At 34.8% G+C, this 71,529-nt stretch overlaps 6 protein-coding genes across 11 annotated transcripts; 4 read left to right on the forward strand and 2 right to left on the reverse strand.

Moving 5' to 3' along the window:
* Window positions 1-7,331: 7,331 nt before the first annotated feature.
* Window positions 7,332-8,907, reverse strand: LOC126656909 (uncharacterized). The gene is made up of 2 exons (XM_050351532.1): window positions 8,806-8,907; window positions 7,332-7,913 (listed from the first exon to the last, which is right to left on the reverse strand). Exons 1-2 carry the CDS (start codon window positions 8,905-8,907, stop codon window positions 7,332-7,334), a joined length of 684 nt encoding a protein of 227 aa, XP_050207489.1.
* A 12,101-nt stretch (window positions 8,908-21,008) lies between these two features.
* On the forward strand, window positions 21,009-28,821 carry LOC126655887 (MACPF domain-containing protein At4g24290-like). Its single transcript, XM_050350233.2, has 7 exons — window positions 21,009-21,459; window positions 21,861-22,099; window positions 23,622-23,805; window positions 23,964-24,029; window positions 24,179-24,362; window positions 25,645-25,811; window positions 27,883-28,821. The coding sequence occupies exons 1-7, from the start codon at window positions 21,214-21,216 to the stop codon at window positions 28,567-28,569; spliced, it is 1,773 nt and encodes a 590-aa protein (XP_050206190.1). The 5' UTR covers window positions 21,009-21,213; the 3' UTR covers window positions 28,570-28,821.
* A 3,108-nt stretch (window positions 28,822-31,929) lies between these two features.
* LOC126657596 (zinc finger BED domain-containing protein RICESLEEPER 4-like) lies at window positions 31,930-33,127 on the forward strand. Its single transcript, XM_050352305.2, has 2 exons — window positions 31,930-32,854; window positions 32,960-33,127. The coding sequence occupies exons 1-2, from the start codon at window positions 32,476-32,478 to the stop codon at window positions 32,971-32,973; spliced, it is 393 nt and encodes a 130-aa protein (XP_050208262.1). The 5' UTR covers window positions 31,930-32,475; the 3' UTR covers window positions 32,974-33,127.
* A 1,807-nt stretch (window positions 33,128-34,934) lies between these two features.
* On the forward strand, window positions 34,935-38,677 carry LOC126657585 (protein PSK SIMULATOR 1). The gene is made up of 12 exons (XM_050352294.2): window positions 34,935-35,267; window positions 35,489-35,793; window positions 35,864-35,956; window positions 36,041-36,128; window positions 36,266-36,359; window positions 36,755-36,852; window positions 37,141-37,228; window positions 37,427-37,527; window positions 37,904-38,020; window positions 38,090-38,166; window positions 38,244-38,288; window positions 38,370-38,677. The coding sequence occupies exons 1-12, from the start codon at window positions 35,091-35,093 to the stop codon at window positions 38,542-38,544; spliced, it is 1,458 nt and encodes a 485-aa protein (XP_050208251.1). The 5' UTR covers window positions 34,935-35,090; the 3' UTR covers window positions 38,545-38,677.
* Window positions 38,678-44,807: 6,130 nt separating this feature from the next.
* Window positions 44,808-51,016, reverse strand: LOC126655834 (uncharacterized protein At5g08430). Of its 6 annotated transcripts, none has more exons than XM_050350148.2 (9): window positions 50,715-51,015; window positions 50,570-50,640; window positions 50,161-50,348; window positions 49,253-50,093; window positions 48,969-49,081; window positions 47,672-47,731; window positions 46,045-46,095; window positions 45,850-45,922; window positions 44,808-45,083 (listed from the first exon to the last, which is right to left on the reverse strand). In XM_050350148.2, the coding sequence occupies exons 1-9, from the start codon at window positions 50,810-50,812 to the stop codon at window positions 44,965-44,967; spliced, it is 1,614 nt and encodes a 537-aa protein (XP_050206105.1). In that variant the 5' UTR covers window positions 50,813-51,015; the 3' UTR covers window positions 44,808-44,964. The 6 variants fall into 6 exon arrangements, 5 of the variants coding, with proteins under 5 accessions (XP_050206105.1, XP_055959567.1, XP_055959568.1 ...); XM_056103592.1 differs by having other exon boundaries at window positions 44,808-45,068; window positions 45,813-45,922; XM_056103593.1 differs by having other exon boundaries at window positions 44,980-45,068; window positions 45,839-45,922.
* Window positions 51,017-51,958: 942 nt separating this feature from the next.
* On the forward strand, window positions 51,959-53,663 carry LOC126656911 (uncharacterized). Its single transcript, XM_050351533.1, has 4 exons — window positions 51,959-52,022; window positions 52,140-52,253; window positions 52,335-53,214; window positions 53,312-53,663. Exons 1-4 carry the CDS (start codon window positions 51,959-51,961, stop codon window positions 53,661-53,663), a joined length of 1,410 nt encoding a protein of 469 aa, XP_050207490.1.
* The last annotated feature ends 17,866 nt before the right edge of the window (window positions 53,664-71,529 follow it).

The following is a 71,529-nucleotide window of genomic DNA, read 5'->3' on the forward strand; positions in this document are numbered from 1 at the left end:
AGACCGGCAAAATTGTATCGGGCGAATCATAGCACCGATTCGCCTTCCAAGATAGTAATTTTTCATGAACAGCTTTTAGCGGGTCTTAGGTTTCGCTTAGAGTCTTTAATTGTAGAGGTCTGTCATAATTTAGGTGTTCCTTTGGGTCAACTTCATCCGAACGCGATTCGCCTTCTTTGTTCTTTTATGGAATCGTGTAGGGTTCGGATGCAGGAGCCTTCGCTTGCTCTTTTTAATTATTTTTATGTTTTCTCCCGCCGAAAGGGTGAGGAATTTATTTTTGCGGGTGGTCGACCGAATCGGTCTCTTTTTAGTCTTCCATCTTCTTTGAAGGGTTGGACCCTTAAGTTTTTCTTAGTTCAACATTCTTCTTTTTCTTCTTTTTCGCGGAGTTTTACTTCTAGTAAAGTTTCGCTTACTGATGTACCTGATCTGGCTGACGGGGAGAGGGACTTCGCCTTGTCTTTGTTATCGGATTGTCGTTTTGATAAGCCCAAGTACAGCGTTCTTTTAGAACGATATTTGAGTCGCCGTGAAATACTTTTGGCGGGTCTTCCCTTAGAAGGTATTTTTCTAATCTTTTGTTGTTATGTTTTGTTTTGTAGGATGTCGACTTCTCTTGAACATTTGCTTGATAATTTTCATGTCGATATGACTGTAGATATGGGCGAGGTCACTGGCGGCGTTCCTAATCCGTCTACGACCGCCGTGCCGAATCCGACGCTTGATTCGGTGAATCTTGATCCTGCTTCTGGCGATCAGGTTCCTGCTGCGACTTCCGAGTCGCCTCTGCTTCCTTCGAAGGAATCAGTTCCTTCTCTGAAGGGGTTGCCTACTGCCGGCCAGAAGCGTCCTGCTGAGGACCAGGCTGGAGCTTCTGCCAAGCGTCCCAAGAAGAAGAAATCTTCTGGGGTGTCTATCGAGGAGGCACCTCGGTTTGCAGCTTGGGCGGACGCACAGAATCCGCCTCGACTTTCAAACGTCGCCATTCTTCATGCTTGCATGGAGAATATTATGATAAAAGAGGACATCGAGTCCATTGATCGCGAGCATGGCGATAGTTTGGCCGAGTTCGCTTGTCTCGGCGGTTTTTCGGTATGTTCGTCTTCTTTTACTTTATATTATGATTTGCTTTTATATTTTTCTTATTTGTTGCTTTCTTTTGTAGGTGGTCCAGTCCATCGCTGTTTTGGAGCACCGCCGAAGGGATGCGGTGGATCAGTTGAAGAAGCTTCAGAAGGATTCGGAGTCTTGGCTCTCCGAAAAACAAAAGATGGAGGATGAAGCTGGCGAGGCGACTGGTCTGATCCAACAGCTGAGGTCCTCCGTATCTGCCAAGACTCGGGAGATTTCCGCCTTAGAGGCTCGGGTTCGAACTTTGTCCGACGAAGTCGAGTCTCTAAAGTCTTCTTCAGATGCTCTTACTAAAGAGAGGGATGATCTGAAGAAAGAAGAGGGGCGTCTCCGCCGGCGTTTGGGTGACTCTGGGAGTTTTTATTCCCAAGTCATGACTCAATACCGGTTGGCGATCGGGGCAAAGCTGCGGGAGCAGAATCCTGGCGTCGATCTTTCTGGAGTCAATCAGTTGGATCCTGCTTCTTTGGCGAAGGAGGTGAAGGTGAAGCTTGATAAGCAGAAACAAGATGCTCTGAAAAAAGTTTAATTTTTATTTTCTCCCTTTTGTATTTTTGCTTTTGTCTTTTTTTTTTTGTAATGGATCGTAGGCGGATCCTTTGTAATTTCGCTTCAGTGAATATAATGATCTTTTGACCATTGCCTTTTTTTTTTAATTGTAGAGTTAATCTAAACTCGTTTGTTATTTTGAGAAGTTAATCTAAACTTTTGCTGTTGTGATTTATTTGTAGGTCCGAACGGATCCTTTTATTTATTTGACTCAGACAAGTCTGAATTGTTTTTAACTAAGATTCAAACGATTCTTGTTAAATTATATATATTAGGTCTCGAGCGAACCTATAAAATTTGCTTTTTATCGCCAAATCGCCTTTTATTTCAAAAATGGAAATAAGTACATGCCATTAATCTATTGATAATACTTTCTCAGGTGCTCTACGTTCCAATATCTGGGTACCATGGACCCAGTTATTGTCTTTAGTTTATATGCGCCCTTGCCAGTAGTTTCCTCTATAATGAAGGGGCCTTCCAATTAGCCTGCATTTTCTTTACTCCTGCGTTTCCTCTGCCAACTTCCGCGTTTCGTAAGACCAGATCGCCTCTTTGAAATTCTCTAAAATTCATTCTTTTGTTATGGTATCTTGCAGCTTGCTTCTTGTATGTAGCGGCTCGGGCTGCCGCTTCATCCCTTCTTTCCTCTAGTAGGTCTAGACATAGCCTTGTTCTAGCCTCGTTAGTTTCTTCTTCTAGATAGTTTACCCTGATACTGGGTATGCCAATTTCTACTGGAATTACTGCTTCTGTGCCGTAGGCGAGCCTGAAAGGCGTTTCGCCAGTTCCTTTTCTAGGCGTTGTTCTGTATGCCCATAGAACGCTGTATAATTCTTCTGCCTAGTTCTCCTTATACTGAGAAAGCCTCTTTTTTATTCCTTGTGCTATGGTTCGGTTGGTGACTTCTGTCATTCCGTTTGTCTGAGGGTGCGCCACCGAAGTAAATTTCAAATTGATCATCAGTCCTTTGCAAAATGCTTTGAACCGCTTGCAATTGAATTGTTTGCCGTTGTCTGCTATTACAGTGTGGGGTATGCCGAATCGGCATATTACTTCGTTCTTGAAGAATTCCTCTACTTTGGCTGCAGTGATGGTTGCGACAGGCGCTACCTCTACCCATTTTGTGAAGTGCTCTATTGCGACGATTAGAAACTTCACTTGATGTTTTCCCGTTTCAAATGGCCCAACTATGTCAATCCCCCATGTGGCGAACGGCCAAGGGCTCTCCATCGATCCTTGAGGTACTGCTGGTACACGACTGATGTTGTCGTGTCTTTGGCATTTATCACATTTCTTGACTAATGTTTTCGCGTCTTCTTTGATGGTCGGCCAATAGTATCCTTGGAGTATTGTTTTTCTTGCTATGGTGACTGCTCCTTCGTGTGCTCCGCATATTCCTTCGTGGATTTCTTTTAAGATGGATTCTCCTGTCTGAGGCGAGACGCACCTAGACCATGGATGAGTCAAGGAGGTTCGGTAAAGAACCCCGTTATGAAAAGAATAGTTGGCAGATTTTCTGATAGTGCGAATGGCTTCGACTTTGTCTGTTGGTAACTCGCCGCGGTCTAGATATTTGATCAATGGAGTCATCCAGGAGTCGGCCTCCTCGATTGCCATGACTTCTATTTTTCTGGTACTTGGTGATTTGAGAATTTCCTTTAACTGCATTTTAGCGAATAGATCTCCGAGTTCTGATGCTGATTTGGCGATGGCGTCGGCTTCGGTGTTTTCCTCTCTCGGGATTTGAATGATTTCCCATTGTCCTCCTTGTGCTTCCAGCTGTTGGAGCTGTGTTTTGACTTGACTCAGGTATTCGATCATCCCTGTTTCTTTGGCTTGATATTCTCCCTTGACTTGATTTACCACCAGCTGGGAGTCGCTATAGATCTTTAGGATTTCCGTTCTTATTTCTAATGCGAGGCCGAGGCCTGCGATTAGGGCTTCGTACTCAGCTACATTGTTGCTGGCGGTGAATTGGATGTTTACTCCATATTCGATTCTGATTTTTTCGGGTCCTTTGAGGATGGCTCCTGCTCCCGCTCCTTTTTCATTCGACGCTCCGTCTACGTGGAGTTCCCAAACCAAGGCTGGTTTGGGTTGGCCAGTCTCGGTTGGAGTTATTTCTGCTACAAAGTCCGCCAAAGCTTGTGCTTTTAGAGTCGGACGAGGTTCGTATCTTATGTCGTGTTCGCTGAGTTGGATGGACCAGTGGACTAATCTTCCGGAAGTTTCTGGTCGTTGGATCGCCATTCGTAATGGTTGATTTGTTCTTACCACAACGTTGTGACTTTGGAAGTAGTATCTCAGCTTTTTAGCTGTGGTTAATACGGCCAGTGCCATTTTTTCGATCTCGGGGTATCGTGTCTCCGCGCCTTTCAGGACTCGACTAATGTAGTAGATTGGCTTCATCTCGTTATCTTCTTCCCTCACCAGCACTGTCCCAATAGTCTCGTGTGTGGTGCTGATGTATAGATATAGCGTCTCCCCTTTCAGCGGTCTGCTGAGCAATGGAGAGGTGACGAGGAACTTCTTTATTTCTTCAAAAGCATTCTCGCAGTCTTCATTCCATTCAAACTTTTATGTTCCTTTGAGGGCTTTGAAGAAAGGCAAGCATCTTTTGCTGAGCAAGACATGAATCTACCGAGTGCTGTGATTCGCCCGTTGAGTTTTTGAACTTCATTTATGTTTCTTGGTGCCTTCATGTCCATAATTGCTTTGATCTTCTCGAGGTTCGCCTCTATTCCTCTTTGAGATATCATAAATCCTAGGAATTTCCCGCCTTGTACGCCGAACGTGCATTTGTCAGGGTTCAGCTTCATTCCAAACTTATTCAGTATGTTGAATGTTTCTTCAAGATCTTTTGCATGGGTTTCTTCCTTCTCGCTCTTGATTATTAGGTCGTCTACATACACCTGGACTCGTTTTCCTATCTCGTCTTTGAACATGAAATTCATAAGCCTTTGGTATGTCGCTCCGGCGTTTTTCAAACCGAAAGGCATTGCCGTGTAGCAGTAAGTTCCTCCCTCCGTGATGAATGAAGTTTTTTCCTGGTCTTGCTCCTTCATCTGAATTTGGTGGTAGCCTTGAGCTGCGTCGGCTAGGCTATACATCGCGTGTCCAGCAGTAGAGTCCACGAGTTGATCGATGTCCGGGAGAGGGTAGCTATCTTTAGGACATGCTTTGTTTAGATCGGTGTAATCTACACACATTCTATTTTTTCCGTTGGCTTTCTTTACGATAACCACGTTAGCTACCCACTTGGGGTAGTGGACTTCTCGTATGAATCCTGCTTTCTCCAGTTTTTCTACTTCTTCAGCGATTATTTTCTGTTTTTCTTCCGAGAACTTCCTTTTCTTTTGCTTCACCGGGTTCGCCGCTTCTGCTACATTTAGATCATGAGTGATGACTTGGGGGTCTATTCCGACTATTTCTGACGCGTTAGCAGCGAAGGTTTTGACGTTGTTTTTCAGCATGGCCGTGATTTCGCTTTCGATCTTTGGGTTCATGTTTGCGCCGAGATTTACTCTTTTCTCCTCGTCGAGTTGGAGTTTCTTTGTTTCGCCTTCGGGTGCTGTTTCTTTTTCTTCGATGTCGTGATTAAGGATTTCTTCTATTGCCATTGTTTCGCCTGATTCTTTTATTGCTTGTTCGTAGCACTTTTTCGCCTCGGCTCGGTTTCCTTGTATCGTGATAATTCCTTGTTTCGTCGGTATCTTCATGGTTAGTGCCTTTATGCTTGTCACGGCGGCTGAGTCGTGGAGGAAAGGTCTTCCCAGTATCGCGTTGTATGGCAGGTCAATTTCTACGACACTAAACCGTGTAGGTAATTCCTCGCTTTTCCTTGTCCTTCCTAGCTTGACATCGAGTGTAATTGTTCCGTGGGGCTTAATTGGCAAGCCCCCAAATCCTACCATAGGTGTGGCATTTCTTTTTAGTTCCGCTAGGTCTTTTCCTAGGCTTTCGTAGGCCTTTTTTGTTATTAGGTTTATCGCGCTTCCTTCATCGATCAGGATTCTCTCAACGTTCCAGTGTTCGATGATCATGGCCACCACCAGAGCTTCGTTGTGCTCTTCAGCTATTCTCCCGAAGTCTTCCCCGTCAAAAGTTACTGGGGAGGAGTTGAGAGTTCTGTTGTTTTTCGTTTTCTCTGTGACGTTTGATTCTTCAGTTTTACTCTTTCAGAAGTCATCTTCTTCAATGAAATTTGTTTTGAGTTCAGAAAAGCTCCTTGTTTTGAAGTTTAGTTAAGCTTTTCCCACAGACGGCGCCAATTGATGGAGTCTGCCTTCTGAACCGGTGAGTAAGACCTGCAAAACAGGGTAGAAGCTAACCGGACGGTGGTTGTCCGATTAACTCTCCGATGCTAAAGTCAGTTTAGAGCTTTGAGCAGCGTTTTGAGTATATGAATGTAATTGTGATTCTAGGCATACCTCGTGCTCCTTTTATAGTAGTCGAATATACCTAGTAGAGTTGTATTAGGCAGGTGAATCCTACTTTATAGGGATTCGGCAATATTGTAGAGATTCTCCTGATTTGTCGTGATCTACCTTAATCTGATAAGAGTCCTATTTAGGAACGTCTTCCTAAATAGTCTTATCTTCCTAAAGTAGAGCTTATCCTTCCATATGTAGTGTCTGTGTCCGAATAGGACAATATTTCCATATTTAGTCGATTACCCGAATCCCGGACCTGACGCGCTTTCGGCGGATCATGTGGGATTCGGACTTTATTAGCATGTCACCGAATCTTAAGAGATTCGGCGTCTCCTTCATATCTTCGGATCTTCAGGGGGAGTCCGGTATCACCTGAGAGTGGATCTCCTGCAACTCGGCTCCATTATACTTACAATAGGATTCGGTATCCATCACAAATGAAGAGTTTTTAATATATAAATTAAATAAAATGTTTATTTTCAATTTGACTTGAATCATATTCAAATCATATATCAGATTGAACATCATTTAAAAACATGTTTATATTTAGCAATTTTAATTAACTAATAGTAACAAGTTGACAATATTAATTTGTATTTGTAATTTATCAATAGATTGTTTATTTGTTTCCATGTTGATTAGAATCAAATATTTAAAATTTTATTTTAGGAAACGTATAATGATTTTAAATTGATAAATTAATAAATTAAATAACATATCTAAATGAAACTTTACTAATTAAATAATAAATATAATACATTTTCAATCCGGTTAGATTTGATTTTTAGACAAATATAAATTAAATTTATTTTATATATAAAATTTTGCTTAACCCGATTCGACTGTCGGTCGAACCAGTAGAACCGTGAACCAGTGGCCGCAGGCCACCGGTTTGGTTATCGAAACACAATTTGGACCAGCTTTAATCTACCATATATAATAAAAAATATATTTATCAAAAATCAAAAGCTATAGTAAAGCAAGATATTTATACATTTTCATTTGGATCATCATAAACTTTAAAATCAAAGTTCTTAATCTATTTAATATTTTTCGGACTCCAACGAATAAACCAAGGATATACAGCAGCATTACTCAACGAACACAATAAATCAGGCATGATAGTCAAGATTTCATAAAACCAAAATTGAATTTCGTGGGGAAAGCTAGACAATCGATAAAAAAAGTAGCTCGTTTTAATGACTGTAGCAAAGTTCAAAGCTTATTCTTTGTAGACTGGACGAATAACTGAAATGAATATTTTCCCCATAGAAAATCATCAAAATCTGAGCAGTCCAACAGGGTAATGAAGCGACTGTCAATCAATGTAGTTTTAAGACTTCCCAATAGAAAACATTTGACAAAATACACCTTTGCAAACTTCACTGCCTCATCGTCATTCTCCCAAACGGCATCATTAAACTTCGATTCTATAACCTGACGAGTAATCCTATTCTCATCACTAAAAAATTTACCATAAAAGGTTCCACCATTACAATAATCAGAAAATCTAGGCTCGTCCCCACCGCAAACAAGACCACTAACCAATCCAAACTCATACAAACTAAAACACATGTTACCCGAGCCATAATAAAACCAAAGCTCGGACATGTCTGGATGATGAACTTCCCTGAGTAGTATAGAATGTATAAACCTAAGACTCAATACATCCTTTCCTCGTCCCAAGAATACACAAAACCTACTGCTCTTATATGTAGACATTTGATCAGAACTAAGTTTGGATTGAAGTTTAGCTATCACATCAATGGAACAAGTCTTGCCAACTTTTCCAACGAACTGACAGTTTAAGAGCAATTAATATATCAAATTTCTGCAATAAAAAAATAAAAGTATTTAAAAAATACGTAGACAGAAGTAAATACAAAAAATAAAGTGCATCATCATAATATTATCATCACAGTATCTATCTACTATCATAAAAAATAATGCTTAAAGTCAAAAGATAATGTAAAGAAATATCTATTATCATTTTATTATCATACAAGTATCATAATAAAATCATACCAGTACATAAATAGTATAATCAGATTATCATTCATAAACCATATAGTATCATATAATGAATTTATACTATCATACATTTATCATACAAAAAAGCTGCCATTATCGTAATAATATCTATCCAATATCATCAAATTATCATAACAGTATTTTACAAATATCATGAGAATATCATTCATAATCAGAAACTAAAACATAAAACTATCATCATAATATTATAATATAAACTAACATCTAACAACACCATTAATCATATTATCAATTATCATCATATTATCATATTATGAACTATCATCATATTATCATATTAACAACTATCATCATATTATCATATTATCAACTAACATAAAACTATCATCACATTGTCGATTAACATATAATAGCATTATCTACTATCATCACGTTATCAACTAACATATAAAAACATTATCATAACAGTATTACCAATTAAAATAATATTAATATATCTAAAGAGAATCATTTTTATTCAGATTATCATTGTCAAGCCTTCTCATCTTTATGTCTCTTTTTACTATAACAAGATCTGCTTTTCTTTTATCAGATGTAGACTATTTTTACTGCTTTCCTCTTCACAATTGCTTTTTTTTTTTCAGTCTTACAAACAACATTTGTCTTTGACATTTTGATTCTTAAACTTTTTTTGAACAGGAGAAACAACAACATTCTCTAATTCATCATCAACACTGTCAGGCTTTTTCATTTGTCTAATGATTTGAGTTACAGTTTTACTTAAGTCATATTCACTCATACTGTCAATTCAACTGAAAATAAAACACAAAATCAGTCATAAAAAACAACAAAAAATCAACTGTGCACACATGCATGAACAAACAAATAACATTTTACAATACATAATCAAAATAAAGCCTAAAAAAACAGAAAATCAAAATAAAACCTAAAAAACTCTAAAAACAATGCTAGACAAATTGAAAAAATTAATAAAAAAACACAAACAACAGATTAAGATAAATCGATAATCGCTTCTTAATCAACAAGAAAGAAAATCAAAGAATGAAAACTGATAAAAAAACAAAATCAGTTATAAACAATAAAAATTAGAACTACACATGCATTAACAAATAATTAAGCATTTTCTAAATACATAATCAAAATAAAACCTAAAACAACATAAAAACGATTCGATACAAAAGTAATTGAAAAAATGGAAAAAATACTCGCCAACGCAGATGACAGATTAAGAAACACCAATAACCACCACTGAATCAATAAAAACAGAAATCACAGAATCAAACGAAGAATAATATCAGATGAATCAATAAAGACGAAGAGAAAACAGGAGAGAGAATGAAAGAAAGAGAGAGAATGAAATATAACTATTTAGGGAGTAAAAAATAAAGATTTAAAAGATGGGAGTATAAACATAAACCGATGGATATAAACATTAAAAAAAAGAATTACTTTCCAAATACCTGTTTTTGGCAAAGTATTTACAGCATTTTGTCTCATCTTTCCTTTATTTCCTACGCTATCTATTTTTCTAACTTATTTACAAAAATATCCACTATATATAGAAGTCTTATCTAATTTTAGGTTAAACTTTTACATAGCCACTCTTTTTTCTCTCTCTTCTCTCTTCTTTTCTTCTTTTTTTTTTCATTTGATTTTCAGTTTGTCTCTTCTGATTACTTATCCGTTCGTCTACTTCCGATGGATTTCTTGTTGTTTCCAATCGTTTTTCTGTGCGTTTTTTCCGTTCGCGCTAGTCTGTTCGTCTCTTCTGTTCGCGCTATGGATTTCTCGACTCGTTTTTAGATATGTGTAATTTTTTAGGTTTTTTGTAATGATTTAAATATTTTATAAATAAATTATTGTAGATCTATAATTTTTTATTTATAAAATTGTTCAATTATTCATATAATTATTTATTTTGTTTTTCTATTATTTATGGATTTGTTTATTGCTATTGATTTTGTAAAGAACAAAATGATTTATGGTGCATTTGTAATTTTATAATATATTTAGGTTTTAGTGTATTTTTGGTGTATTTATAGTGTAATTCTGGTGTTTTTCGGGATATCTATGTTTTTTGGTGTATTTCTACCGTTTTTTAATATATATATATATATATATATATATATATATATATATGGTGCATTTACAGTGTTTATGATGTATTTACAGTATTTATAGTGTATTTTAAGTGTTTTCATGGTATACACCATAAAAACACTACAAAATGCCATAAATACATATACACTAATTTTACACTACAAAAACACCATAAAAACACTATGAGATGTGGACCGCCCGCGAGCCCACATACTTGGTAATTTCGGACTATAATGGCCAGCAATCCAACCTCAACCACTCCATATTAAGAAAGGACGTAGCCGGGGTTTGAACCCACGACCTTTGGCGTCCAGATGGCTGAAACTTAAACCACTAGACTAAATTCGGGCTACATATACACTATTGTTACACAATAAAAAATAAATAAAAATTCCAGGAAACAAATCTATATAAAAAAGAATAAATTATTAAAAACTGAAAAATAAGGCTGCGCAATCGGTCGGTTCGGTCGACCGAACCGAAAAAAACTGAAAACTGAAATTGGAAAATACAAAAGGTAGTTGTGAAATTAAAAAAAAAGGTACTTTTTGTAAATAAAAAAAATCAGAAAAAAAAGTCAAAACTTAACAGATAAATATGTAAATAAATGTAATACCCCAAAATATTTTAAGATAATTAAGTCGTGCCACGTGTCGAGATTTCCGATAAATTAATTTAATTATATCAGGAATTTGGAATAATTTTTATTAAGTGATTTTACGAAAATTAAGGAAATAACTTCGGAAATTAATATAAAATAAACTATAAATCCCGTAACGATAATTATTTCGCCAAAGTCCGCGAAATAATTTATAGTATTTATGGTAAAGGTTTCGAGTCAATCTGAGACCTTTTAAATTTGGACGCGGATAGATTTTGGACTAAATTAAAACTTTTGAAAAGTTTAAGGATCAAAGTGTATTTTAACCATATATATATAAAATAAGAAGGAAGAATGATCCAGAATCCCTCATTCTCAGACTCCTTCCCTTTTCTCATTTCCTTCGTCATTTCATTACGGTTCTAACGCTCGATCGCCGTTTCTCGTCCGTTTCTGACATTCTATATCTCGAAACGATCGTATTTCAATGGCGAATCACGGTAAACTTGACGTTTTATCAATTGGATGGGTGAATTAAAAGTTATATCGAGTTAACGTTTTATGACACGAAACGATCTTATCGTTTTATCGATTATAGGATTGAATTTGGATGTTTTGAATTTAAATTGAGCGTTTTGGATGCGTTTGGAACGTTTTTACACTTAGAGGCACGTCGGAATCGACCCCGGGCCAAGCCCATGGCTGTGCGAACGCACAGTTAGACTGTGCGAACGCACAGTCATACTGTGCGGGCGCACAGTCCCCTGTGCAGCCGCACAGGTGGACGCACGCACGCACAATAATTTCGCCGATCGATCCATTTTCGAGAAATTTTTGTACACGCATATCGAGACTTGAAATTGATTAGTATTCGATTAATTATCGACTAATTTGAGACGTTAACCTAAAGAGGTTAAACGAGAATCAAGCTAGAGATAATATTCGATCCATAAACGAGTTAGGTACCGTTTATCGGAATATACACGTGAGAAGTATGACGGTTAATGAGAGTATAATGAGTCGTGTCTCGAGTCTAGAGTCAATCTTAGAATAGGATTTTGATGTAAGTCAAATGTTTTAAATTGTTTTAGATCCAGCAAGGCAAGAAGCAGTTGGACCAGGAGCTCCAGAAGCTTGACGTTTCTAAGCCCTGACATATTTTTGGATAAGCGTTTTCTGTGAGTTTATACAAGTTTACTTTTAAATTATTTACGCAAGCAATTATTTTATATTGCTTTATGTTTGATTTGCATGTTTATAGTGCGAAATCTTTATATGAATTGCATATACGCAGTATTGATCCGATGGAACGTGCTACCTATTGAGCAGCAATAGAACTGCGTGATGACCAGTTTTGATTTGATACAGCTGTGAATACGATTAAGAACACGAATTTCGAAGTTGGATATATGAATGCGATACGAGACTGAACTCGGGTACAGTGTAACCTGAGCCCCGTATCTAGTAGGTTGGACCTACTAGTGGGTTAGACCCACCATTGGAATTAAGGGATTTGTCGCGACTGACGTGGTTGAGGGTGAATACTCCCGGTTCGGACTATTGGATAAGGTATCCTCTCAGTTCATACGTTTAGCATGGGTTTCAATCGGATCTTGTACTTGGCTGCATATGATTGAATGCTGTTTTATGTTTTATTTGAATAATTATTAGTAAACATATGAACTCACTCAGTATATTCTCATATACTGACCCCTCACAGATTTCCTTTCAGGTGAAAGACGCTTTTGAAGCAACAGACTTCTATCCTACTTCCAGAAGTCTGTATTTTTGAAAGTATGTAAAGAAACAGTACTTTACTCTTAAAGCTGCAGTAGATAGATGTTTTGTATCAAACGGTTTTCTGTATATATATAACCTAAATATTTTAAAGTTATTAATGCTTTACGCTTGCTGCATTACTTAATGTTTGTAACTACCAGAGGATTTGCATGCCTGGCATATATTTTAGTATGACACGTGTTTACGTCTGTCATGCATGACTTTTATGATTCGCGAAAAAATTATTTTACGTTTTGAGGCTTGCTACGGGTTTCAGAGCTACCATTCCTATTCCCTAGCGCCGGTCTCGGCCCATGAGATTGGGTCGTGACAATGTTGGTATCAGAGCATGGTCCAGTTACCATTGCTTATTTTTGTTAAGTGCTATGTGATTAAAATTTTCCTAGGAATTCTACTGCAGCACATATGACTCGAGTCTTGTCCTTGTTAAGTATTCATTTGATTTTCAAACTTTCAGCCTTCCCTCTAGGATGTGAGTCTGTCATACGTGTGTGTTCGCATGTGATGAGATGCGCATTTAATACGATTTACGTTGCGATGATATGAGATTATGGGGCTAAGTAACGTTGTTTGTCTTGGTCAGGATGTCTGACCAACGACAAGAAGAAGAGTGAGCTGCCACTGTAGCACAAAATGTTATAGAAGGGGCACATGATGTCCACCCAGAAGCTCAAGATGAGTCTTCTGTTCACGGAGGAGGTGGTGGCCAAGAGGCCGAGGCGCAGGCACCTAGAGTGCAAGCGCAAGCCCAGCAACCTAATGTTGTGGGTTTTGACCTGAATCCCTTCCTTACAGGAATTGCGGCTATGCAAGCCAATCAGGTTGAGGTGCGGAATATGCATCGTGAACAACTACAATAGCAACAGCTACGCAATGTTGCTTTTACTGATCGAGATATCGTTTTGGCTTACATGCGCCTTAAGCCAATTAAGTTCGACGGCTCTGACGATGCTTTAGACTTCCTTGAAGAAGTAGAACATAATGCTCGACGTCTGCAAGCTAATGAGAGACAGACCATCATGATGGTAGAAGTGTCTATGCGAGGACCCGCGAAAGACTGGTTTCAGCAGCATATTCTGCCAACCATGGACACTATGACTTGGGCTGAATTTGTGAATCGTTTTAGAGAATATTTCTTACCGTTTGCGGTGACGGAAAGTTATCGTAACCAGTGGTTGACCCTGAGTAGGGGCAATCGGTCTGTACAAGAGTTTGTGACGGAATTTACCAGAGTGAGCAGATTTGCACTCGATCTGACGGCAGATCCTGTCAGAGTGAACTCGAGGTTTGTAGAAGGTTTAAGAGCCGAGTTTGTGAGTTTGACATCTGATATAAGTAAACCTTTAGTGCAACTGATTGATAGCGCTAGGCAGATGGAGGTTTCTCTGATCCGGTTTGGGAGAATTCCTGATCCTTCTAACGTTGTACCTATACGGAGTAATGCGTTTTGCAGCGTGCAGAGCGCTCCAACACAGTCAATTTTGGGAGTTACTCAAGGCCGATACAACGTCAGCGAGAATGTAAGAGGCCTCGACGTGGAACACGAGTTAGTGTCTCAGGCACAGGATTTGGTGCCAGATCTATGAGTGATATGGGAGACGGAGTTCCTATATGTCTGAACTGCAATAAGAGGCATTATGGAGTGTGCCGCAGCGTCACTGGAGCGTGCTTCAACTGTGGCCAGTAAGGTCACTTTGCTAGCGATTGTCCGAGGCAGATGCCTCAGGGCTCGATGACTACTGTGATGCAGCCTTCTTATCAGCAACAGAGGACTGCGCATCAGGCACCGTCAGGGTACGATCAGACTGGAAGTACCTTTTCTGGCCAGAGAAGACATGGTTATGCAAATCGAGGAGGAAGAAATGGCGGAGGTCGCAGTACTGGTCAGACTTCGCAGGCTGGCGGGAGTCAGACTAGGGTCTTTGCACTGAATCCTCAGGAGGCTCAGGCTTCCAACGTTGTGGTGCAAGGTACCTTTTCCTATCGCTACTCAAGATGCATTAATTTTATTTGATCTGGGCGCTACGCATTAATTTGTTTCGCCTAGCTTCGCTAGTAAGTTAGGAGTGCAACCAGCGTATCTTAGGAATCCTTTGTCTGTAGCTACCCCAGTCGGTGAGAGTGTGGAAGTTAGTATCGTTTATCCGTCTTGTCTTGTGAGAGTTCAAGGACGAGATTTGTTGGTTGATTTGATTTTACTTGAGGTATTAGCTTTTGACGTCATATTAGGAATGGATTGGCTAGCTCAGCACTACGCTAATGTGGATTGTCGGGAAAAGACAATAACGTTCAACACACCTGGGATTGAACTAGTTTAAATTCAGGGTGATAAGATGAAATTTTCTGCAAGTATTATTTCAGCTATTAAAACTTGTCGCATGTTAAGGAAGGGCTATCAAGGATTCTTAGCCATAGTACGAAACGTGGAGAAGAAAAGTGCAAATTTAAGTGATGTATCAGTGGTGTCAGAATACCCAGACGTTTTTCAAGAGGAACTACCTGGATTACCCCCAGATCGTGAAATTGAGTTTTGTATCGAATTGGCTCCTGGCACGAAACCGATATCGATACCACCTTATCGAATGGCTCCATCAGAGCTCAAGGAATTGAAAGATCAATTAGAAGAGTTGTTTGATCGCGGTTTCATCAGACCGAGTGTATCCCCGTGGGGTGCACCAATGTTATTCGTGAAAAAAAAAGATGGATCGCTTCGACTATGTATCGACTAACGACAGTTGAACAAGGTAATGATCAAGAAAAAGTATCCGTTACCTAGAATCGACAATTTGTTCGACCAATTACAAGGAGCGAAGTACTTCTCCAAGATCGATCTGAGATCAGGCTATCATCAGCTAAAGATTCGTGATGACGATATTCAGAAAACTGCTTTTCAAACTCGATATGGACATTACGAGTTTCTTGTTATGTCATTCGGATTGACGAATGCGCCAGTAACCTTCATGGATTTGATGAATAGGATATTCAAACCGTACTTGGATCAGTTCGTGATCGTGTTCATCGACGACATTTTGATCTATTCGCGTACGGAAGAAGAGCACGTACATCATCTGCGGATAGTACTATAGACGCTAAGAGAACATCAGTTGTATGCCAAATTCTCCAAATGTGAATTTTGGCTAACGGAAGTGGCTTTCTTAGGTCACGTGGTATCTCAAAGTGGTATCAAGGTTGACCCAAAGAAGATCGAAACTGTAATAGAATGGAAACGACCTGAATCGGTTATGGAAGTTCGAAGTTTCCTCGGCTTAGCGGGATACTACAGACGATTTGTACAGGACTTCTCAAAGATCGATGTACCTTTGACGAAGTTAACTCTGAAGAATATGAAATTCAACTGGACGGACCATTGTGAACTCAGTTTTCTGAAACTGAAAGAGTGTCTGACGACGGCACCAGTCTTAGCGTTACCAGAAGGAACAGAAGTATTCACAGTTTATTGTGATGCGTTAAGAGTTGGATTAGGATGTGTCCTAATGCAACATGGACGAGTAATCGCATACGCCTCGCGACAGCTTAAGAAGCAAGAAACAAACTATCTGACGCACAATTTGGAGCTAGCGACGGTGATTTTCGCACTGAAGATTTGGAGGCATTATTTATACGGCGCAACGTGCGAGATATTTACAGACCACAAGAGTCTCAAGTATATTTTTGATCAACGAGAGTTTAACCTCGGACAGCGTAGATGGATGGAGCTAGTAAAAGACTATGACTTCACGATACAATACCATCCGGGAAAAGCCAACGTTGTGGCGGATGCGTTAAGCAGGAAGTCGGCGGGAAGTCTCGCGCATCTTACAACGACATGGCGGAGACCATTAATTAACGAGATCCATACAATGTTCAGCCAAGGGATTGAGTTCGAGGTTTCATCTCTTGGAACCCTAATGGCCCAGTTAACGATACGATCGACGTTAATTGATCGAATTAAAGAATTGCAAGTAGATGGCCCTCAATTAAAGCATTTAATTGAGGAAGTGCAACAAGGAAAGAGTCAAGATTTCAGTATCGTTAACAGAATGTTAAAATATAGCAATCGAATGTGCGTTCCAGACGTGGAAAACTTGAGACAGAAGATCATGGAGGAAACACATGGAACGATGTATAGCGTTCATCCAGGTTCTATGAAGATGTACCATGACATCAAGACAACGTATTGGTGGAGTGGAATGAAGAAAGACATCGCAGAATTCGTGGCGAAATGTCCGACTTGTCATCAAGTCAAATTGGAGCATCAGTGACCTTACGGATTTCTTCAGCCCTTACCCATTCCAGAGTGGAAGTGGGAGCAAGTCACGATGGATTTTGTAGTCGGATTACCCAAGACGCAAAAAGGTTTTGACTCCATTTGGATAATCGTGGATCGTTTGACGAAGTCAGCGCACTTCATACCTATCAAGACGACGTATTCTGCAGCGAAGTTAGCTCAAGAATACATCAATAATATCGTGAGCCTACACGGAGTTCCCGTGTCAATCGTGTCTGATAGAGGTTCTGTATTTACCTCTCACTTCTAGAAGAGCTTATAAGAAGCGTTACGAACACGATTAAACTTCAGCACTGCGTTTCATCCTCAGATAGACGGTTAGTCTGAGCGAACAATTCAGACGTTAGAAGACATGCTTCGACTATGCGTATTAGATTTCGGAGGTAGTTGGGATACATACCTACCTTTGGTCGAGTTCGCCTACAACAACAGCTATCACTCGAGCATCGAGATGGCTCCATACGAAGCGTTATACGGGCGGAAATGTTGATCCCCTATCTGTTGGGATGAAGTCGGCGAACGGAAGCTCACTGGAGCAGAGATCATCCAGATTACGCCAGAAAAAGTACCATTGATAAAGCAACGTCTGACTATTGCTTCCAATCGACAGAAGAGTTATGCGGACCCTAAGAGGAAAGATATCGAGTTTTACATCTTCCTTAAAGTATCACCGATGAAATGAGTTATTCGCTTCGGAAAGAAGGGCAAGTTGGCTCCGAGATATGTCGGACCTTATCAGATCGTAGAACGTATAGGCTCAGTTGCCTACAAGCTGGACTTGCCACCGGAGATGTCGCAAGTTCATCCTGTCTTCCATATTTCCATGCTTCGGAAATATGTACCAGACCCCTCTCGAATAATTCAACCGCAAGTGGTGGATGTGAGCGAGGAACAACCAGTGCAGATTGTCGACACACAGATACGACAACTGCGGACAAAGAGAATTCTGATGGTGAAAGTTCTTTGGAGAAGTCAGTCCGTAAAAGAGTGTACGTGGGAGACAGAAGAGGATATGAGGCAGAAGTACCCATACCTATTTACTCAAGGTATGTGGCTAAAGTTTTAAATTCGAGGACGAATTTATTTTAAGGGGGGGTGAATGTAATACCCCAAAATGTCTTAAGATAATTAAGTCGTGCCACGTGTCGAGATTTCCGATAAATTAAATTAAGAAGGATTTAATTTAATTATATCGGGAATTTGGAATAATTTTTATTAAGTGATTTTACGAAAATTAAGGAAATAACTTCGGAAATCAATATAAAATAAACTATAAATTCTGTAACGATAATTATTTCACCAAAGTCCGCGAAATAATTTATAGTATTTATGGTAAAAGTTTCGAGTCAATCTGAGACCTTTTAAATTTTGGACGCGGATAGGTTTTGGACTAAATTGAAACTTTTGAAAAGTTTCAAGGACCAAAGTTTATTTTAACCATATATATATATAATGAGAAGGAAGAATGATCCAGAATCCCTCATGCTCAGACTCCTTCCCTTTACTCATTTCCTTCGTCATTTCATTACGGTTCCGACGCTCGATCGTCGTTTCTCGTCTGTTTCCGACGTTTTATATCTCGAAACGATCGAATTTCAGTGGCGAATCACGGTAAACTTGACGTTTTATCATTTGAATGGGTGAATTAAAAGTTATATCGAGTTAAAATTTTATGCCACGAAACGATTTTATCGTTTTATCGATTATAGGATTGAATTTGGATGTTTTGAATTTAGATTGAGCGTTTTGGATGCGTTTGGAACGTTTTTACACTTAGAGGCACGCCAGAATCGACCCCGTGCTAAGCCCGTGGTTGTGCGTCGCATAGTCGGGAGACTGTGCGAGCGCACAGTCGGGCGACTGTGCGAGCGCACAGTCGGGCGACTGTGCGAACGCACAGTCGGGAAATATATCAGAATTAACAGTTTGGTATCCCTTATTTCAAAAGTCTACTTAATGGTCCGTCAGTTTTGGTTCTGTTAACTGAGAGATCCTTCTGTTAATTTGAGGGACTAAATTGTTTAACGGACTGAAACTCGGGTACTAAATCGTTTAAAAGTGAGGGGCCAAATCGTTTAATAAAATTAAAAGTGAAGGACCAAATCGTTCACAAAACTAAAAGTGGGGTACCAAATCGTTTGAAAATAAATGTTGAAATGAACCGAGGGACCTAATAGTTAACGGAATTAAAACTGAGAGACCATTAAGTAGACTTTTGAAACAAGGGGTATCAAACTGTTAATTATGGTATACCTCAGGGACCTTAGCGTAATTTGCTCTAAAATCTAAAACAACATAAAAAACGATTCTATACAAAAGTAATTGAAAAAATGGAAAAAAATACTTGTTAACGCAGATAACAGATTAAGAAACACCGATAACCACTGCTGAATCAATAAAAACAGAAATCACAGAATAAAAAACGAAGAATAATATCAGATGAATCAACAAAGACGAAGAGAAAACAGGAGAGAGAATGAAAGAAAGAGAGAATGAAATATAATTGTTCAGGGAGTAAAAAAATAAACATTTAAAAGCTGGGAGTATAAACATAAACCGCTGAGGTATAAATATTAAAAAAAAAGGGATTATTTTTCAAATACCTGTTTTTGGCAAAGTATTTACAATATTTTGGCCTATCTTTCCCTTATTTCCTACGCTACCTATTTTTCTAACTTATTTACAAAAGTACCTGCTATATATAGAAGCCTTATCTAATTTTAGGTTAAATTTTTACATAGCCATTTTTTTTCTCTCTCTTCTTTCTCAAAGTTCTTTTTTTTTTTCATTTGACTTTCAGTCTGTCCCTTCCGATTACTTATCCGTTCATCTTTTCCGTTCGCTTTTTCGTTCGCGCTTCCGTTCGTCTACTTCCGATGAATTTCTCTTCGTTTCTAGTCGTTTTTCCGTTCGTCTTTTCCGTTTGCGCTAGTCCGTTCGTCTCTTCTGTTCGCACTATGGATTTCTCGACTCGTTTTTAGATTTGTGTAATTTTTTAGGTTTTTTGTAATGATTTAAACTTTTTGTAAATAAATTATTGTAGATGTATAATTTTTTATTTATAAAATTGTTCTATTATTCATATAATTATTTATTTTGTCTTTCTCTTATTCACAGATTTGTTTATTACTACTGATTTTGTAAAGAACAAATTGATTTATGGTGCATTTGTAGTAATTTTGTTATATATTTACGTTTTAGTGTATTTTTGGTGTATTTATAATGTATTTTCGGTGTTTTTTGGGATATCTATGTTTTTTTTGTAATTCTGTCATTTTTAGTATATATATGGTGCATTTACAGTGTTTATGGTGTATTTTCAGTGTTTATGGTGTATTTTCAGTGTTTACGCTTTTGAAGCAACAGACTTCTATCATACTTTCAGAAATCTGTATTTTTGAAAGTATGTAAGAAACAGTACTTTACTCTTAGAGCTGCAGTAGATAGATGTTTTGTATCAAACGGTTTTCTATATATATATAACCTAAATGTTTTAAAGTTATTAATGCTTTACGCTTGCTGCATTACTTAATATTTGTGACTGCCAGAGGATTTGCATGCCTGTCATATGTTTTAGTATGACACGTGTTTACGTCTGTCATGCATGACGTTTATGATTCGCGAAAAAATTATTTTACGTTTTGAGGCTTGCTACGGGTTTCGGAGCTAACTCTCCCATTCCCTAGCGCCTGTCTCGGCCCATGAGATTGGGTCGTGACAATAAATTGCCGAAACATGTATTTCAAAAAATTACCACTTAAAAAAAAACTGTCTGTGTGAGTAAATATATAAATGTCCATAAAATGTAGAGTATTTTCAATATCTTTGTAAGAGGAGATAAAATCTATAATTATTTTAAAAATTGGAGTATTAATTTTAATTTTTTCAAAAATAAATGTTGTAAAAAAATAGTATTTTATACAAAAAAAATCCTAAAATTCAAAAAGGATAAAAAGTTGGTGTTTTTTAAGATGATTTTGTCAAAAGAAAATATCTATTTTTCTTTTTGATTAACCCCTGAAATTTGGAGGTGGGTGGCGCTGCCGGGTTAGAAAAATGAAAATGAAAAACCATTAATTGAGCTGTTTTAGAATGAAGCGTTAACTTTACCATAACCAATTCTAATTTTGAACACTCAAAAGTTTGTAAATATCAAAGGTTTGACCATTAAAATCATTGAATAAAATTAAAATAATGGAGTTGACAGCCACCAGCGCCTCACTAATAAACACCAACAACACCAGAAATTTTCAAAACCAGAAGCTTTTTGATAAGAAAAAAAAGCAGATTAGAAGATGTCTGCTAATGCAAGGAAAGCAGCGGAGGGTGCAATAGAGGCGATAGGGTTTGGGTATGATATAACAGATGATTTAAGGCTCAAAAACTGTAAAAAATCTTGCAGATTGATCACTGTCGACGACCATCAGGTGAGGGATATGGCAATTCCAGGCGGCTTCTCCGTCCCAAATGTTCCTAAATCTGTTAAATGTGATAAAGGAGACCGCATCAGGTTTACTTCTGATCTTATTTCTTTCCAACAGGTATTCTTTTTCTTCTATTTTTACTTTTGTAGTTGAAAAAAAAAAGAAATTATTTTAGTTGAGTTTAAAATTTGCTGAAGTTGGCTTTCTTTAATAGTTGTTTATCAAATTTTAGCTAGCTGCTATACAGAGAATGATAAGGGTTTATCTGCAAATTTCATTTTGGTTATTTTAGGCATCCTAGTAGGTAGCACGGACATTTCACGTTTTCCGTTTCGGAAAACGTGTCGCATACTTGCTGTTTCGGACTTGAAACTTCAATTTTTATCATAGGAAACCTTAAAATAATGCTGTTTAGCTATGTCCGTGTCCAAGTGTCCTGTGTCCGTACTGTTGGTAAAATTATTTTGTGTTTATTTAGAGTTAGTATTCAAATGCTGATGTATTGTCGTTGGTTGTAGATGTCAGAGCAGTTTAACCAGGAACTCTCGCTTGATGGAAAAATTCCTTCGGGCCATTTTAATAATGCCTTTGAATTTACTGGAAGTTGGCAGAAAGATGCTGTCAATACGAAAGCACTTGCTTTTGACGGCGTTTTTATCACACTTTACAATATTGCTTTACAGAAATCCCAGGCAGTGCTCTGTGATCATATTAAACAAGCCGTTCCTTCAATATGGGATCCTACTGCATTGGCAAGGTAACATTCTCTAACATTTTTTTTCTATGCTTAGCATTCTAATTCTTCTTATGGAGCTTGCCCGCATTGTAGTCATTTGGTTTTACATTTTTCTTGCTCCGTGTTGAAGCCGTTGGAGTTTCTTACTTTTGTTGAAAAAAAATATTCGAATTATAAATCTATTCTTATGACACCCCAACAGACCTTACAATGATTTGTAAGCTGTTATCCTCCTGACTGCTTTAGGTGGCGTATTTATAGCAAAAACATTTAAAAGGCCAATGCTATTGAACTTTTCACCCACTTCAACCCAAATGTTGAGCTATTTTGGATAAGAAAATATTCTATTTATAATGAAATTTAATGCAGACCAAGGAATTCTAGATGTAAGAGAAGGAATAATTGGTTTCATATCTGTCATGCAAGTAATGAATAGGATTGAATGGCTCTTTTCTTTGTAAATCATTGACTGCATCAATAGAAATTTTTTATACATAAATTATGTGTTCCATTGGCTTGGTTTAAAGGCTGTTACTTCTCACGTACTCGCTTAGCTCATAATCTACTATTAATGCCATTATTTTGGCAAGCTAAAGCTTGAAACTATATACTATTGTTGCTTACTGGGAACAGTTCTATGCATTACTACATGACTCAGTGTCATACTAACTCCACAGCCTTCATTCTTCTTATCTAATTAACATTTAGATATATGCTGTAATTATAGTAGTTACTAGTTACTCTATATGAAAAAAAATTAAAATTAGAAAGCAATTCCATGCTGAGGGACATGCTCATTTCTCTACTTCATCAATGATATTACAGCCTCCAAACTGGGTTACACCATTAGTCACCTTAGTTAGGGCCTTAAATGAATTTGGTGAAATTTTGACTTGTTCCACCTGAACTGTTCAGTTTGATTTCATTTTCAATTTTCGTGTAGTGGGACTAATAATTATGCAATTTTGGTTTTAAAACCAAGTAAATTAAATTGTGAAAACAAAAAAAACCCCCTAGGTTTTCTGCAACGTAGAATCATTTTGCGGACAGCAGCTGGCAAAGTATGCTGGATATCCTTTTCCCAAACTTAACTGGCAGAAGCGGTTTTTTAAAAAAAGAAACTAAATTACTTAACAAAGTCGAACTGTTTTTGACTGTCAGGTGACTTAGGTAAGTGTCATGCAACAATTGCTGTCCAGCCACCTAGATTTTAAACCTCTCAATGATATCTAACTAAGCAAGCCACATTCTCTCCAAAACTTGAACATACTGGGGGTAAATATTCAATCCCAGGTTATTTCCAAGAAGCTTTTTTTTTTTAAACTCTGAACGTGTGAAGGACTATCTTTTAGTTCCTGTTATACTATTTATTTGGGTCTACTACATTTCTTTAATGATTGCCCTGTTTATTTACTTGCTATGTTGTAGATGCCAGTCTATTCTTAGTACTACATTGATGGTGGTGTTTGCATTTGTGATTTTATCCAATTTAGGTGTTTTCTTCAGTAAATTATTCTGACTTCATTTTTTTGTTTACTTCCAGCTTTATTGAAAAGTATGGTACTCATGTGGTTGTTGGTGTGAAAATGGGAGGAAAGGATGTAATATATGTGAAGCAACAGCATTCATCACTACTTGAATCTATTGATGTGCAGAAAAAATTAAAAGATATGGCAGATAAGATGTTCGTACATGGAACTGGACAGAATATCAATGAGAGGGAAAAGGTATGAAGAAATACCTCTTCGAACTTCTCTTCTTGAATTGATGTGAATGAATTTCAAGTTGTTCCTTGATAGTTTCCTTTATTCAACAGTTTATATTCTATAGTTGTAGCAACATGAAAATTCAAGTTATTCTTAAATTCTGTTTGCTTTTGGTCCAGTTTGTCAAGGAGCAGGGACTCGCATTTGTTGACCAATATCCTTCCAGCTCATATTGTGAAACAGAGGTTAACTTTCTAATCTAATTGCTGCCCGACAATTTTGTTAATCACATGGTTTACATTTAACGTTTTGCTGCATAACTCTCTTGCATTGGTAGGTTAATTATCGAATGTCATTTTAGTTTGAAGATCTTATTTCTATTACACTGTTGCAGGACCTTAGATTCATACACAAGAGGAAAGGTGGGTTGAAAAAGAACCTGAACCACAGTGACTGGTGTCACACTGCTCAGTTTGAACCTGATGTTATCTCGATGTCGTTCATTCCAATCACATCCCTATTGAGTGGAATTAATGGAAGTGGGTTTTTGACTCATGCTATTAATCTCTACATCCGATGTAAGTGGGAGTCCTTTTTTATTTGTGCAATTTTGAAGGATGTATTATGTTGCATTGATATAATACAGTGTAATTGAAAATTGTGATAGTACTGGTTGGCTGCATTTCTAGTAAATGCGCTGTAGAAAAATGCTCAACAATATCTGACTGCCAAGACCAATTTATAATAAGAAATTATAAAGGAACACTAATAAATCATTTATCTGAACTAAATCAAACCAGAGTTTATTATGTTCGTTTAAAATGGTCAAAAGAATTAGTTTGGATTTGAATGAGTAGAAAATTTGATTTCTGGTTTTGGTTTGATTTCTAGAGTTGGTTAAAACAACTGAAAAATTGAACTTCAAAATTGTTTTAGATATATGTGTGTGTGTACATAGTAATATATGTAAGCTAGTTATGTAAATCAATACGTATAATTTAGTTGTCATATGTACTTTTAGCCTAAATTTTATTAACTAAACAAAAATCAAACCAAACTAATTTATTGTAAATTTTGATTTATCAGACCAATATTTAATATAAATATCTAGTGCGATTTGATTTTAGATTTTATTGAACCCGAAGCGAATTAAACCTGACTGTGCACACCCCTACCACTGAGGTAGATGGCATGCATCATACTGCTATGTTACGTTGCATTATTGTCTTCTACTTCATTCCATTGCTATTCTTGTCAAGATTTAGAGTAACACGCTGATAGAATTTGTGACTCTTATAATTAATTCCAAAACTGGTAAAAAAGTAAGAAGGTAGCACAGTGTAACAGTGTAACTGTACTAGATATTAACTGAAGATATCTCTTAAAATGCACTAGGATTAGAAAACCCTATCAGAGTATATGAAATTCCTGTTTAAAGAACTATTGACCTTTAAAAAGATAGCATTTCTGCCAAATCCATAAAAGTGGTTCATACTGAACAATATAAGCTTTTTGCCAGCCTTTTCCAAATCCTTAGAATCTGTGAGCAGGAAAGCTTTCGCACTTGGTCAGCGTGATTGAGGAGAACAGCTGCAGACTTGAAAATAGAAAGAAAACGAGAATGGGAAGAGAAAGATAGGCAATCCAAACAAAATTGAACTTCAAATTACCCAGTTTTAATTCAATCCATAGTTCGATCTAAGGCCTTAACAATATTTTTCATCTGATGGAAAATTTGTTTGGTGTTGTTTCCGGAGCAAGTTGTTAGAATAAATATTTGTGGCTTTTATGCTGTCATATTTACACTCTTCTGGGTAAAACACGTCCATTATTACTAAATTCGATGTGTCCGTTGTGCAGATAAGCCTCTAATTGAAGAATTACATCAATTTCTAGAATTTCAGCTTCCAAAGCAGTGGGCGCCTGTGTTTGGTGAGCTTGCCCTTGGTCCAGATAGGATGCAACAAAGTAATGCATCATTGCAGTTCAGCTTCATGGGTCCTAAGCTCTATGTTAATACGTCACCGGTAATACCTTTTTGTAGATTTTTCATTCTCTGAACGGACCCTCTCGACCTCGAATCAGACGGAGAAGGGGGGTCCGTTGAGTTCTTAATAAACATAATGCTTTATTCGTATAGCCGAGTTACATTTAAATAGCCTTTTTTGGAGGGGGTTATTGCTTTCTTTCTTTGTTTGCCAAGTTCGATTTACATTCCAATTATTACTGTGTTCTTCCTTCCTTCTTTCTTTCTCCCTCCAGTAAAGCAAAGCCGATTTCTTTGCTGTCATGTCACCCTGGGAGTTCTAGTTCTTGTAAACCAGTTGCAAATTTATGTTGTCAGCCCAATCATGACTCCCTTTTGTGATCAACAATGGATAAAGCTTATTTCATGAAACAAAGTTCACAATTAACTGTTTCCTGAACTTGAACTTAAGCATGCGGTTTACCATTGTCGCTGCTAGCACACCTTATTAGTATAGATCTGAATCTCTAGGCTTAATGCAATCAAAGTGCGATATCTTTTTGAATATTCACAATGACCATAAATTTGAAGTCATAAATATGTGGTCATCAAAATGACCATAACAATAAAGATTTTTTCTGGATTACTTGCTCCCGTTTGCAAAGTTATTATAGTTAGTCAATTTATGCTACTTTTGTCGGGGTGTAGTGACTCGAGTGATTTGAAAGATTCACAAGTACTATCTTCCATCACTGAAATCCCCTCTCCAAGATGGGACTTGGAAAAGAAAGGAGTATTTTCAGCATAGGTAACATCTGCAGGTATGTTCATTTTTTTGGACAAAGGGCTGCAACACTTGTGCCCGTTTTGAGTAAATAAGTAACCTAGGAACACACATTTGATGGCTCGAGGATCTAGCTTGTCTCTGTGTATGTTATGAACATGAACAAATGCAGTGCATCCAAACACCCTAGGTTTGAGTCCATTGGAGGTTCTGAAGTGGGGCTAGAAACTGTTGAGGATGTCTATGGGGCTTCTGTTGTGTAACATAGGTGATGGAAGCCTATTTATCATGTATATGGCACTAATGATAGCCTCTCCCTAGTAGGATTAGGAACCTTCCCTTGAAAATGTGAAGTGGTAATATTATTGGAGTGTATTAACACAAGATGAGTGATGGACAATGCCTTGTGAGATAAAGTAAGGTGACAAAATTTTGTTAAAGTAATCTCTAGCATTGTCCATTCTAAAGTATTTTATTTTAACTCCAAATTGGTTTGAATCATCGTGTGGAATATAGGAATCACAGTGCTAACATCAGAATTTTTGTTTACGAAGAGTCATATAGGTGGTACAAGTTACAAACAAACCAGTGAGCCTCTGAAACATCAGGTATAGTAGAAGGACCCCATATGTCACTATGGATTAAGTGAAAGGGTAAGAACTTTTAATACTAATAATAGGAAAATAAATACGACTATGTTTTGTCAGTCCATAAATATCACAAGAAACATGACTTTTAAAACTCAAAAAGATGGAAGACCTAAACATATTTTTATTTGAGAAACTAAAAAAAAAGAAAAATATGAATTGCTCCTACTGTGTTGAAATGATTCAAGCTATTATATGACATTGATTTTGTTCGAAAGTCTAATCCTCCACTCCAAGTCCTGATCTTGAATAACAGAACAAGGAGAGAAAACAACATAACATTGTAGATCATGGGTAAGGTTTTTTTGACAGAAATAAGGTTATTGGTACATAGAGGACAATATTAAGAACAAGGGTAAGTGTGATAAGTATATTTTCAAACCCTGCAATAGTAGCTAAAGATCCATCGGCTGTTATAGTGTTTTTGTTACTTGGGCATGGTTTATATTAAGGGTGTTTATATTTGGTTTATGTGGGTTATAAATTTTTAAGAGTTTATTTTTTAGTGGGTGAATATCCAAAAACATATTCAGATTATCAATATTGCACTTAAAATACCGTCTCATTGCATATTCGATATCGTAGTAAATTCTCTAAAGTGTTAGTTTCTGTTTGTTCTGCTTTTATATATGTATAAATATCTGGGATAGGATGCATGCATAAGCTATATTGACGTCTATTCTATTTCAATTTCGTGACAGGTTGATGTAGGGATGAAGCCAACTACTGGTCTTAGACTGTATTTGGAAGGGAAAAGGAGTAATTGCTTAGCAATTCACTTGCAGCATCTCTCCTCAATGCCGAAGATCTTCCAGCTTGAGGCCGAACACATTGACAATGTCTCTAATCCTTCCTCTGAACGCAAATACTATGAGAAGGTTCAGTGGAAGAGTTTCTCGCATATCTGCACAGCCCCTGTTGAAAGTGAAGAAGACCTTGCACTTGTCACAGGGGCCAATTTTGAAGTTGGAGATTCTGGACTAAAAAAGGTTTTGTTTTTACGGCTCCATTTCTCCAAAGTTGTCGGTGAAGCAGTTCTCAGAAAGAGCGAGTGGGATGGTTCTCCTGCCATGGCCCAGAAATCTGGAATAATCTCATCAATTATCAGCACTCGCTTCTCCACTGCTCAAAAACCACCTCCAAAAGAAAATGATGTGAACATAAATTCAGCCATATACCCCGGGGGCCCTCCTGTGGCTGCCCAGGCCTCTAAAATGTTGAGGTTTGTCGATACTACGGAGATGACAAGAGGACCGCAAGACTCGCCTGGATACTGGGTTGTGTCTGGAGCAAAGCTTAATGTTGACAAGGGCAAAATCTCTCTGAGAGTCAAGTATTCTCTCATAACTTTGATTTTACCTGATGAAGAGTTGCCACTGAATGTATAACTAGTAAAGAAGCGAGTCCTTGCATCCTAGACGAGATTGCTGATCATTGTGGTAAATTGATCTGTATCAAAGGATTCAGCGAGGGTGTTGTATATAACTATTTTTCTAGTGTGCAAGTTCTATTTGAGCTTACTTTATGCAGAGCTGTTGTGTTACTCATAATTAATATTATTTTTCTCAAGTAGAAGTTACTTTGTAGCAGATTTGGAGGTATTTCTTTTACATAATAATCACTTGATGTGATTTTGCCCATATTCAAAAGAAATATATATGCATCTGCATACTTCATTTAGCATTTTAATATTTCTTTATCCGTCTGCTTACATTGCGTGATAAGACACTATTTTACTTGTGCATAGGCTCAACTTCATGGCCTGCTACCTTTGCAAAATCTGTAGTAGAAGCCTGGGATCTCGAACATGTAATGGGACCAAGGGAAGGATCTTCACTTATGGGTTCTTCCCTTTGTTTTTTTGAGAAAATTACTATGACATCCCCTTACATTTAACTTAATTTACAGTTTAGTCCCTCTTCTTTAAAAATTAACTATATAGCCCTTCACTTTTGGTTTTGTCAACGATTTAGTCCTTCCATCCATTTTGGATGTTAGTTAACGAAGTCAACGAAACTATATGTTCTCCCACTTTTGTTTTTCTCAACAATTTCACCCCTCATTTTTTTTTTGTCAACGATTTAGTCCCTCAGGTTTGATAATTAATTTACCCATAAGTCCATTGACTTCGTTGACTAACACTAAAAATGGATGGAGGGACTAAAATGTTGACAGAAGCAAAAGTGAGAGGCCACATAGTTTAGTTTTAAAACAGGAAGGACTGAAGTGTGAATTATGTCAAATATGAGGAGCTTCATAGTAATTTGCTCTTTTAATAAACAGATAGATAAAGAAAAGTGAAAGCCCAATTAGTGAGAGAGCAAACAATCTCAAAGCCAAGCTTAGGATAAAGAGAAGATTAGGATAATACTCTATTTTCTAAAGTAATTTGATTTCCTACCTCAATAAGGAAAAGATAGAGAAAATACCTCATCATTCTAATACTTTTATTTTTTTACTCTAAAGCATGTTTATATTATGATTATACCTACTTTTTATTGATTTTTTACTCTAAATATATATTTTTACTCTAACCATATGACAACTGTCATATTTTTATATTTCTTTCTTTTTTTTTCTCTCTCCTCTCTCCTCTCTCCTCTCTCCTCTCTCTTCTTCTTCTTCTTCTTCTTCTTCTTCTTCTTTTTCTTCTGTTCTTCGTCAATTTTTTCTTCTTTTTTATTTCTTCTTTTCTTCTCCATTTTTTTCTTTCTTCTCTATCGTTCCTTCATCGCTCCGCCGCCCTTTCTTCATCGCTCCACCGTCGCTCCACTGTTCTTTCATTTTTTTTATTTTAGCGAACTTTTCTTTAATTCATGGCGATTATTGCAATTTTTTAACATTCAGATATAAATAAATTACTCTTGATTTTTTTTTCAATTTTAGATCTAAAAATCTGCATGAAAAAACAATATTATGATGAAAAAAACGATTTTCTGCACAAAAAACGATTTTCTGCAAAAAAACAGCATCTGATTATCATATGATTATCATAACACTGCATAAAAAATGATTTTTTATAAAAAAAAAATCTCAGATTATCATATGAGTATCACTGTATATCATAATGTTATCATAACACTGCATAAAGAAAGATTTTCTACAAAAAAAATTGATTATCATGTTGTTATCACTGTATTATCATCTCGTAATCATAATATAATCATATGATACCGGGATGATAATGTATTATTGTACCTAAATGATAATGTTATGACAACGACATAATAATAAAATTATGATAACAGTATGATAATATGATACCTATAAGAAAAAAATTACATAAAAAATATGATAACGAGATGATAATGTGAAGAAAATAGTATTACAATGAAGTATAATAAGGTCATGTTATCATACTATTATCGTCACCTTATCATCTTATAATCATAATTTTTTTGTAATTGTTTTTTTCATACATGTATAATATTATCATACTGTTATCATACTGTTATCTTCACATTATCATCTCGTTATCATAATTTTTTTGTAATTATTTTTTTCATACAGATATCATATTATCATACTATTATCTTTACATTATCATCTCATTGTCATAATTTTTATGTGATTTGTTTACATATAGGTATCATATTATCATACTATTATCATAACTTTATTATTTTATTATCATCTGGTTATCATACCGGTGTCATGAATCTTTTTGTAATTCTATTTTCACGTACGTTATCATCCAGTTATCATAAGCTTACCATAATTCATTATCATCTAATTATCATACTCCAGTGTTATGATAACGACATGATAATCAGAAACTATTTTATCATACATTATCATAGATATTATCATATATGTACCATAAATATTATCATCTCGTTATCATATGATAAAACATTATCATATGACACTATTTCTGTAAAAAAAATTCCATGTAAGTATCATATTATCATACTATATAAGCTTATCATTATATTATCATAAAAACATTATTGTACTATTATCATTATCGTACATTTCTATTATCATAACCTTATCATAATCATATAATGTTATGATAACGATATATTAATACAGTGTTATTCATATGATAATCAGACACTGTTTTTTTAGTAAAAAATCAATTTTCTCTGCAGTGTTATGATACTTACATGATAATGCAGTAATGATACTCATATGATAATCAGAAGCTGTTTTTTTTGCAAAAATCGTTTTTTTGTGCAGAAAATCGTTTTTAATACAGATTTTTAGATTTAGAATTGGAAAAATTCAAGAGTAATTTATGTAGATCTGAAAGTTAAAAGAAATCGTATTAATCACCACGAGTTGAGAAAAATCGCTAAAATCAAATATGAAAAACGGCGGAGCGACGGCGGGATGATGGCGGAACAACGACGGAGCGATGAATTAACGATGAAGAAGAAGAGAATAAAAATGAAGAAGAAATAAAGATAAAGAAGAAATAAAGATAAAGAAGAAGAAGAAGAAAATGAAGAAAAAAATGGCGGAAAAAAAGAACAGAGAAGAAGAAAGCCAATGGAGAGGAAAGAGAGAAAGAGAAAAAGAGAGAAAAAAGGAAAAAAAATGACAGTTGTCACTTACAAATCCCTAATAATATAGTTAGAGTAAAATAATAATAATGAATAGGTATAATTATAATATAAATAGGTGTTAGAGTAAAAAAGTAAATATATTAAAATAGTGAGGTATTTTTTCTATCTTTTCCTTGTTGAGGTAGAAAATCATATTATTTTTAAAAAGAGAGTATTTTTCCTAATTTTCTCTAGGATAAAATGTTTCTTGTCTTTCCTTTTAATAATATTTCCTTAAATACACAGCAAATAGAATACTAAAAGATGAAACTGACAACATTAAAGATAAGTAACTGAAGAAAAACACATAGAATTAAAATATGAAGTTAGTGGTCATTACCACTAATTAACCATTAATTTTTCTGGGTAATGTCCTTTGTAGGTGTTGGCCAAAGGAATTAATTTTCCATTTGTGTGCTCAACTGGCTGCTGACTTATAACATTTATCCCCTCCTTCAGACAATGCAAATTCAGGATATTGGAGTTCCATAATGGCAGACGACTCTCATGAAGCATCTACTGGAGATAACTCATCGCAATGAATCAGAATTTAGATGTCAATATCAATGATCCGCTTGTCAAGAATGACTTACGGACTTGGAAGGGCTTCTCCTTATCGCACTTTAGGAAAGGTCGGAGTAGTCTCTTCAATGGTACCTTGAAACCTTTTCAAGCAGATCTAGTCAGTCTTCAGAGGCTGTTTCTGCTCAAACACCAATCCTGCCACCACCTGCAAAAAGGCATATGTCCCTTATGAAGGCCAAATTTGATGAGCAGAACAAGGGTAGTGATTCTGGTAGTAGGAAATATGAGCTGGAATTGTACCTAAGTGAGGCTACGGTTGAGAATGATGACGATTTCAATATTTTGAAGTGGTGGAAGCTAAACTCACGGAGATTTCCAATCCTTTTGAGGATGGCTCGATATATTCTTGATGTTCCTATCTCTACTGTTGCATCTGAATCAGCATTTAGTACTTTTAGCAGAGTACTAGATTGCTTTAGGAGTTCTTTAACTCCAAGATTGGTGGAAGCATTGGTGTGCACTCAGAATTGGCTTAAAGCAGAAGCCTGCCCTTTGGTGATTGAAGAGTGCCTCGATGAATTGGAACCCTTTGAGCAAGGTTATGTCCTTAAACTAACTTCTATTTATTATCTGATCTGTAATTCCTTTTATATTTAGAACTATCTAATAGTTTATGTTCTTATGTTGTTGGTTCCTAATGCAGGGTTGCCGAACTAAAAAGTTGGACTCTTGCTGATTTTTGCTTTTGTGGCAACTTGGTGTGGAAGCGAATTTTGCTATCGTTGCCTAATGATGCCTGTTGCCTAAAGCCTGATGCTGCTTGTTGTCTGGGTTGTCCCTGCCCCTATACAGAAAACTGGTGGAAGCACTTAACAAGGTTGTGAAATTTTAAACTTCCTTCAAATTGCTTTACTGTTTTGCTTTACTGTATATTTTAAAATTTTCTATTTGAAAGGGTTTTACTTTCAAATTGCTTCATAAGCTTTCTGTTTTGGTTATAACTTATAACCTATGAATCTTTTATTACTTTCAAATTGCTTCAAAGCTTTCTGATTTGGTTATAAATTATAACCTATGATTCTTTTATTGCTTTTAAATTGCTTCACAAACTTTCTGTTTTGGTTATAACTTATAACCTATGAATCTTTTATTGCTTTGAAATTGCTTTACTGTTTGGTTTTGGGCTATGATGAAGCTTCCACCACTTCAAAAATCTGATAGTATATAAGGCCTTAACATATTTGCATGATGAGGCTTTAATTTAGCCACCATGTGGATTACATCGTTATAGAGATGTGAAAACCTTATTCTGAGCCCCTATTTTTAAAAAAACATTTCATTTTTTTCTGATTTTAAAGTGTAAATACTTCTTTTTCATATAAATATTACTCTTTTCAAGTTTTTCAATTAGTTTTAATTGGCTCAATTCAGGAAATGTTCTTGTTCTGAATTCTGTGATTCTTCATTCATGAGATTCCTGTACTGCTTGGGTACTGGAAATGGCTATTTTTGAATGCTATAGGCCGACAGTGTGCATAGTTCAGTTATATTTTTGATAACTTTGACATATAATTTGATTTTTGGATGAATGTAATTTATATAGTTCATTAGTTTTTGCTACTTAGCTGTTCATTATTATTTTTTCTACTTCAGTAGTAAATGAGATGAATGTAATCTTTAGCAGCTTAGTTTTTACCTTTTGCTACTTCAGTTAAGAAGTAGGCTTATGAATTTGTGATGTTATTTGTCATTATTCAAGTTTGAACTATTCTTTTTCATTATATTTCATTCTTCAATGTAAATTAATTTTTTTAGAATGGATGAATTATCTTTTTCATTGTAATTTTTTAAGGTTTTATTGAATGTGTCCCAAAAAATAAATGGGCTTTTTAAATGGCCCAAACCGTTTTAAATAACCGATACCGAACCGAACCGATTGAAATTTTCGGTTAAAAAATATTTCGGTGTGTGGTGAAAAAACAAACGGTCCGGTGTCTAAATCAATTAATTTCGGTATGACCGGTTTTGATCATTTTGGAACCGAATCGACCTATGCTCACCCCTACCTGAAAGTGTTAAAAAAGGCTTCTGGAACCCTAAGTGTTTAGATATGGTCAATTTTAGTACGTCAAACTTGCAAACTGGCCCATAAACTTTTAAAGATATTGCAATTAGTCCAATTTTTTAGACTTAGATAACAATCTTTTTGGATTTTTATAAGCTATTTGTGACTAATTACGTTTCAATCCTCCAAATTTGCAACTGCGCATGAATCTATACAGCTTGAATCCAATTAGCGGATCACAAACTCGTCATCTGAATAATATTTTTTTGAAAATCATCAGTTGACGCTTCAGTCCCTTTTCTTTCATTTTTCCGAAAAATAGGTATCTACATATTGGTATAAAATTCAGATTATGAATAATGATCAAAATAAACCATAGAAAAATGTGTAGGGTAAAAAAGAAAGGCAAAATATCTCAAGAAAATTGATGGCTTTGAGATATTTTGTCTAAAAGAAAAAAAAGGAAAGTTGTAAATTAGTATGTGAGAAAAGAGAACATCTAGAAGCATTAAAAATGAAATAAAAGTCAACGGAGAAGGTATGAAAATAGACCAGTTCTGGAGTCCAAACTGCGTTAGTTCCACCGCAGACATCTTTTCCATTAATGAATTTGAGTATTAATAATTAAAAAATAATAACCAAATATTGATTAGTCAAAAAGAAACAACAATCAAACAGTCTAATATATACATATTGTATCTAATGAGTTTATTTTGGTTTTAATTGCTTAGTTTACAAGCATAGTTGTTTGGATATTGCAGAAGAAAGCATGGGAGGACAGTGCTCTAAAAATTCTGTTGTGGCCAATAAAAGAATTGATGAGAAGGAGTCAACAAGTAATAGTAATAGTATTGTTTTGGATGAATCATTTTCACCGGATGAATTTTATGATGGTATTCCTCGCTATCCTTCTCTTAAATCAAGATCTTTCCGCTCTATTACCAAGGTATATAATCCTTTTATTGATTTACTTTAGTAGTTTTATAGCTCAAATGATATAAGCGCTAAGCAGCAAACTGCTAAGTCGTGGGTTCGATTCTTCCCACGAGCGCTCCCCCTCCCCAAATTATAAGTGATTTTTGACATAATAGGATGTTAGTAGCAAGCAAGGCTTTTAGTATTTGAAAAACAATAGTGAAATGATGATTTGTTGTATCTATCTCCAAGGTTTCGGAGGTGAGTTCGCGTTTCGGTAGAGCTAGCATTGAGGTGTTGGATACACTTGGGAGTAGCATGACAAATTTGAACTCCAGTAATGCATTTGCATCCACTGCCCCAACTAAAGGCAATGAACTAGGAATCTTAGCTTTTGAGGTAGCAAACACAATTGTTAAGGGCTCCACCCTTATGCATTCGCTTTCAAAATGGAATATACGCCATTTGAGAGACGCGGTGCTTCCCTCCCAAGGAGTGCAAAATCTGATTTCAAAAGATGTCGATGAGCTCATGACCATCGTTGAAGCTGACAAGAGGTACATGATGCGTCGTCCTTCATCTTTAAACTATGTTTCCCTTTTTTTATCTAAAAGGTTATTTTCGCAGGGAAGAGTTGAAAATTTTCTTAGGAGAAGTTGTTCGTTTTGGAAATGGATGTAAAGATCCTCAATGGCACGACTTGGACCGTTATTTTGAGAAGTAACATAAATATCCATCATACTTGTTTTATTTAGCATTTCTTTATTGAATTTTTGCGGAGTGAGTTCATATTTTGGTTTCCAGAATCAGCAGAGATCTTACTCAAAGAAAACTGAAGGAAGACCCGGTATCTATGATGGAGCTTCTCATGACTTTTGTTAAGCATACAGCAGTGAGTTTCTTCCCTTTAATTTTGGCTACAACAGATAAGTAATTACTTTTGAAGTGCAAAAATATAAACGAGTACATCAATAGCAGAAAAAGTCCATGTTTGAACTTTTAGTGTGAAGAAGAAAATTTGGTATGCAGGAACTGTACCATGAGTTGCAAGTGTTGGACAGAATTGAACAACAGTTTCAGCGTAGACGCCAAGAGGAGGGTAAAACAGCTGCTGTTCAAAAAGGTAATCTCTTCAATCGAACTAGTGTACAGATTTTTGAGCTCAACTTTTATATTAAACAGTGTCTATTCCTGTTACATTTAAGAATGCTCTAGCTGTGGAAATTCAAATGACTACTCGTCTCTTAAAATGACTGGAAACGGACTTTTCTGCTAATTTTCGAACTAATTATGCTTACCGGAAAAAATGCACTTTATACTGTGATTTCTGCTTATGTATAAGTAAATACACTACCAGTATCGTTTTGATAATGTGTATGAAGTCGTTATAAGCTGTAATGTATGACCATCTCTTGAGTAGAAAGTGAAGCCTTCATAGAAATTCAAATGCACTTAGTAGAGATAGATGACATATTTACTGCTTTTGTCCATGGGTTTGTGTTTCTCTCTGCATTGCAGGTGTCAGTATTGCAACACTGCGAACAGAGCTTAAAAGCAAGAAAAGTCAAGTTCGGAACCTGAAGAAAAAGTCCCTTTGGTCCAGAAGTTTGGAAGAGGTAGATCCAAATCCTGTTGATGTTGTTTACTTGAGGACCTTGAAAGAATGAAAAATATGTCTGGATTAACCAACTTTCATCATGTGTTTACGTGTTTTTTTAATCTTTCTAATACGTGGAAACACGATCTTTCTTTTTCAAGTTCATTCGTGTACATATTTTCCATAATGGAACACCAGACTTAGTTTCATACTTTAGCAGATGTTCTGATACATTAGAAAGTTAACTTTACCAAACATCAACTTCCTTATTTGAACAAGCTGAGCAATTAATTAATTTCGATCATAGGTTATGGAGAAGCTCGTCGATATAGTCAACTTCTTACTCCTGGAGATACACAACACTTTCAGCGGAGGAGGTATTCATTTTTCTAAAGGTATTTAAAAATCTACTGCATCCATTCTTGTGGCGAGTTCCGGAAAAAGAAAAATGAAAAGCACACTAAGAAACCATGTAAATAACACAAATAGCTTTATAAAGCTAAAGTACCCTGATATTATATAAACTCGTAATAATATTTTGACAATCCATTCTCATCGACTGTAGATTTCAATGCTATACTTGTAAAATGCAGGTGGTGATGAATCAATTAAAGCTAATAACAATCACTGGAGATTGGGACCTGCTGGCCTTTCTTTGCATTATGCAAATGTTGTCATGCAAATTGATACTCTAGTGAGTTTTTCTAATCTCTATGACTAGTACATCCCATTCTATGCTTTTCTGATGCCATTATCTCGGTAAAACTTCAAAAAGTTGCGAGTTTTACATTTTCTAGTTTCCACTTAATGATGCTTATTACAATATACATCATTTTACATGTACGAGCGAGTCTTGATAATAAAACAAGGATAAGTTCCTACTGATAGACATAAGGACAACAAAATTCTACTAGTGTGAACTGTTTTAAACACTAATGAGTTTTCTTGCAGTTTAAACTTGTCGGTGAGCATGTAATGCATTGCCCGGATTTGCTCTTAGTTAAATCTGAACTCGCTCTTAAGAAATTGATATCCCTGGCATTTTATTAAGAGCAGTTGCGTTCTAACAGGTGGCACGATCAGGTAGTATGCCTCCGAATACGAGGGATTCACTGTACCAGAACTTGCCCCCAAGTATAAAATCAGCTCTACGTTCCAAATTACAGTCTTTTCATGTTAAGGAAGAGGTATATATAAATGGTTTGATTATGAACTTTGACACTTTGAGACGGAATACTAAAGCTGAAATGCTGCAGGTCACCGTTACGGAAATCAAAGATGAGATGGAAAAGACTCTGCAGTGGCTTGTTCCGATGTCGACAAACACAGCTAAGTAAGAAAACTCTCAACATCTCAGCTGTATTTATATTGGTTTGCTCTCTGACGAGTCATTAACTTGGAATGGAACAGAGCTCATCATGGTTTCGGTTGGGTTGGAGAATGGGCGAATTCTGGGTGAGTATCATTTAAATATTTAAATATGAACGCGGTTGCGTCGGAAGATGATGACAGAATCAAAGTAAAATATGAATGCAGAGCTGAGGGAAATCGGAAAGCTAGCGCGTCAGCAGCGGATATAAATCAGATAGAGACGCTCCACCATGCGGACAAGGATAAAACTGAAGCATATATTCTGGAACTGTTATTGTGGCTTCACCATCTGGCCAAGAAATCAAAAGCAGTCCCTAATAGTAATAAGGTCAAGCCTTGAAATGGTAAATAATGTTGAAATAGTTGAGAAAATGATAGTATGTATGTACATTTTGAGTTGTAAACAATGGAAACTAACTTCAAATATGGAGCTTTTGCTCTAAAACTACCTATAAACCTTCATTGTTACCACAGATGTGCTACCTATAAACCAATGTTTTTATAACCGGACCGGCCGGTCGGACCGGATTAACCGGGAACCTATCATCTGTCCGGTCCGGTTGGACAGTAAAAATCCGAATTCAGAAAACCGGCCTAAAATCGGGTTGAACGGTAAAATCCGGTTTATTACTAAAACCGTAAGAATCCGGTTTTCAAAATATCTCGTAAAATCTGTAGATTTGTGCCAGGGACCACCATTCTTGCACCTCACATGAACTTTTTCCTTTTTGTATAAGGCTTATCCCCTTAAAATCCCCCCACCTTTTACCCCCAATTCGTTTGCACCCTCACGTTGTAAAATCACCAAATATACCCAAATTATGACCTTTCACTTTCAATTGTACCCTCAAGCATTAAATTGACCTCTTTTCACTTGAAAAATGTTCAAATCAATACTTTAAATTTTAACATATATTCTAAAATAGGATTTAATATTTTATTTAAAACAACAATAAACCTATTTTTTCAAGTGAAATGAGATCAATTTAATGTTTGAGGGTGCAATTGAAAGTGAAAGGTCGTAATTTGGGTATATTTGGTGGTTTTGCAACGTGAGGGTGCAAACGAATTGGGGATAAAAGGTGAGGGTTTTTTTAAGGGGATAAGCCTTTGTATAATAATAAGTCACTCTATTTATTAATATTACAAGACACTGCCACTCCGACAACTAGGGCTGAGCAAGAACCGAACCAAACCAAACCGAACCGAACTATGTTGTTTGGTTCAGTTTTTCGGTGAAAACGGTTTGGTTCGGTTCCTACTTTAGGTAAAGTTCGGTGTTCGGTTCGATTTGGGTGTTTTGAAAACCGAAAAACCGAAAAAACCGAATGAACCGAACTTTAATATAAAATATATAACTTTTTTAAAAATAATGTACATATATACTCATATTTATATGTTTTTTGTCTTTATATCTTTATTATTGTTGATATATGAATTAATAATTGTTATTTAAACATATATGAAAGTATATTAGACTCTAATTATTTAATATTTAAATTAATTTTAATAAAAAAATTAAAAAATAAAAAAAGTAATTAAATTCGGTTTTAACCAAATCGAACCGAACCGAACTGAAATATTTCGGTTTGGTTCGGTTCGGTTTTTTTACTTCCAAACTAAAAATTCAGTTCGGTTCGGTTTGGAAAATTTCCAAACCGAAAACCAAAAAAACCGAAAATTTTCCCACCGAACCGAACCGAACGAAACCGACCGATGCGCACCCCTACCAACAATTACCTCTCTTTTATTTTTTGCTGTATCACATCAAGAAATACTATTCTTTCTAAATAATTATTTTTCTTTTTTAAAAACATATTAATGGTTATTTATTTACCAATTATAATTACATTTCATAAATTTAAAACTTAATTTTATTTGAATATATTATTATATTTTTTATTTATAAATTTTCATTATATAATCTTAATTTAATAATTATTATTTATTAAAATAAGAAAAATCATGTTTTTCATATAGATAATTATTGTATATTTTTAAAAAGTGTTCGTTTATAATTATATTTAACAAATAACATTTAAAATATATATTAATTTAATATTTTATCATGTTTTAGATTTTTAATATTATACTTTTACTTTAAATAGTTAATATTTATCAAAATCAAAAAATCCCATCCAACACGGTTGAACCGGTCGAACCATGAATTTTCAACGAAGCCCGTTCGCTTTCCGGTCCGGTTTTAAAAACATCGCTATAAACCTTCATTGATTTCCCTTGGAATAACATAACCTTACAACTGCCCCTTTCCTCTTCAATGCATTTCTTCCTTACAACATCAACTTCTTTCCTTCGACTTATATTCTCAAAGTTTTTTTGCATTTTTTTTATATTATTATTGCTTTACATGCTTTACTTGACTCATAATATAATTTATCGGTTTTTATTTTATTAATCTTTATTTATTATAAAATTTAAAAATAATTAAAAAATTAAAAGTTCTTCGTCTTTTATTCTTCTAACAAATTGTACACTAGTATAACTGCCAAAAACATAAAATTTTAATATAAGAACATAAAATTTTAGTTAACTGATATTATTTACATACAATATATTTTTTTGTATATGTTTATTATTTGGCTTATTTATTGTTGACTAATATATTGGTGGTCAATATCAAAAGTGCTCCTGAAAATATTACATACAGCTTTCTATAAGATACATCATCCAACAAATAAATTCTACGAATTTAATTTAGCTGTCCTTATTATGATCATTTACTCATTAAGTATAGGAAAAATTGCACCAATAGTGTCCGTACTTTTAAAAAATTCTATTTTGGTGCATGTATTTTTATTTTATTGGGAAAAAGGGCAAATATGCCCCTATCATTTAGGATATGGAGCAAGCAGCCCCTCTTTGAATTTCAGATCTCAATTAAGCCTCTAACGTTTCAAAATCAGACCATATAAGCCCTTTTGTATAACACTATTAACGAAACGTTAGTTTCGGCCTACGTGGAATGTCCATGTTATATTCCACGTGGCCAAAAGGGGCAAATATGCCCTTATGGTTTAAGACGGGAGCAAATATGTCCCTATGGTTTACGGCGGAAACAAATAAACCCTTTATGAATTTTCGATTTCAATTAACCCCTCAACGTTTCAAAATCAGCACATACAAACCCCTTTGTCTAATATTGTTAACGAACCGTTTTATGTTGTTACATCATACTTACGCGGAATGTTCATATCATTTAATATCTTTGATAATATTTTCCGCATATCTTACTCATTTTTAAGTTCAAAAAACATTTTATTTTTTAAATAAAATTTTAGAGATCTTTTCAAACTTTTTTCATGTGGGGGCTTCAGACGAATGGTGCACATATTTCTTTCTTATAAAAAAACACGTTTGTTTGTTGTCTGTTTTGAACCCAGCTGGATTTGAACAGACATACGTATGATGTGTTTGTTAGTTCGAACCTAACTAGATTCGAAGCGACGAACAAAGATGGTTGTAAAATGATGTAACATAGGTAAAACGACGTTGTAAATACGGTAGACAATAAACGGAAGAAAGGAGAAGGGTCGAAGAGAATATATAATATGAAAAAAGGGCTAAAAAAAGTCTTTAAAATTTTATTTAAAAATAAAATAATTTTAAAATTTAACAATGAGTAAGTTACGGGATTGTTTTATTTGAGATATTAAATGATTTGGAAATTTCACGTAGCCATGGAGTAATGACATAGAACGTTCTGTTAACGATGTTAGATAAAGGGGGTTTAGATGTGCTGATTTTGAAACTCCGGGGGCTTAATTGAGATCAAAACTTCATAAAGGGCTTATTTGCTTCCGCCCTAAACTATAGGGACATATTTGCTCTCATCTTAAACCATAAAGGACATATTTGCTTCATGTAAGCAGAAACGAACGTTTGATTAACGCTGTTACATGAAGGGGTTTATATGGTCTGATTTTGTAACGTTAAGGGCTTAATTGAGATTTGAAATTCAAAGAGGGTCTTTGTTATAACATTTTTTTGGCTTATTTTCATATGTCGTCCCTGACATTCGAGCCTTCTATCACCATAGTCTTTAAACTTCATTTTCGGCCTGTAAACCTCCTAAACCTTGTTTTGGCGGTCACAATAGTCCTTTTGCCTAAAAATGACTAAAATATCCCTAGTTAACATGTAATTAAAAAAATCTAAACTGATCCAACCTCACACAACCAAACCTAAAATCACCTAATAAAACCTAAATTCATCTAACAAAATCTAAAAATCGACACCCATCTAACTAGGGGTATTTTAATGAGAAATTTAGAAATTTACCTAAAATAAAAAAATAATTGGACTTTATATCTCAATATGAAAAAAATTGTAAAAATACATCACTGTTTTAACTTGTTTATGATTTTACTCTTTATGTTAGAATATTTATTATTTTACTCTGACACACACATGCTCTCTCTCTCCCACTTGCTCTCTCCCCCTCTCGCTCTCTCTCTCTGCGTGCGCGCCCAGGTCTTACACAATATTATGCAGAACCATTTTTCATTCACTTTTTTTTGTTCATTCACTTTCCATTCAATTCTTTTTATTTTCATTCAATTATTTTTTATTCATTCAATTATTTTTAGGTCTTCCACAATCTTGCAAAACCACTTTCCATTCAAATTTTTTTGTTCTTCTTTAAATTAACTGGAAATTACAACTTTTATTTCTATTTTCTATGAATACTAAATTTTGAAGCAAGTTTATCAGAAAATTAAATAAATGTCAAGAATTTATTTTCATTTTCATTTTCCATTTTATTATCATGTCATTACCAGTATCGTATATACCATATTATTATATGATAATGTGATCATACTGCTGGATAATATAAGACAAAATCGCAGTATCATATTATCATATGATTATCGCTGTATAACTTTATCATATGATTATCACAGTTTCACCTTAACATGTAATTATCAGTGTATCATATTGCATTCACATCTTATTATCATGTCACTATCAATATCATATGTAGCAGATTATGATAATGTGATGATACTGCTGGATAATATAAGACAAAATCACAGTATCACATTATCATATGATTATAACTGTATCACCTTATTATATGATTATCACAGTTTCACCTTAGCATGTAATTATCAATGTATCATATTGCGTTATCATCTTATTATCATGTCATTATCAGTATCGTATGTAGCAGATTATTATATGATAATGTGATGATACTGCTGAATAATATTAGACAAAATCACAGGATCATATTATCATATGGTTATCACAGTATTACATTATCATATTATTATCACAGTTTCACCTTATCATATAAATATCAATGTATCATATTGCATTGTCATCTTATTATCATGTCATTATTAATATCGTATGTAGCAGATTATTATCATCTCGTTATCTTAATTTTTCTGTAATTTTTTTTCATACAGGTATCATATTATCATACTATTATCATTTTATTATCAATAAGAACCTTATCATACTATTATCTTGAAATTATCATCTCGTTATCATAATTTTTATGTATTTTTTCCATATATGTATCATATTATCATACTATTATCATAAGTGTATTATTTAATAATCATCTGGTTATCAATGGTATCAATAATCTTTTTATAATTATATTTTCACGTACGTTATCATCCAATTATCATAACCTTATCATACTTCATTATCATCTAGTTATCATACTACAGTATTATATGATAATATTATGATAATGACATGGTAATGTTATGATAACGACATGATAATATAGTGATATTCATATGACAATCAGATGTTTATTTATAAAAAAAATTATTTTTCTCTTCAGTTTTATGATAATGCAGTGATAATTAAATGCTGTTTTTTTTTGCAGAAAATCGTTTTTTTGTGCAGAAAATTATTTTTTCATTGTTTCTTATACAGATTTTTAGATCTAAAGGTGAAAAAATTCAAGAGTAATTTATTATAAACATAAAAAAAATATATATATTAAAAGGGTAATGTATTTTCTCTACCTTTTCCTTATTAAGGTAAGAAATCATATTACTTTCAAGAAGAGAGTATTTTTCTTAATTTTCTCTATTTTAATCATTTGTTAGGTAGGTCTTTTGTGACTGCCAAATCAAAGCTTAGAGAATTTATAGGCCGAAAATGATATGATAACAGAGCAAGAAGCTTTACAAATTTACAAGAAATTTAGGGACGAGGGGTGAAAATAAGCCTATTTTTTCAAGTTAAAGTGAAAAATTAGTTGAAATATTTTTAAATTAAAAAAGAGTGTCAAATCAAATCTTAAAGATATTACCAAAATAAAACACCTCCCTCTTTTCTACATTATTATTTGGTTAATATAATAAGTGGTGTCCATATATAATGATTGTTCTTTACTTTAATTCATGAATTAGTTATTCCTTAGATTTGTTATTCTATGACTTTATGGAATAAAAACTTAACTATTCTATTTCTTAATATTTCATTCCATCAACCAAATATAGTCACATGTGATGGGTCGATCACTCTTAATAAATGTGGTCCAACTCCAACCATTGTTCTAAATAAATGCTTTGGACAAATGATTGTAGAAAATTTAAATTAAGAAGAGAGACTGAATTTCCAGGATAATATATACTAATATTAGAAAAGAGAGAGTAACCAAAAATGGAAATCAAAAAGGGAAAGTTTCTGACAAATACATTTTCCCTATAAATAACCAAAAGCAAAAAAAGTTGCATCTTACAGCACCAATGGACAAGTTCCTGTGCAAGTATCAAGCAGTGACCGCTGATCCATCAATTTCTTCTGCAATAACCTTCGGCGTCTGTTTTAATAGTCGTTCCTGCTCACATGGTTTCTTCAGCGATTCTAGTCGTTCTAAACATTCATACAATGTTTAAAACAAACACAGGTTAAGGTTCACCGCAATCAAAGTAAACCAAATAATCACATCCAAAAATTACTTATAATGTAAACTGCCACAAACTTACAATATCTCAATTCGTATACTTTCGCTAGAGGTCAAGTGAGACACTTAACATGAGACCATAGCAGACAAGGAGGACAAAAAAACTTCACCAAATCTACTGCCTTATCATTTTTATTCAATACCCAGAATACTAACTCATGTTCACTAGAGTATGTGGATTTTGTAAAATATGTTTATGTACTATAAAATATTATATTTTTACATGTAAAAGATGTGCAATTAAATATTTGTGATGAATTTCTAAACAAAGTTTTGAGTATTATTCTTGTTCTAGACAATTCTTACTCTAAACAAAGTATTAACTACAGGCAATTTATTACAAAGTTATGATAGGACATCATCAGCTTTCACTAAGACAAGTATATTGAGTTTGATTAATGATCAACATTACGTCCGGTTCCCAACATTGTCAATCCATTACCTTTTCTTATTGTCAATCTATTACCCTTCCTTAGTGTGTCTTCCATCGTGAGATATATTTTCGTTTCTCTATATCAATGTGGTGACTAGTCGAAAGCCATTCATCTATTAACAAATCGTCCTTCATGTTAAATGATTTGGTTGCCGAGTTGTACTTAAAGGGTTTATGTAATGTAGCTGTATTCTAATTGGTTTATCCCGTTTCAAGATACGGGAAGACAAGCAAATTCAATATCACCTCAAAAGGATATTCTCTCCTCCATCCCTTCTCATTAGCAACATCAATGCGCTTTTGCAATCTCACTAGTTCTTTCTCCATCCACTGCAACAAAATTTTCCACTTAATAACGTGAACAAAAGGAAGAGGAAAACACCAAAGATAATAATATAGTGAGCATTTAAAAATAAAAATCATTAGCATCAAATCAATAGTATTTTACTTACATCTTTTGTTATATCTTCATGCAGAGACTTAGCCTTCTGTTCAAGCTCCACCTTTCAGACAATACAGCCTCATCAATTATTTTTGCACCCTCCCAAATAAAAAGCATGAAAAGTTGTTTAAGGTAGAAGTCCTTAGACATCTCAGCTTCCTTCTATCAGTTTTTATATGTACATCAATATTTTATTTTTTCTATATTCAGGAAATTAAGAAGTTGGCATAATACCTAAGTACTCGGGGAACAATACGAACCCGACACCGAAAAATGTTAGTTTAAGATAAAGTTTATCTTTATGGAAAAGAGGGTTTTAACACAGGTTGGGGTTTGATCGAAATCATTGAAAAGATGAATTTTAAACAGACGGATATCCGGCCTAGGATTAGTCCGTCAACTGCAGAGAAGACTAAAATATAAAAAACAAAAGAGACATAACATGACACCATTCACTAGGTCAAATACAACTCCACCCCAAAAAAACTTCTTGATGGTGGAGAAGGTGGGAAAATAACAATAAAGGTTCCACCTTCTCTATCTACATTACATGTGAGATGTGGCAAATTTACAAAAAAATACTATAAATTAAACAGTAATTTGGTTCAGTTTGTATTAAAAATTAAGCAATAATTACTTGTACTAAAGTAACAGACTCAACTAATTTATATATAGAAGATCAGGGACTTTATCAAATAACAATTCAACTTCTCCACCATCTCTCTATTACTCTGTAAAAGATGTTAAAAATTTACAAATTAGAAACACCATTTCCATCCAAAACATGCAGTGTCCAAAATCCAAAAAAATTGAAAGTATTCAAAACTCAATTTTCGTTCATCCTTACTTACAATCTTACAGACATTACATAAATCCAATCTTCAATCAATTTCAAAAGTCAAAATAGTTACAAATTGAGATTCAAAATCATACCTTCGCCACTAATGGCTGAATTTCGATGAGCGGTGTAAGTGAGGATTCAAACAAGAAAAGAAAGAATGATGGGAAAGACTATTACGACTATTGACTATATCATACATACTGGCCTGGGTATTTATACTTTGTATTTGTTAGATTCCATCTTAAATCCAATATTCAAATGCAATACTTTACACACACACCATTTATGTGCATATATATGCTCTATGTGACCATGCATTGATCTTCTTCATCTTTACAAATAAATACTCCCTCCGTCCGTCCCAAATTGATAGGCATGTTCAGATAAACACAAGTATTAAGAAATTTAAATTATCTAGGTAAAATGTCTTAATATATAAAAAAATTACCATATTTTCCCTTACTTAATGAGTTAGAGCTATTTTTATGTTGTATGGAAAATTTATTAGTAACAGTACTTCTCTTTGGAAACTACAAAGTCCAAGAAAAGAATTGCAACATCCAAGACAAACACACCTTCTCTACAATTAGCCTCCATATACAATGTGCAAAATTAATAACGAAGAGTTGATAATGAATCTATTAATACTATAACTAAAAAGGGTAAATATGTCATTCAACGCCTACTTAATATGGGTCCTATAATTTGCGACAAGAAAATGAAAAATGTTGTGTATCAATTTGGGACGGAGGGAGTAATTAAGGCATGAACTATAGGCAGGTTATCAAAGACTTACAACAGTAAGCTTGGGTAGTAAGCCCTTCTCCACTGTTTCTCTCAATTCGCTAATCTCTTCCTGCAAACAATAACACTGAATAAATCGCTTTCAAAAAAGATTACAATAATGATAAAATTAGCAACCAGAACAACACTAAATATTGATGGCATTAAGTCAAGTCCTGTAATAACAATACCTACAGAAAGCAAATTATGTTGCAGCAATGATAGGAATACTGTAATAAAATAAGACACATTTTATTGACACTACCAAGTTTATAAAGCATATAATAGTTAGATTTAATTACCAAGAAACCCCGACCTTTATCAGTTGTTTAATTTTATTCTGTATTTTCAGTTTTTTTATTTTTCCCATACTTCACCATTAATTTCAATTGTATCACGTACTTTCATACAGAAACATTGAATTCACTTTTAACATTTCAATTATTTTATAAAAATTAAGTATTATTCACTATTTGGACATTATAAAGAACTAACAATTTAGCATTCACTATTCAAACATTTATAATTATTTAAATTATTATATTTTTATATAGTGATGGAAGCATACAACAAATATATATAAAAAAAAAAGAGAGAGACTATGACTGATGTTTAAATTTGAGTATTTTACAAATGAAAGTATGTATCTATTATGTTATTATCGAGTTATATGTAGTTTGTGAAAAAAATTAGTACCACCACGTCAATTAAAGATGTGAAAAATAATAGAAATATTAGATTTGAAATAAAAATGAAAGAGGTGGAATAAAATTGAAGAAACAGAAAGCATATGATAAAATGAGAATTACTAATAGGATATATTTGGATAAAAAAAATTGAGAGTATATGATAAAAATGAAACTTTAAAAGTTCAGAATTTTTTGGTAATTAAGCCTATAAATTAAATAATGCTTGCAAAAGATGTTCTTACATGAGCTACTTGATTTACTATGTACGTCCTCAGTAAGATCAGGCCCATATTTCCCAACAAGATTTTGGATATCTTGGACTGGAAATTCGCTTTGATATAGCTCAAAAATGTTACGTTACATTATCATGCATTAAAAACTAACCTATCCTTTGGTCAAACGCATATGGTAAACAAGAACAATGAAATTGTATAAAAACAAAGACGATAATAAAAAGCATATTCAAATTTGAAGCAGTATGGTCATATATGAATCCATGAAGGCATTCTACAGATTTCCGAAAATCTCTACAGAAAATTCCATCAAAGTAAGGCTGCCTAATAGGAGCATCAATTGATAATTGAGTTTAGCGCACTCTTTGGATGAGAAGAGTTTGCTTACCTCACAAAAATCTAGATCAGATAGCATTGAAATGCTGACATCGGTTGGAACATTAAAAATCTTTAGAATAATTTCACCATTGTTGTCACCAGCTGTTGCGGTTTTCTTTATATCTAAGCACACAAAAGTAACAAAAAAGAGTAAAATGCAATTAAAGATCAATTTTCAGCCTAAAGAAACCAATATCGTCGACAAGGGGAAAAAATTAGTTGAAAAGGAAACCAAACAATTTTGCTTAAGACAAATGGTGTACAAAATCAGAATTCTTAATCAAAAATAGCAACCTGTTACTCTGGAAAGCTGGTGAGGCTTTCTGTGCGTGCAATCTCTTGGGTCGTTTTTGACTCTCACGAAACTTCCAACAACCTTCTTTTCAAAACTTTCTTGACCATCTAAGAGCTTCTCCACCAAGCTTCTCCTCAGGTATACAAGTTTGATATTTTCTGAAACAACAGATGCAAAGCAGCTTTCTTTCACTGTAGGAGCTTCCACGTCTTGAAATGTTTCATCAATTCTCCGCTTTTTGCGACTTGCCAAGTCTTTCTCACTCCGATTACTTGGGCACTTTTCAATTTTTATCAAATTGTCATCCTCATCTGATTGATCTAAGTACTCAATTAAATGAGCTTCTAGGAGATTATAAATCTTATTCTTATTCAGACATCTTCTCCTGAAGACTGTAAATAGCTTTTCATCACAAATGATCTTCTTCCGATTTTTTGGATCAGAAAGAGCGTTTCCCCGAATATATTCAGAGATAATTGAATAAACATCATATTGTGATAACATTTTGGTTGTATCTTTACCAAGAGATCCAAGAAACTCAATAAGATGTTTTGATCCCCATCCACAAAACTCCACTGCCTTGGTTGCCTTGCCTTTGCCAATTGTTTCAAATTCTTCAGCATCATCTACACCACTATCAGAGTGTATCGAATCATCGTCTTTTTTGCCTCTACGAATTTTATTCGACTTAAAGCTACCCGATAAGACTTGACCCTTTCTCATCTTGGCATCTGCAGTATAGACATCATCCAAATTCAAGCCTTCTTCTTCTTTGATGATATCCCAGTACTCCAAAAACAAGCATTCAAATGTATTTCGATCAGTTAAATCGATCTTACCCTGCAATCAATAAATACCATCAAAGAAATGCTTAAATACAGTAGCTAAATGGGACTAATGGAAATACCTTATCAGTGTCCAAATTATCTTTTTCTTCTACGAGGATGACAAGTTCTAAGCAGTCACTGCACAGTCCTTTATCCCCTTGAACAAGTGCAAACTCGGCCTGCTCAATGCATTCTGCGCATACAGCATTAGGACAAGAATAGCAGTAAAATTTGGAGGACTTGCGGCATTGCAAACAGGAATGTCGATCTGAAATATGAAAGATATAAGAATAAGAATTATAGTGAGTACTGAGTATAACAATAGCATGCATAAACCAACGGGATTCGTCTAAGTAGTAAACGGCTTGGTATTGCTTAAGCAAGGTCTCGGGTTCGAGACACATTAGCAGACTCACCCACCATGCCAGGTGCGCGAAGCGGGTCGGATGGGCAACCAAAAAAAAAGAATAGCATGCTAAGAAAGCTTACCGCAAGTCCATGATTCTCCGGATGTTACGAAGGAGTCTACGCATGTTGGATGATAAACCTTTAAACAATGACTGCACACAAATACAGTACAATACATGAGTAGGCTCGAAAAGAAAGAGATCGTTAGGGTTTGAAAGAGACTGACCGGTGCTCGCACAGAATTAGGTCTCCGCCATCTTTGCAAACAAAGCACCAATCTTCACACTCTCTCTTCTTCACACTCTGCTTCTTTCCTCCTCTCATTGTCAAACCCCAATTCCCACTTCAATTCAACACTCTTCTCCTCAACATCAAATCATATTCACAAACTTTTACCTTTCAAAACTAGTACATTGTAATTAGAGCATATTCATTTATAATCTTCTATCACGAAAACCCTTAATTTATTAAGTGGCTTTTGATAGTGTTTATTATTTCTTTCACAACCACTTCCATTTACTATCTTTCCAAATTTTTAAAATTTTACTTTCTATACTGATTTTTATTTGGCCGAAGGTAAAAAAAAAAACCCTTGAATTTTTCAGAAAAGTGCAAGACAGCCTTTTTACTTTTTTCTGTCTCAAATCGACCTTTCAATTTTTTTTAAACAAAAAACCCTTTCCGTCCCCTTTTTTCCGTTAGCTTGCTGACCTGGCCGTTAAACCCGTTACCCACTCAGCTCACCATTTAATTTTTGCTGATAGGGCATTAATTACATTGCCCTGTTATCAAAATATTACCGTTTGGTAATAAATGAAGAAAAATCGTTTTCCCCTAACCCATATCAAATCCCTAACTTTTCTGATCTCAGTATCTTCTTCCCAAAAAAAAAAGAATCTGCAGTGAGTAGTTGCGTCAATTTTTTTAGGATTTTACTCTCTTTTAACTCTAAAAGTGGATTCCATTCATTGTCATTTTGTGAAGAAGAAACAGTTGAAGAATCTTGGTGACCCTACATGAAAGGTATGTACTTTTGTCACTTTGCTACTGATTAATGCATAAAGTAATGGGTTGGTGATAATGCTTAAAATAATGCTTCATTATTTCGAAAAATGCACAACCAACTTGAAAAAATTGTTTTTAATTCATGGGTATTTGGGGTAATTTCTTGCTGATTTAGGGTTTTTCATTGAGTCTTGTCATTTTAATTAGGGATTTGTAAAAATGTTCTGAAATTGATTTAGGGCTTGTAATGAGTCTGTGTATTTGATTTAGGGTTTGTTATACTATTTATGAAATTGATTTAGGGCTTTTAGGAAGCCTTATGGCTGTTGTGATTTGTGATATTGTGGTTTTGCAAATGTCTTATTTTCATTGCTTGGTTTACGGTCGGGATGGAGAAAATAATAGATGTTTGCTTCCATTTTGGGGGGACTTGGAGGAGCACCCCTTTTTTAAGTTACGTCGACGATGTACAAGAATTCTTTCCCAACTTTGATGCTGACTACCTATCTCTTGATCACATTAGGGAAAGGTATCATAAGTACTTTGGATTCCCTAATGTGAGCAAGATTTTCTTTTGCATCAATAGAAGGCCCCTGTCAACCCACATGTTCCTGACACAAACGGATGCAGACATTTCTGAGGATAGTGAACCAGAAGGGTGATAGAATTAGGCTTGATGTTTACTCAGACCATGATGTGGACAGCCCTGTTTTTCTTGCAGATGTGCCTACACTGCCCTGGCATGATTCTCAAGGAGACAGTGAGCATATTGATGTTTTGGAGTGAGATAAAGGGCCAACTGTTGATGTGGTAGATAAAGGCCCATGAGTTGATGTGGCAGATAAAGGCCCAGGAGTTGATGAGGTACATAACAGCCCAAGAGTTGATGAGGTAGTTATGGAGGCTGAAGATGGGCCAATGGAGGAGCCTGGTTTGCAGGGTGAGGCCCATTCTGAGAGTATTGAGGTTGAGGTTGAGGCTGACAGTATTGAGGTTAAGGCTGAGAATATTGAGGTTGAGGCTAATGTGGGGAATGATGCTGAGGGAGGAAGTGAGTCTGAAAATGTAGAGAGTTCAGATTCTGAGGGGGCAGATAATAAGGTTGAGGGGTCAGAAGGTGAGGGGTCAGATAATGAGGTTGAGGGGTCAGATATTGATGTTGAGGGGTCAAATTCTGAATCTGATGAAGAGGGGTCAGATTCTGAATCTGTTGAAGAGGGGTCAGAGTCTGGTGGTTCAAAGGCAGAGGGTTCTAATGCTGCTTCTGGGTCCAAGGTAGAGAGTTCAGAGTCTAGTGGTTGTGAGGGGGATAAATCAGATGGAAATCAATCTACATATTTTTCTGATTCTGATTTGGGTTCATATGAGGTAGGAGGCAGTGGTAGTGATGAAGGGACTGCAAAAAGAAGAAAAAGTGGCAAGAGGAAATACAGTGAGAAATCAACTTCCGATCTGGCTGTTGGCATGACATTTGCTGATGCAGTAGAGGTAAAGAAAGCCATAGCTGATGTGTCAGTGGTCAATGGAAAGCCAATTAAGTTTATTAAGAATGAACCCAATAGAGTTAGGGTAGGCTGTTTTGAAAAGAACTGTCCATTCTTGTTTTTTGCTGCTAGATCCTCAAAGGATGAAAGGATGATGATTATGACCCTAAATTTGACTCATAGATGTGGTAGGAAGTTCCAAAATAGGAGTGCAAGTGCTAGATTTGTGGCTGACAAGTTTGCAAAGAAATTAAAGCAAAACACTGAGTTGAAAAGTAGGGAAATGAATGAAAGAAGATTTTAAGGTGAATGTGTCAATTTCCATATGCAAGAGGGCAAAGAGAAAAGTGTTGACAGAACTAAACTCCAATTACAAAGTTGAATTTGCAAGATTAGATGCCTATGCAGCTGAGATCAGAAGAACTAATCATGGCAGTAGTGTTCAAGTTGAAGTCTGTCCAATTATGGAAAGAGAAGGCAGAAGAGTGTTTAGGAGGATGTTTATATGCTTTGAGACTTGTAAGAGGGGATGGTTGAATGGCTGCAGACCCATCATAGGCATGGATGGCTGTTTTTTGAAAGGAGTAACCCAAGGTCAACTACTATGTGCTGTTGGCAAGGATGGTAACAACCATATGTACCCAATTGCTAGAGCTATTGTGGATGTGGAGGACAAAGATAATTAGAGATGGTTCTTGGACTATCTCATTTTTGCCCTGGACTTGAAGAATGGTGTTGGCCTGACAATAATCTCAGATATGCAGAAGGTCAGTGGTTCCCTTAAAGTTAATTTCATTTTTGTGTTTTTTGTGTAATAACAAAAGTCCAGGGGGTTTTTTAAACCAACTTAATAAGTTCAGGGGTTTTTTTAAACCAACTGAACAAGTTCAGGGATTTTTTTAAACCAACTTAACAAGTTCAGGGGGTTTTTTAAACCAACTTAACAAGTTCAGGGGTTTTTTAACCTAATAGAAACACAACTATTACCATTTTTAGCAACTTTAAACAAAGTTTGATAAATTTATTACAAGGGTTGGTGCCAGTTGCAAGTGAAGCACTTCCAAAGGCTGAGCACGGATTTTGTGCTAGACATGTATATGCCAATTGGAGTAAGGACTGGAGAGGTGGTGAATTGAAGGTGAAGTTTTGGTCCTGTGCTTAGAGCACATATGAGGAAGAATTGATTGAAAACTTGAACAAGATGGCAGCTGACCATGGTGATCAAGCACCTCTTGACTTGCTCAAATACTTGCCTAATAAGTGGTGCAAAGCTTACATCAGTGCCAGATGCAAATGTGACATGGTAGACAACAATGTATCAGAGACATTCAATTCTTGGGTGAATGAGTTTAGAGACAGACCAATTATCACACTCCTAGAAGAGATTAGAAAGAAGGTGATGACTAGGATAACTGAGTACAAGAAGTTCACTTCCATATGGCAGGGGGACTTCTCACCTGATTGCTTGGCTACCTTTGAGAGTAATTTCTTGTTGAGCACTGACTATGAGGTCATCTACAATGGTGATGATAGCTACGAGGTCAGTCATGGTGATGACCAACATACTGTGGTTGTGAAGCAGAAGGCTTGTACATGCAGGTTGTGAGATATTAGTGGGGTTCTATGTTCACACGCAATTGTAGCCATATACCATGCTGGTGGAAACCCATTGGAGTACATATGCAACTGCTTCAACAAGCGTATGTTTGAGAAATGCATATCACTTTGCACTACAACCTGTTAGGGGAGTGAAGTTTTGGCACTGTGATCAATACCAGCCAATTGAGCCCCCACCATTCAAGAAACCACCTGGCAGGCCAAAGAAGAATAGGGTCAGGGACAAAAGTGAGTCAAAGAAGAATACGGTTAGGGACAAAAGTGAGCCAAAGAGGCCAACGACCTCTCAGAAGTTGGGGAGAGCATGTGGTCGTGTTACATGTGGTCTATGTAAAGGGGTAGGCCACAACAAAAAACCTTGCAAAAACAAAAATGATGGTCCTTCTACTATGGAGAATGAGGGACCAGCAGCAGTAAGGGGGGGACCAGCAGTGGTGAGAGAGGGACCAGCAGTTGTGAGAGAGGGACCAACAGTGGTAAGAGAGGGACCACCAGTTGTGAGAGAGGGACCACCACAACCTACTCATGTCAATGTTGGTACTAGAGGACCACCATTAACTCAAGAATCAACGGTATGTCATTTGCCTTTCTATTTTTTTGGTCCAGTGTTTCAAATTTAACCTAATGTATTTTGCCTTTTGTAGAGCTTTCCAAGAACTTTCCAGGGAAATGCAAGGCAAAAACTGAAAGTGAGAAAGGCACTTGCTAGAGACTATGCAAAGAATGTCGGCAAAGAACAACTCAACAGTGGTGTTGGGGTGACTTATTGTTGGCAAATAATCGCAAGTGTACGATATCGCTCAAGTAATATAACTTGGAAGACCAAGTATCGATCCCACAAGGAACAATGAACTAAACAACTAATTTCTAATATTCTTTAATTGGCTAGTAGGAAAATAAATGAATTTGTGTAAACTAATTATGATCTAAAGTGAATTAACTCAAGTAATTAGACTAAAAATCTGAAATCAAACAAATAAATTGAAGTTTAAACAATAATGGTAAAAAGCTCAAGGATTGATAATTCCAAATAAACTAGTAGAAGAATGGATCAAAATTTATCTAGTGATTTTATTATGAATCGAGCTATTCTAATGCACCGAATCCCGCTCTCTCAAGCCTCAAGGATTCAAATAAAATCACAACCTAATTAGCTAATCAATTATTAACTTGCTCTCACAATATTAAAACTGAATTAAATAACTAAATTGTAATTATGAAGCAAACTCAACGACTACCTAAATTCCGACCCGCTCTCACGGTGTTTTCCTCTAAGTTTTTAATTACCTATGTCTATTTAATTAACAATCTCTCAATTAGTTAATTAAACACAAAATCATGAACTAAGTGATCAAATTAATTCAAGCCTTAATCTTAGTAATTAAAACACAATTTTACTCACTTAATAAATCCTAATCCAATTCGAAAACTAATCTAAGTGTTCATATCAATCCCCGAACAAAGGATTTAGTTACACATGCTTAAGCTTAAATTAAACAAAGAAGAAGATGAAGATTTAAACATAATTAGAATAAATACCGGAGTTGTCAATTTCGGAAGAATCGTCTAGATTAAACTTGAAATCTTCACAATCGTTCTTTGCAGAAACTAATAATAAACTACTTATAAACTGCTGAGAAATAGAAGCTAAAACGCTATTTTAAGAGAATGAAAATAAAACTAATGTAGTCTAAATTATTCTACGTATTAAATTGAGTCTAGTACAAGGTCTTTATATAGTAGGAGAAGTTCCGGAGTCTTCTAATTCGTATTACAAATCAATTTGTAATAGGAATTGTAATTGTAATTGGAGTAGGAATTTCAGTCCAATTCAAAGTCTGCTGCACGTGTATTTTCCTTCTTTCCCGTTCGGGAAGCCATGGTTCCGTTCGTGACATGCCCAATTTTCTTCTTTCCCGAACGGAAGCCTCTTTCACGTTCGAAAAAACTGTAGACCGAAAGCTTTGAGATCTGATTCCTTCTTGAGTCCCGAACGGGACAAGGCTTTTTCGTTCGGGACTCATGCTCACTCTGCATGGTTTCCGTTCGTGAAACCTTTGTTTCGAACGGGAACAACCCCTTTTTTCCTCAATCTCGTTCGTGAACTTCAATTCCTTCGTCCGCAAGCTACGCTTTTTACTCGTACACGCAATCCACCATAATTTTGCCCCAAATAGTCGGTTTTCACCTAATTTCCACTGAAACACTAACAAACACTATTAAACGTAAAAACGCCAAATAATGTAAAAAAACAATACTACACATGATGAAAACCGAGTAAAATCGACCCTAAATATAGGAGTAAAATACTCCTATCAAACCTCCTCACACTTAACCTTTGCTTGTCCTCAAGCAAGAAATAAATCTTACTCTACAAAATATGTTAGAAATCATTAGCATATAACTTAACAATAAATCAATCAAAGAAATCCCCGACCCTATGAATAATATGAAAAACAACCTTCTAAAACCGACAACTAAATAATGATGCAATCGAATAACAATAATAATTCTATGACATAATTCAATATAACAACGGTTACTAACTCATTAGTACAAGGTCAAATTGAATCACACTTCAAGCTTCACTATCACTTGCGGGACATGGAAAATAATCAATTTTTCACTTAGGCAAATCATAGCACAATTTAGTAAAAACTAAGCTAATGGCATCAATATATCAACAAGTAGGGTATATAACAAAGAAAGCTCACAATTGAAAACATGAATACTCACCATAAGCTTGCTCATAGTCCCGGACTCCGCTACTTGATTCGGTAATCAACAAAAATCATATGGTCTTTTATTGGGTTGTAATGTGGCTAAGGTAAAGGGTAGGTAAAAAGGTTAAACAAAGGCTAATTATCAACTTAATACACTATTTATTACTACTATTAACTTCTAGGTTGATCTAACTCCGGTTTTGCGTTTATGTGAACTTATAACTTTCTTTTATTTTTGAATTACGCTTTACTCCTTGCTTTTTGCAATCTCAGAATTTTTTTTTTTCTTTTTTTTTTTTTTCTTTTGAAGCTTTTGCTTGCAAATTTTTATCTCTTTTTTTTTTTTCAATCTTTTTCAAGGCGCAATCTTAATCTTTTAAGCACAATGTAGTTCACTTTCCTTTTTTCACTAATCTCGAGTTATTAATCACCTATATTCATCATAATCATAACAAATAATATATAAAGTTGATAAGGTAAACAAAAGAGGTAAAGCATAGAACGGTAAAGGGTAAAATACGGTAAAAACAATAAAAAGGTTTAAGGCTCAAATTGGTGTAATCTAAGGGATAAAGGGTAGTCTATTTAAGTGGTCTAAAAGAAAGGTTATACCTAATTGCCATAATCATCTAATTGTTGAAAACTCAATCGTGTAACTTTAAACGGACACCGAGCAAGTTCTAGGATTAAAACATGAAATCAACACTCACAACAAGGAAATTAAGCTCAAAACTCTCAAAAGTGTGTAGTGTTATGCCATAAACTCAATTCCTACTTAAATTATGCTACTTATGCCAAAAGTTTAAAAACGACTATAAAAATAAACAATCAACATGTCATGAATCCGCATCAAGTTATTCAATTATGTTTCAACGATTTGAACAAGTCTAAATTTTGAATTCACCCTTATTTCATCGGATTATGTCAACGAATTATTAAGTCATTAAGCAAGCATCGCTTATCAATTGTCGAATTAAGAAATCGCGTTCATACATTCATTGATTCGGGGAAATCTAAGATTGACAAATTAATTAAGATACACACCAAATCAACTAACACTTTCATATTTAAAAGACAACGATTTAAAGCGATACAAGACCTTGAAATAAACTAATTTAACACCTAATACAATATACTAAAAAGAAAATAACATCCTAATAAAAATAAACTAAAACTGAAAATAAAGATAAATCACCGAAACATAACCCAAACGAAAAATAAATTTTTCTTCCCCCCTCCTCACACTATTTCTAGCTATGTCCCCAAAGCTAAGAAATAAAATAAAAATAGAAAAATTGAAAAGAGTTTGGGTTTAGAAAAACAAATCTCGCTCTAGTCAAAGGCCGGTGGATCCGGTGATGGTTCCGGTGATGGATAACGCTCTCCGCCGGCGGCATTAAAATAACCCCGAAGAAAATCCTCTTGCCGATTAAGTCGTGCTCGCATTCGATCTTGCCTCCATTGTAGTTGTGCAAGACCAACATGTTGTTCACGTCGGATATCTTCAAGTAATTTTTGGTTAGTTTCCCAACCAACCCGGTTTTGCTCCCATCCGGTCCGGTTTTGCTCAACCAACTCAGAAAACCGTTGGTCAAACCCGGAAACATGAGCCGCTTCTCCGGCTTGAGAAGTTCCCGCGGGTTCCTTCCCCGCTCTTCTTCCTTCTCCTCCTTCTTCTTCCCGTGCTACCTCTTCTCTTCGTGTTCGTGCCACCAATCGTACCCTTCTATTATAGGGAATAACTCTCCCCTTCTTCACAAACCCGGCAACATCCAAATGGTTGATATTAAGAGACCGTGCTAGAATGGTCTCAAAAGTCGCCAAAGTAGACGCCGTAGGCATACAATTGTATTTCTCGGCCAAAGCACGAATAATGAAACCATAGCCAATCTTGGATAATTCGGATGGAACTTCCCTCAATCGCTTCAAAAGACGATACGCCGTGTTGACTTGGTAGGCTTCTATCTCCGGATGCAAAATAGCATTCAAAGCTAAAAGATCACTCTTGGCCACCTTCGTATATTCACCACGCCCGCCAAACGAGTGCCCAAACCACTTCACAAACACCACAATAGCTATGTCTTTGATTTCATTAATTTTGGATCCCCTTGTCCGATAATCATCACGATCCGTCAATTCTCTCCATATCTCCACTTGATCAAAATTTTGATCCCAATCTATCAACCCCGTTCCCCTCATTCCAAACATTTCCACCAAATCTTCAACACTAAGTGTATGGCTAGTGTTGTTGATGCGGAAAGAAATAGATGAAGGAGAACCGCTAACCGGTTTGAGAGTAGAGAAGAATTCACGAGTAATTTCATCGTAAGAGTGATGACTAACCTTTGATAATGCCGATAACCCCAAAATATCCAAATAACGCTCCACCTCATCCTTGATGCCAAGGCTTTCCATATCATCAAAATCGATTTGAAATGGAATTACCATTTCCCTTTCTTTGATACTCAAATATAAATCACCTTCCTCCTCCGTATGGATTTGGAAAGGTGCGTTATAGCGAGTAGTCAATATTGCCGAGGTGTTAACCCGAGATGAGGATGGAGCGGTTGATTTAGTACGTCCCCTTCCCACGGCCGGTAAGGGTGGATTCGCCGCTTCTTGATTTCTCGTGCTTGAACGACGGATTGGTTGATTTTCGGCATTCTTGCTTCGCACCATGATTGCGGAATGAGAATGTTTCTAAGCAAAAATTTGGAGAATAAGAAAAGAAGAATGTTAGAAGAAGAATATGTGTGAAATAAAAAGTAGAAAAATGCAAGGTATTTATAGGAAAAATATAACAAATCTCAAGATTTCCCACCACTAAATTCAAACTCTCCATTTAATAACTTAGATTTGATTTAACGGTTTAGATTGAAACCATGTATCAATCCAAGTGAAATTTAAACACTAATGAATGGTTTGGATTTGCCAAATCATCAATCCAAGTGAAAAATTCAAATTTTTGCAAAGCACAAATCTCAAAGAAACACAAGTTTCAAAAGAAACACAAGTCTCAAAAGAAACACAAGTCCCAAGAAATCTACTACACTTTAATTCAAAATTCAAAATTCAAATTTTTCAAAATTTTTGATGCTTCCCGAACGGGAATAATTTAATCCCGAACGGGATTAGGCTTAATTCTCAGAACCCATTTTGTCCCGTTCGAAATACTAACGAAACAAGGCAAAATTTCCTTGTTTCCCGAACGGGAATAGGCTTTCCCGAACGGGACAAAGGCAAAATTTGCCTAGTCCCGAACGGGATTACCCATTCACGTTCGAAAAAGTTAGAAGCCGAGGGCTCTTTCTCGAACGGGAATAGTGTGTCTCGTACGGGACAAAGGCAAAATTTGCCTAGTCCCGAACGGGATTAGCCATTCACGTTCGAAAAAAATAGGGGCTGAGGGCTGCTTCCCGAACGGGAATAGCCTTTCCCGAACGGGACAAAGGCAAAATTTGCCTAGTCCCGAACAGGATTAGCCATTCACGTTCGAAAAAAATGGGGGCTGAGGGCTGCTTCCCGAACGGGAATAGCCTTTCCCGAACGGGACAAAGGCAAAATTTGCCTAGTCCCGAACGGGATTAGCCATTCCCGAACGGGACAAAGACTTCTTTTTTGGTGAGAATTCTTTCACTAGCTGTTAGGGTTTTTTTTAAACCTAATAATAAAGTTCAGGGTTTTTTTTTGAACCTAATAGTAAAATTCAGGGGTTTTTTTAAACCTAATAGTAAAATTCAGGGGTTTTTTTTAAACCTAATAATAAAGTTCAGGGGTTTTTTTAAACATATTTTCCCTTTATTTTGCAGGGCTCAACCACTGCTTCCCCAGTTGTTGATCCTGGAAATGTGGTAGCAGCCCAACAACACACGGATGCTTGGTCCTTCAAGTATGCACTAAGGCAGAGGAACCCACTATTGGCTCCAACAAAAAGGACATGTACAGAAGGGTTGAGGAAAATCAATTTTACTCCAAATGGTCAAGGTCCAGTGAATTTGCCTTTCAAAGATGTGACATACAAGGGAAATCCTGCTGTAACCTTAACCCAATTGCAGAGCCAAGCCAAAAAAAGGAAGACATCTACAAGGAATGAAGAAAGCAGTGAACAGTTGCCACAATCCCAACCTATTATGACCAGAAGGAAGCAACAAGTTCAAGCAGAAAACACTGCATAAGGGCTGCCAATTTTTGTGAATATTTTGGATACTGCATTTTGTAAAGGGCTAAACCTTAAGAAACGGTCTTCATATAGTACTAGGCATACTATTTTTGTGCAGTATTTTTGTAAAGGGCTAAAAACTGTTCCTTTAGATAGCATTATGATATGATTACAAAAACAGCTATATGCTTATCAGGTTTAGTTATTTTGTAAAGGGCTAAAAAATGTTCCTTTAGATAGCATTATGATATGATTACAAAAACAGTTATATGCTTATCAGGTTTAGTTATTTTGAAAAGGGCTAAAACTGCTCCTTTTGTTAAGGTTTTCCAGATTCTATAATATGGTATAGCACTTAATGTTACTTGGTTTTATATGTTTTATTTGTTTATGTTCCTTAACTGCTTTATAGTACATTGCATATCAAAAATTACAATCACAGTGACATATGTATTAACTAACCAAAGAAAAAAACACATAAATTACAATAACATTTGGAATATCAAACTGGTGTATTTCATCAAACCAAGACAATTACAATCAGAAATGAAATTACAATCCATGATAGCACAAAACCAAGCTTGTACATTTGTTTCTTCCTATTACAAATTTCAAGTTCTTCTTCTACCATCTTTTTCTCCTTCATTATTCCCCTTAAGTCATCAATAGTGCATTTCACACTTGATCCAAATTCCATTTCTATAAGCCTTCTATTATCCCTTTTTAGCCTCATTCTTTCATTGTGCAGTTCATTCAATAAGAGCTTAACTTTTTCCTCAGTCTCTTGATCAATCCATCTAAAGAAACCACAGCCTCGACCAGCCCGAAATTATTTCCAAATAAACACAATCAACAGGGTGCAGACATTAAGGAAAAGGTTATGAAGTTAGACAAACAAATGGACTAAATTTTACACCACAAGCAGAAAGAAAAAATTACATGGTAATTAGGGCAACCGCAAAACCTTCTTCCTGGACTAGTCTCTCTCCATGACATGTAAATTTTGGCTATTTCCCAGCAGTTGCACATGGGAGTATGAGGTCTGTGTTCACGAAATCCTGTAGTTTCTTCGTGTCGGCTATGTACGGTTGCTGTGGAATTCAAGCTTGTCATTCCTAAGTTACCCAATATAAAACCTAATCAGAGCTACCAAATGAAAGAAGAAGATGAAAAAGAAAGAAATTAGAGGTATTCAAAGATGAATTTAGGGTTTTCTGTTGTGAGAAAGGGGAAAGATTGGGTTTTTCTTCATTTATTATCAAACAGTAATATTTTGATGACAGGGCAATGTAATTAATGCCCTGTCAGTAAAAATTAAATGGTGAGCTGAGTGGGTAACGGGTTTAACGGCCAGATCAACAAGCTAACGGAGAAAAGGGGACGGAAGGGGTTTTTTGTTCAAAAAAATAAAATTGAGGGGTCGATTTGAGTCAGAAAAAAATAAAAGGATTGTCTTGCACTTTTCTGAAAAGTTCAGGGGTTTTTTTTGTACCTTCGGCCTTTTTATTTAGAATTATTTTTAAACTATCTGATTTTTAAAGAGAAAATTAGCCCAGGTACGGGCTTTGGGCATTTTAATATAGATATTACGGGAGCAAAAGTTCAAATTGACTTTTACGGTTTTCATCTTTATAATTTGAATTTTATATTTTTAATTTGCAAAAGGATGCTTTTTAAATTAGAAAAACACTGTCAACAGAAATGGAAATCTCCCTCTTTCAGTTTGCATGTTGCCATTTCAAATAGATTCTTCAAAGAATCTCGTCGGACTTAACTCCTCAATCCCTCTTACCAAATCTATCCAATTTCACTTTGATTTTAGGTTGACACAAAATTGAAATGGCACAAAGAAAAAGGTCTTACACAAATATATCGGATATGAAAAAATCTCCAACAAAGACAAGCCAATGGCAAAATCGAAGAGGGTTTCTAGCAAACGGAAGGTTGATTTTAGTGATGCTCCAACTTCGAGTAAGAACCGTAGAATTCTTATTAATCAAAAAGAAAGTGATAGTGATTTCGATGCATTTACAGTCACTGATAAGCAAAAGAAGAAACAACTTGTTCCTCCTCCTCCTATGCCTGTTAAGGTAAGTTGTTTTTAAATTATTTATTTTTTTATCTTTAATTGATTTTTATTAGTTGTTTCCTGTGATTGAATAATATAGTTTCGGGTTGTATAACTATATTTTGTATATTGGTTATTTGGTTGCTGTTTTCAATTATGTATTTGTTATGTTAATTTTGATTTTTTTATATATGCTATTTGTTTGTTACATGTTTAAAGGTTACTATGTAGTTGTCTGATGGTTAACTAATAGTTAACTTGCTTGTGCTGTTTATGCATTCTTTTTATACCTTGATTGATTTTGTTAGTTTTTCCAGTGATTGAATAATATAGTTAGGATTGTATAACTATATTTAGTCTATTGGTCATTTGGTTGTTGTGGTTCAATTATGTATCTATTATTTTAGTTTTGTGTTATGTATGTATGCTATTTGTTTGTTACCCGATTTAGGTTTAATATGTAGTTGTCTGATGGTTAACTAGAAGTTAACTTTTTATTCTACTGTTAATGCCTAAAGATTGTCATGACGGTCATATCATATTTACTTAGTCGTAGTTTATTAATGGTTAGCTACAGGTGAACTGAGAGTATAAATGAGTTTATTAATGGTTAAATGCTCAGAGAAAGCTGGAGCAAAATATGCCCTACTGCTTCCCAAGATTTTTGGTCTTTTGAATTTGTACGATGCTCGGACGGACATTGATTTTTCATCCCCTGCCTATCGACATAGAGCGATGCATGCTCCATTTTCCGTTGTCCATGTGCTTGATCTACCAACCCAGCAAAATAGGTGATTTTAAAACGCATAATTATTTTTTAGTGTTTTATGTATAATTCTTATCCATTTTTCCTTTTATTTTTAGTGATTGTGGAGCGTTCGTTTTGGCTTTCGCTAAGCATTTGATCCAGAATCTTCCAATTCCAGCAGCATTCCCCATTGAGAGCCACCGTGAACAGATTTCGTTCTTGTTTTTTCAAACTGCAAAAGATAAGTATACTAGAAACATTGTCAGCGATGAGGGGGTTAGAAAAAAACCAAACTTGAAGAGTAGACCAAAGATGAAGGCAATGAAGAAGGATTATATGTGTTTGACAGATTAGAAACTTTATTTTTGTTTTTTTAAATAAAAACAGTTGCAAATGTGTAACCAATTTCAAAATATTTTTATTTTGCTTTATTTTGTTATGAAAGCACATGTTTTAAGTCAAATATATAGTTTATTGTGGTTTGCAATTGGTCTATTTTTTAATGTTACATTTCTAAGTTATTTAAATAAATATGTGATTTAATAGAGATGTACAAAAACTATACTGTTAGTTAACTACTGGTGTTCTATTAGTTAACGTCATGCTACCTGCATAATTTTAATCCATTTGATTGGTAGGTTTGATTTGCAAAATATCTTAAGTGATTAAAATCAAATTAATGTCATAACAATTAACTAATAGTACACTATTGGTTAACTGATAGAGTGCTGTTTTTACACATAAAAAAACCTTTGAAAGTGATAAATTAATATATAATATGGAAAGGGATTAAGAATTTCAATAAAAATAATTAAAAAAATATAACATTACAAAAATCAATTAACCATTAAAATAAATTTGATTGTTCCTACATTATTAATTTTGCCAAATAATCTTCATTTTGCAAGATCTATTGTTGTATGACTGGAATATCCATTGTGGCAATATCGATTGATGTATGACTGGAATATGAAGTCTCATTTGTGTCTTCATTCATACTGGTCAACAGTTTCATTGTCAATATCATTGAAGTTGTGAATCTCAGACCTTCTAGTTGTGATGCACAATGAAAAACGTATAATTCTTGCATCATCTCTTTTAAGTTCAATACAGAATTGAAGGGTTTCAGTATTATCTATATCCGCAGCTTGTTGATTTGGTTCCAACTGATATTTGATGTTTATTTTAGTTTCTCCGTAGTTAACCTTCAGTACACCATAAATTAATACTTTCAAATTTTCAAAATTTGCATCGTCTTTAACTAAAATACCTTTGATCTTATAATTTGAGTAGTTAAGATCTTCATCCCAAAATCCGTCATAGTAAACAACAACTTTCAATGTGGTCATTACTGCATTAACAATTTATAAATTTTTTATTAATCTTAATATTGATTAACCTTTAGTTAACGAATAGTTCACTTCTGCTATTTTACATTAAAAATTCATATTTTTTTGTTACTGAGTATTAAAAACTTACAGATGCAATTTATTTCCTGGTTCCTATTGCATCATTTTGAAAAAAATTATGCACGAAATTGCTTGAACAATATTTTTTTTCATGTTGATCATATAAGCATGCAACTCACCAGTTACAAAATAAATTTTCAATTTATCAGTGGTTATTTATATTGTTTCAAATCATAAATTTTTTGAATAACCCATATTTCAACAAAATTTTCGAATAACCCATGTTTCAAATCATTTGTTCACATGACACTCACCAATTACAACACATAATATTAGCCGATCGTAGACAAAAAGCTTTTTTAATTTTCCAGAAAAGACTAGCCTTTTTCAAATGATGCGTTGATGATTGTCTTCTTTGCTGAGTTTATGTTTTTTTCTCAATTCGTTGAATATTTTTTTTTTCAAACCGATGTTATGTTTTAAAGAATCAGGTAATTTCCACTATAAATGGAAATCAAATATTAAATACACTGTTTATTATTGTAATACCCCAAATATTTAAAATAATTAAATTGTTCCACGTGTCGTAAATCCCGATAAATTAAATTAATGTGGATTTAATTTAATTTTATAGGGGATTTAGACTAAATTTTTATTAAACGTATTAGCGGGATTTGAGGATAAGGCTAGAAAATTAATATAAAATGGAATATAAATCCCGAGTTTATTTTTATTTCTCCAAAATCCGCGAGATATTCTATAGTATCTATGGTAGAAGTTTCGAGTCAATCAGAGACCATTTAAAAATTTGGACGTGGATAGGTTTTGGGCTAAATTGCAATTTTTAAAGAGTCCAAGGACTAAAGTGCAAATTAGCCATTATATATGTAATGAATCATTCAGAAGAATGACAAAAAAGATATTGACGGAAAAATATTAATCCTTGGAGTCGTATTATTTATTGGATATAAATAATACGTACGTAATTGAGTTAAAGTGAATAATTTATCGTTTGGTTAAAAGAATAAGTTTGAACGAAAAATGGTTTAAGTTAAAGAAATGAAGGATTAAAGTGGCAAATTTGACAAATTATATATATATATATATATATATATATATATATATATATATATATATATATATATATATATATATATATATATATATATATATATATATATATATATATATATATATATATATATGTTTCCTTATGAATAAGGAATTGATGGTCAGATGAATCCAGAAACGAGAAAGAAAACGGCGATCAACTTCGATCCAACGCCGTTTCGCCGTTTCTCGTCCAAATCGCGCGTTCTTTATATTGATTTGTTCAGAACTCAATCCTCTACCATATTCAAGTATCAAAACAAGGTAAGGATGGGTTTTTGGCTTAGGGTTTTGAGGTTTTGTTGGCTGTTTTAGCTAAAGCTTAATACGTTCGAATCGAACTAAAGAAATCTAGTTGTTTTTGACGATTTTGAAGTGTAAAACGATAATTTATGGATTATAATGAGTTGGGTATGTGTTAGAATGGATTTTGAATGTTTTGGGCCTCGAAAACGGTCCAAAAACGCTGTTTGAGTCACCCAAAGGGTGGCGCGACGTGCTGAATTTCAGCACGTCGTGCTGGTGCACGACGTGCAAGGTGAAGGGCACGACGTGCCCTTCCCAAAAATTGATGGGCACGACGTGCCCTACCTCAACCGTGACCTCCGGGGGTTCCCGTGAGCGAAAAATGGCCTCCGATGGCGATAAATGAGCATGATACGTTGACGAAATGTGTTGGAATAAAGAAAGAAAGTAACGTTATAATCATGGTTGGTTTACTTAAGTAAACCTAAAGACAAAGCAGGGTGGTATCGAGAATTGATAAGGAAAGAATGAGATTTGGTTATAAAAATCAAGAAGGATACGTTTAGAACGCGACGGCTTATGTTTTTTGCTTTTGGTCATGTCTGGTGGCTAGAATAATCATTAGAATAGATTCTTTAAATATACGTTTTGACGATAGAATCCTATGATAGATGTGACGGGCTATCGAGCTACGATTATGACGAACCGAGGAGCTCGACAAATATTAACGGGCCAATCTCCTGGAGCTTACGTTCGGATATAAGGAATAACGGTTTCTGTGAGTTGCATTTTACTTTCTCGTATTGTTTGTAAAAGTTATTTTCTTATATTATGATTTTATACATCGCATTTATATGATTTGATTACTTGAATGATTGTTTTGAGCTGAAACTCTAGTATGCGATCCGAAGAAACTAGCTACTTATCGGGTTTCAATAGGTTGTGTGATCACCAGTAATCAAGTCAGTCTAGAGTGTCTGATTATGAGAAACGATTTGATATATACATGCATTATATGATTATGAATATGAATTTCGAAGTTGGATATATGAATGCGATACGAGCGAGAACTCGGTTAAAGTTTAACCTGAGCCCCGTACCTAGTGGGTTGGACCCACACTTTGAGATTAAGAGATTGGTCGCGGCTGACGTGGTTAAGTGTGAACACTCCCGGGTCGGACCATTTGGATCAATTGATTTGAATATTCGTAAGTCGCGTCCAGTTTTATGTTTTAGTTTCTAACAGATCAAATGCTTGATTATGTATATTTTTATATAAAGCTTTATTTGCAATGCGATGTTATGTTTTTATAATACCGTTAGTAATATGCAAACTCACTCAGTATTTCCCAAAATACTGACCCCGTCACAGTGTTTTCTTTCAGGCGATCGGAGTCGGATCAGATAGACCATCTCCTTTGTGCTAGAAGTCTTTCGGGCTTGCACAAAGTACGAGTCTTTATAGAGCTGCAATAGTCAGTAGGTGTCAGTATAAAATTAATGATTGATTTCAAACGGTATTTTGTATAGCAAACTCTGACATGATTTATAAATGGATTTATTATGAAAAGGTGTTATATCAGTTTGAATTCGGTATCAATTGCCGTGAGTGGAATCGGTTGTGATTGTGACTGAAAACAGGGCAGTGCTGGATATGAGATATCGCTCGGTAAGACCCTGATTTTTCGGAAGCGTTTCGAATCTGTTTTCAGAAAGTGAATACGAGACTTTGATACTTGTAATTATATTATTAAAGAAGTTTTCTGAAACCGTTTTATTAATAATAATATATTTTATTTGAGAAAAATTTATAGTGATTTTAGGCTTGATACGAGTTCCGGAGCTACCATTCCCGTTCCCTAGCGCCGGTCTCGGCTCAATAATTTGGGTCGTGACAATTATAATCAATGATTCTTAAAGATTCTTCCAAATATTTTCGGATTATGGTAGTTTGAGATTTTGTAGGAGATTTTGATTTTAGTAACAACTCCTTTCCTTATTTTCTGTTTACCGTATTTCTTATAATTGAAATGTTATTTGCGCAAAATCAAAATTAAAAACTGTATTTTTCAACTTTCTTTTTTCCTATAGTAAACTTTACAATATTTTAACTCATGTAAGACATTTGTCAATTTTTCTCATTTTTAAATGTATTTATATTTTTTCATTTATCTGTTCATAATTTTTATTGGTACCCTTTTTATAAACATATTTATAAAAATACCACTACTATATATAAAAAGCTTAAACTCATTTGAGATCATTTTATATACACACAACCGCACTCTCTCTCTTTCTATTTCTCTTCCTCTCAAAATTCTCCCCTCCTCTCTTCTTTTTTTTCGTTTGTCTACTTTTTTCAACTTTCTGTTCCGTTCGTCTACTTCCGCCGCACATTGTTTTCTTCCATCTCGCCGTTGTGCATTTTCGTGAATTTTTCGGTGAATTTTTCATCACCGTGATTCTTCCATTGATTTTCTCTCCACCACGTTTCTTCTGATGGATTCCTCGATATCAGTTTTAGATTTTTTATAATATTTTTAAGTTTTTTTTATGATAATTTAGGTTTTTTGTAAATAGATTATTGTAGATTTATTATTATTTTTTTAATAAAATTCTTCTACAATTCTTATAATTATTTGTCTTTCTTTTATTCTTAGATTTGTTCTTTTATTTTGATACTACTGATTTTATAAACAACATTTACAGTGTTTTTATGGTGTATTTACATTAGTGATGGTGTATTTATAGTATTTTCTAGAGTTTTTCTGGTGTATCTATCTATTTTTGGTGCATTTCTAGTGTATCTATGGTGTATTTGTAGTGTTTTTTATGATATACACTATAGAAACACTACAAAAATACTATAAATACACTATATATACACCATTGATATACTATAAAATAATCATAGTTACACTAAAAAAATCATAAATAGACTATAAAAACACTATAGTTACAATAAAAAACATGATGAAAAAATAAAAAAAAAGAAAAAAAATCTGTAGGAAGAGTATAAATCATTGAAAAATGAAAAAGGGTATTTTTCAAATTTAAAAAAGACTATTTTTGGTATAAAAAGAATACGACCTGTATATATATTTAAAATAAAAAAAATTGAAACTAAATATAAAATAGTATACTGTATAAAATACTATTATTTTATTTTTTAATTATTATTTTTATCATTATATTTCTAATATACAATATCATTTTTCTTCAACTTTAAAATAAACAAAGATCAACAATTAAAAATATAATAATTTTAATAATTTATTTTTTAAATATTTTTTTACTGAACTTTTTTAATGATATTTTATTTATAATTTTTCTCCACAAACAAAGCATTGAATATTTTTACGTTGACTCATTTTGTCCTTGCCTTGATCATTATTAGTTCGTTGTTGACCTCCTTCTTGTACCTCCTTCTTGTTTCCAACTCTTTTCTTATTGCCGTCTACGCCAAATTTTTTGCATTAGCCTTCTCCTATTTTTAATCTCACAACTTGTGGATTTCTAACATTTTTACTATTAAAGAGGGCTCTCTCCTCTTTTTTAATTGAGGTTTTAGACATTTTCTTGTCTAACTCCTCTTGATTTGCAAAATATGTTCAAATTCATTCAAAGTTAGTTCCTTTGATTATCCATGGATAGCAGTCATAAGAGCATTGAACTAATGACGTAGTTTATGAGTGATAATTTTCGTTATTTGTGTCTCTGTATTTTATTTTCAGGATCCAATTTTAAAATTTTTTGGCGTAAAAATTTAATTTTAGTAAAATATATTAACTTCCATTAATTCTTGTTGCTATGCTGATAGTAACTCATTCTCGAGTTAGTGAGGCTTGACAAAATTTTTCCGGGCTTATACTCCAGCATGAGTATCTCATGCCTCTTTGGGAGTCTTAGCTTTTTGGTGTGCTACAACAAGTCGTCCTCTACCGATATTGATAAAGTGTACATAAATTTACCAGTCCTGACATTCCACTTTTTAAGGTCATCTTAACTTATCGGAGGTGTTGTTTTGCTCCCTCCGGCGATTTCCTTAAATATTGACCAAGCAAATAAAATTACATACGAATACTCTATGTACTATAATTAGTCGCATTAAATTATGTAATGGTCCTCGCCGAAATTGAAATATTTGCCATTTATTTGATTATTTTCTCCAATTAATCAAAAGGGTCTGGTCCGGGACAAATATTTCGTATAATGCCTGACTGGATGTTCACAGTGTTTCAACATTACACGATCTCTAATTGTTTGCTCAAATTTTACTTTAACGGATCCCTAATCGTACCACTGTGGTACCAAATTGTACAAAATAGAAAGATTTAATTGGAATAAAATATTTTATTTGTACTGATATGTAAATATTACACACTCTTACTTTAGTATCTCACGTCACTCAATGCACACACACTCACTTAATATACCCACTCACTCACTCTTCTTAGTTCTTTCTTTTTCAT

This window comes from Mercurialis annua, linkage group LG7 (genome assembly GCF_937616625.2).
Source record: "Mercurialis annua linkage group LG7, ddMerAnnu1.2, whole genome shotgun sequence".
Lineage (NCBI taxonomy): Eukaryota > Viridiplantae > Streptophyta > Magnoliopsida > Malpighiales > Euphorbiaceae > Mercurialis > Mercurialis annua.

Excerpts from the sequence above, each read along its gene's own strand:
- LOC126656909 (XM_050351532.1), bottom strand. The coding sequence starts at position 8,907 with ATGAGTGAATATGACTTAAGTAAAACTGTAACTCAAATCATTAGACAA. Across the intron at positions 7,914-8,805 it reads AGAATGTTGTTGTTTCTCCT|TTCGTTGGAAAAGTTGGCAA; the intron begins GTTCAAAAAAAG and ends TTAAACTGTCAG.
- LOC126655887 (XM_050350233.2), top strand. The coding sequence starts at position 21,214 with ATGTCTGCTAATGCAAGGAAAGCAGCGGAGGGTGCAATAGAGGCGATA. Across the intron at positions 21,460-21,860 it reads ATCTTATTTCTTTCCAACAG|ATGTCAGAGCAGTTTAACCA; the intron begins GTATTCTTTTTC and ends CGTTGGTTGTAG. Across the intron at positions 23,806-23,963 it reads ATATCAATGAGAGGGAAAAG|TTTGTCAAGGAGCAGGGACT; the intron begins GTATGAAGAAAT and ends CTTTTGGTCCAG.
- LOC126657596 (XM_050352305.2), top strand. The coding sequence starts at position 32,476 with ATGTCCCTTATGAAGGCCAAATTTGATGAGCAGAACAAGGGTAGTGAT.
- LOC126657585 (XM_050352294.2), top strand. The coding sequence starts at position 35,091 with ATGGGAGGACAGTGCTCTAAAAATTCTGTTGTGGCCAATAAAAGAATT. Across the intron at positions 36,853-37,140 it reads GGTCCAGAAGTTTGGAAGAG|GTTATGGAGAAGCTCGTCGA; the intron begins GTAGATCCAAAT and ends TTTCGATCATAG. Across the intron at positions 37,229-37,426 it reads AGGTATTCATTTTTCTAAAG|GTGGTGATGAATCAATTAAA; the intron begins GTATTTAAAAAT and ends TGTAAAATGCAG.
- LOC126655834 (XM_050350148.2), bottom strand. The coding sequence starts at position 50,812 with ATGAGAGGAGGAAAGAAGCAGAGTGTGAAGAAGAGAGAGTGTGAAGAT. Across the intron at positions 50,641-50,714 it reads CTAATTCTGTGCGAGCACCG|TCATTGTTTAAAGGTTTATC; the intron begins GTCAGTCTCTTT and ends ATTTGTGTGCAG. Across the intron at positions 45,084-45,849 it reads GAAGGGATGGAGGAGAGAAT|TGTATGAATGTTTAGAACGA; the intron begins ATCCTTTTGAGG and ends TGTTTTAAACAT.
- LOC126656911 (XM_050351533.1), top strand. The coding sequence starts at position 51,959 with ATGTACAAGAATTCTTTCCCAACTTTGATGCTGACTACCTATCTCTTG. Across the intron at positions 52,023-52,139 it reads CTTGATCACATTAGGGAAAG|TGAACCAGAAGGGTGATAGA; the intron begins GTATCATAAGTA and ends TTCTGAGGATAG. Across the intron at positions 52,254-52,334 it reads GCATGATTCTCAAGGAGACA|ATAAAGGCCCAGGAGTTGAT; the intron begins GTGAGCATATTG and ends TTGATGTGGCAG.